The sequence below is a fragment of the Capsicum annuum genome, chromosome 3 (assembly GCF_002878395.1).
Source record: "Capsicum annuum cultivar UCD-10X-F1 chromosome 3, UCD10Xv1.1, whole genome shotgun sequence".
NCBI classification, from domain to species: domain Eukaryota; kingdom Viridiplantae; phylum Streptophyta; class Magnoliopsida; order Solanales; family Solanaceae; genus Capsicum; species Capsicum annuum.
The window spans coordinates 61,506,576-61,578,664 of NC_061113.1; the positions used below are offsets into that span (position 1 = coordinate 61,506,576).

Sequence of the window (72,089 nt, forward strand, 5' to 3'; positions counted from 1 at the left end):
AATTAGAAACAATTTAACTTTAAACTACTTATTTTATGATTTATAGTCGCACAACTGTCTGTAACTTATTTTAGATCAAAAGTTTCAAACTAGACTTGTATAATTCTATATCCAGTCAGACACCACCACATAAATAATAATAAAAGGATAAACTAAGACTGAAAATACCACTTGAATTACATTAAAGATCAAGTAATAGTGAAAACATATCAGCATCAAACTCTCTTAACCAATAGTGGTGATTAAGAAGTTTGGAAATAGTAAAAGCATGCAAAATATAACACAATATGATACATAAAGCCGACATACACCGTGCTAGCATCAACCAGGGAGGGGGTAGGGATTAAGAGAAATCATTACAGAGAATACTCTTAACTTTATGGTAATTTGTTACTAGAAACTTTCTTAGAAAAAAAATTGAAAACCAAAAAAAGGAACTCCTTGTTTCAATTTGTTTGGATATTTTGACTTAACACTAAGTTTAAAAAAGTAAAGAAATTGTGAATCATGTTGTCTTAAATTTAAAATATGTCTAATGTACCAAAATACGCTTTAATTTTGTTGTTTAAACATGTCATATTGAAAGTTGAAATTATTAGTGCATTATTTACCTGATCTGATCAAACTTTTCAAGATGGCATACGATATCAAATTGCTGAGACAACTTACATATTATTGCAAAGAAGTTCTCCATACAACTACAAAGACAGCAATGAAGCCTTTGGCATTGATACTCAAGTCGGTTACTGTGCAAAAACAACACCTAGGAGTACCACAACAATGCTCGGTTTTATGTCCTTTGCACAATAACTCTTGTTAAAGTCCACCTCTAGTAAGCAAGACATAGGGATCATTCTCAATTTTGTAATCTGAGAGTAATATAGAGATTAGCATTTGAAGTTCTCGATAGAATCAGAAAAGCAAGATGAATTTGGTAATCCTAGAATTGCGTGGTAGAATCCCACTGAGTTCTACCTCAAACTGATGTTCATCCTAGCAATAGAGAAGTTTGCAATAGTACAAATTTTAGAAGATCTAGAAGGGGTAAATGAGAAGCTTGGATGTACCCAAGACATCTAAGACAGTGGTCATAAAGATTGTTGTGACAAAATGCTAGAGAAAAATAAAAAAATAATTTGATCATTAATTGCACATCAACTAATCAAGGGTAATATTAACATATTCGTTATAATAGCAGTAACCTCTAGCCTTTTTTGCTTTTTGCAGCACAAGTTAATACAATTTGTGACTTGAATCATTATGCATGAATCAACAAATCTACACAAAAGTAAGAAAGTAATTAAATTCAAGACAAATTATAAATCAATTTTTCAAAATAATCAAAACTTAATAAAAAGGCAAGAAGAAAAATAAAAAGAAATAAAATACCCAAAAAAAAAGACAAACGACAAAGTTGTGGTTCTTCACATATATTTTAGGGCTCTTAATTGCTTCCCATATATTTTAGGATTTATATATTTATTTATTTCTTTTCATCTATTTAATTTTTAAACTTTTTTTACATATATTTTAGGGGTCCTTAATTTAACTAAATAATAATTGGAAAAAAAAAAGTAAAAAGACGATATTATCTAAAGCAGCGACTTTAAATAAAGATAAAAAAGTTCAAACAATATTTCTAAGGTCCTTCATAATTTTAATATAATAGAGATAGAGATATAGAGTATAGATATATGTCTCAACAAAATGAATAGTTGAACTAAACAAAAATAAAAATACAATAAAATTCAGAAACCAAGAAGTTGCAAGTTTTTTTCTCTCTTGACATACTTCAGTGTGTCTGCTAATATACTATAACACCTTGGTTTTTGGTCCCTGGAAAATTTCTTGATTTTTGAGCTTACTTTCCCCACTACGACTTACCCTGCAAGTCATAGGTTGTCATTGTGGGTCTTAGGGACCCAATCGTAGCCTGGCTAGTATGTTGTCCTGGAGTTTCTGTCTTGACTACGACTTGGAACCTACGAGTCATAGGAACTCATAACGAGTCATAGGGGGTGAATCGTAGGGGAGCCAATGTACTATCCTAAGTACATGTTGTGACTGTGACTAGCATGTTTACGAATCGTAAGGACCAGCTACGAATCATATAGTGAGACTCCTAACCCAGCTAATATGGGGTGACCTTAGACACTGTCCATACTATGACTGGACTAAAAGATTCTTAGGGTGACCATATGATTCATGAGGTCACTTGAAACGATTGGGTGCCGATTTTTAGTCTTTTAATAAAAGGCATCTTGGTAATTTCCCTCCTACCCCCACTTAGCCCCCATGACTTAAAACCCTCTTTGGGACTTCATTAGCATACTATGCATAATCAAAACAATCTCTTAAACTATCTAAATTCTCTCAAGTAAGATACTTAGGGTTTTAAATAAGTTGATCAATTAGAGCTTCAAGGGAAAATTCTCTCTATAACTTTGATATTTTAGGCTTGTTACTCTTCCCCAACTAATATTTTGTAAAAGCGTGTGTTCTAACTAGTTATTCATGTGGTTTTCATGTTGGTTTTGGAACATGGGTTGTGGGTTTTGAATGTTTGATTCTAAATAATATTTTCCATGGTTTACATGTAATTTTTCATGCTTTATTTATGGTTTTGAACTTATAAGGTGCATGGGCATGGTGAATAAGCTAGGGAATTGTGATTTCTCCAAATTTAATGAATATTTACAATTGAAATGGCAATAACCCTAACCCAAATTTTGTGGAAGTTTTTCTGAGCATGAGTATAATAGTATTGAATTAATATTGGAATAATTGCATGATATAAGAGGTTATTAAATATGATGGTTTGATTTAATAAACAAAGGGTTTCAATTTTGCCACACCTTGTATTAATGGACAAATAGAGTTGTTCTCTCGAGTTAAATGGAATTGATTTGGCATATTGATGATACCTTGCAAGTGTGGTTGGTATGACGATACAGCAGTGTATGCCTAAATGTGTATTATGGTTTAATCAATGGGAATGTGTCATAATTATTTTAATGGGGCTTAAAAGAGGGTTGTGTATCTAGCTAGTGAAAGTAGAGGTCCTGAGAAGCTAATACTAGAAATTGCATTTGCTGTTGTAGGGGTTGAAATGGCCTGGAGTACGAGTCCCCTAGCTTATGACCAGGTGGTTTGAGTCCACCTTATTATTATTATTGGGAGGTTCGAGTCCACTATATTATATTTCATGATCAAGTGCTTAAGCCACCTTAGTATATGATTGAGAGGTTCGAGTCTCAAATTCATATATATGAGATTATTCTCTGGTTCGTGCGGCTACATGCACTAGGGCTCGACCAGGGGTAAAAACTGGGGGCCATATATCCCTGGGTACTATTAAATGATGGTTGAGCTACACCATCAAATCTAAGGTTTTAAAGTACATGTTAAGCCTTATTCCTTATCTCTACATGTTATATAAATATATATGTATGCATACATGTAAGTGAACATGTACATTGAGTTGAACTGAATTTTGAATTTTTATTATTTTAACCTTATCCCTGAGTTACATGCTAGTGCTCAAACCAGTAACTATCTCTGAATGTTGTATCCCCAAGTGATATAGGTACTAAAGATACTTTTACTTTTCTTACACAGTGTTAAGTGGATCGGCTCGATTCGTCATTTGTTTGCTGTGAAGTGGTGAGCTTCCATTCTCTGTAAAACTTAATTATTCCATCGGTTTTATTTTTATAAACTAGACTTGATGAGTTCACATAAACATTTTCATTGTCTTTGGGTTGCTTAGTATTTATTGGTTATAGACATATCTTAATTCTTTGAGCTTATCTTATGATATCTTGTTATATGTTCGAAATTCTGTCATTATTGAGGGTATTGCATTCTATTTGGTTAGGAGAAGGGGGTTGTCTCCGGTCCTTGTTGGGCTTGAGATGCCCCTCAAGGTCAAGCCCTAGTTTGGGTCGTGATATAGTTGGTATCAGATCCTAGGTTTGGTGTCATTGGGTATCCACAAATCTGTGTCAAGTAGAGTCTTTTTTATAGGTGTGTAACATGCCACACTTATAAGGGAGAGGCTACGGAATATTTAGGAATGTTTTCCTTCTTGTTGTTTTATTTCAGGCTATAGAGTCTAAGATCCTGAAATCTCCCCTAGTTCCCATATGTTTTCTTTTCAGATCATGCCTCCCAGAAGATCTTATGCTCATAGAAAGTCTTCTATGCCTATGAGGATAATATCGATGGTGCTCGTACTACTTATGGAGTTCAGATCCATTCTATAGATCCATCTCCTGATTTTACTTCCCCACGTGGAGTTCCACTGGCTCCCCCTAGCCCTCCTCAAACACCTCAAATTGATATGTCTAATTTTGAGTTTCGTCGGTCGATCCATTTCTGTACATAGTTGATGGATCTCAGACTGAGCGTGTTACTTCTATTGCTCCATTGTTTGAAGTCACTAGAGTTGGACAATTTATGAGGTTGAGTCCTCCAACTTTCACTGGTTCAGAGGTTGAGGAGGATTCTTAAAATTTAGTTGATGAGATGGAGAAGATTTTTCGTGTGATGCATGCTACTGATATGGAGGGTGTGGAGTTCTCTGCTTATCAGTTAAAAGATGTGGTGTATCAGTGGTATGAAGAATACGACCAGTCTAGGGGCAATGATGTTGAGACCGCTTTATGGGGTGACTTTTCTAGTGCTTTTCTTGATCACTTCTTTCTTTAGGAGTTGAGGGAGTCAAAGGCTGAGGAATTCATGAATTTAAATCAAGAAAGGATGATAGTAAAGTAGTATGCCTCAAAGTTTCATCAGTTATCGCGTTATACTCCTGAATTAGTATCTAGCATAAAGGCTAAAATGAGGAAATTCGCTTCCGAGTTGCCTCGTTATATGATTTTTGAGAGCAGGGCTACCTTGTTGAACAAGGATATGGATATCTCTCTACTTGTGGTGTATATGGAACAAATCGAGGAGGAAAAGAAAAAGTAGTCAAAAATTGGGGAGAGGCTGAGTAAGAAGTTTTGGTATTCAAACCAAGGTGGAAGTCAACAGTATAGTGGTATAGTGGTGGAAAATGGCCTAAGAAAAAGTAAGGCAATTCTTGTTCCTATTCTATGGCTAGTGCTCCGTATCGTAAGTCATTCGGTGATCGTCGTTTTCAGAGCAATAGTGGGTTTAGGGCACAAGGTGCCCAATCTCAGACAAGTGGAGCTTAGTCATCCCAATCTTATCCCCGTTGCCATTTCTGTGGACAGGTGTATCACAAATTTTGTGAGGAGGGAAGGAATAAGTTTGTTAAGTGTGGTCAGTTGGGCCACCTACAGTGGGATTTTCCATCAGTCAGGGTTACTACTGGGCTAATAAGGTCCTGGTTGCCACGTCTTTAGCTCTAGCACCAAAGGGTGCTTGACACAACCCGACCAAGGTTCTTGTCGTAATGGGCATCCCAAGTCCAACCAGGAACGGGGATCACCGCCAGCTACCCAACCCAACCACCATTAGCATACCTTGAGTCGGCTGAATTCCAAACATGTAACAAGATAGCATAAATAGACAAGGACTGACTTTGGGATAGGTCTATTCGTAGAACAACTCTATTAAGTCATCCCGTCAAACCAAATGGTACCAACAAAACCCCCAAGCCATATCAATACTGATCTGAGGGCTATAAACCAGGCCAAAACCAAATAAGTTCTAAAACATAATATGATTAATACCAAGATGAAATATGATAGAACAGTGAGATATTATGTCCAATGATGTCTTCCCCAAGACTAGTGCCAATATTAAGGCCAACACCAAACCGATCCCTCTTATTCCAACCCATAGTAGTACCACAAAGCCTCGAACCAAAGAGTAAGAATATCTGATTGGGACATGCCCCCAAACATATCAAAAACCAATATCCAAAATTAAATCAAAACCTCTAAAAATATCCATAACATGAAATAGAGCCTTCTAGAAAGATTGAAGCTCGGAACTTTAATCTAACAGTTGTCCCCGATCCAATCACTATGTAGGAGGAGTAGAATGGTCTGTTCCTGCATAGCGTGGGTATACAGTCGCCCGGAGATGGGTTAGCAAGTGATCGCTAGCATGAACTCAGGATAAGGATAAAATAATATCATTTATAAAACCAAGTAAAACCAACCATATGCACACAACTATGCATATATATAGAACCATGTCGGGAAAAGAGATCCAGGTTTAGCATGCCATTAAACCCTTTATGTGGGATGTGTAGCTTTGCCATCCTAAACTACCCATGAGTTATATGGGTTCAGTTCCCCCTGTTAAAAAGGCCCCAATGCATAAATCTGCAAGACCAGGGAATAAAACCTGAGATGACTAGTACTTTCCCCAAATATAAAGTGTGACATCATGCACATGATCACCAAGACCAAACCTCACATCGGCAAATATGAGTTTCCAATTTTTGTCCCCCTCCCCCCCGCGGAACCTCCACCTTCCATGGCTTTACTATGCACCCTGCCATTATTGCCCAATTAAAAACCACTACCAAGCAACCAATCAATCCATTACCCATTTATTAACCAAGGCCATTAGTAGTGGTATCGTCATACCAACTATACTTGCAAGTTTTGTCTATAGCCAACCACATATAGGTTTAAGGAATTCCATGTACCCTTTATGATCTCCAATTACCCAAAACCATGGACACCAAGGCCTTTCCCATCCATTTAAAATCATTTAAACCATTCATACCATTTAGGGTTCCATTTCCAAGTTTAAACCATGCATAAGTTCCATTGAAAACCCAATATTATAGTGAAAACATTGTTAAAGGCATTTTATCAAACACATTGGGGGCATAGTATTTCCAAAACTAAAGTTCATTTCCAAAGAACCATTCCCATGCAACCAATTATCCAAAACCACCATTAATGCATACAAAAGAATAATTAAAACAAGGGAAAACCATAATCGAGAATTTATAACCAAAACCCCAAATCACATTGGAAAATCCAAAATCATACAACATTTAAATTATAAAAACATTGTATAAAACCATGTCTTTAGTTGGAACTAACAATTGGGGAAGAGAACATGCCTTAATTTACAAAGTAGATGGAGAAAAACTACCAACAAGATCCCTAAATTAGTCCCCTAGTTGTAAAACCCTAGCTTTCTTGCCCAAAAGCTTTTGAGAGAATTATGGAGTGTTTAGGAAGAGAGTTATAAGTTGTGAGACTTTATTAAGGTAAGTGGGGAAATGTCCAAAATACCCCCACTTAAGTTGCATAAAATCTTATCACAGGGGCACGACTGACCCTTATAAGTCGTACCCTTCGATACGAGTGGTACCCATCACTCGTATCCTAAGACTTAACCCTTGGACCTAATATTGTCCAGTGTATGGATCATCCTACCCAAGTCGTATAAACTATATATGATCTGTACCTTTCACCTATATCCCTGGAAAGATAGAATCACAGAAGGTTTGAACACTATCCACCATACGAGTCCTGGGTACGACTCATACCTTGACTTATAGCTCACGGTGAGCTACTCATACTCATATCCAACCTAGGTTACCAAGCCTAAGGTTAAGTAAATAAACCAAATGATTCATATCGACCATACGATTTGTACCATACAAGTCGTACCCATTCCAGTGACCACAATCTATCCCACCAACAAACATTGGTCAGCATACGACTGGACCATAGCATTCATACCCCAACATATGGCTCGTACCTATGAGTCATACTGGGTCCAGAGACCAAAATTCCAGGAAATTTTCTAAGGTCCAGAAACCAAGGTATTTGAATCTTCCCTACTAGGAACATTCGTACCTGAATGATGGAGAAGATAGGGGTGACCACATGCACGAGTCATTTGCATTATCAAATATATTTCCAATCTTTAACAAAGTTTGAAACCATAGAGGCAAGGATATTAATCTTTTCTTCAACAAATTCAGAAAATAAAAAAACTCAAAAAATAATGATGTGTTGAAGACACATACCTTCCACACGAATCCCAAGAGCAGAAAATAGTTTCGGTTACTTAGACTTCATGTCCTCCTCCGTTTCCCAAGTAGATTCTTCCACCTTATGGTTCCTTCATAGAACCTTAACTGAAGCAACATCCTCGGTTTGCAACCGACGAACCAGCCTATCCAAGATCTCAACTGAGACCTCTTCATAAGACAGGGAGTCAAAGATACCCAACCCCTCCAAAGGAACAATCGAAGAAGGATCACCAAGACACTTTCTCAACATAGAGACATGAAATACCAGATGAATGGAGTTCAAACTAGAAGGCAACTCCAATTTGTAATCAATATTTCCAACCCTTCGTAAAACCACATAAGGACTAATATACCGAGAACTGAGCGTCCTCTTTTAGCTAAATCGAATTACTCCCTTCATAGGAGATACCTTGAGTAATACCTTATCCCCTACCTCAAACTCCTAGTCTCTACGCCTCACATCTGTATAGGACTTTTGGTGAATTTGCGAAGCTTTAAGCCTATCATGAATCACCTTCACCTTTTCCATATCCTAATAGACGAAATACGAACCAAACATTCCACCTCACCCAGCTCAAACAAACTAATAGGAGATCTACACCTCCAACCATACAATGTCTTAAAAGGTTCCATGTCAATACTAGAATGATAGCTACTGTTGTAAGCAAACTCCACCAAAAGTAGATGCTCAACCGAACTGTTACCATAATCAACCACATATGCCTGAAACATATCCTCCAATGTCTGAATAGTCCTTTTTACTTGTCCATCCATCTGAGGATGAAAACAGTACTCAGATTCACCTTAGTACCCAATCCCTTCTAAAAAGACAGCTAGAAATAAGATGAAAACTACATACCACGATTAGAGATAATCAAAATAGGTACTCCATGCAGCTTCACAATCTGCTGAATATATAACTTCACATAATCCTCCACTGAGAAGGTAGTCCTTACTGGCAAGAAGTGAGCAGACTTTGTCATCCTATCCGCGATGACCCAAATCAAATCATATTAATTTTGAGACTGAGAAAAAATAATAACAAATTCCATATTGATCATCTCTCATTTTTATTCGAACAAAAAAATCTCTTGATACAACCCACCAGGTCTCATGCGCTCAAATTTAACTTGTTGACACACCAAATACTTGGCCAAAAAATTAGCCATATCCCTTTTCATACCATTCCACCAATACATCTCGATGAGATCATGATATATCTTTTTTGAGTCGGGATGTACAACTTAACACGATTCATGTGCCTCAGCCAAAATCCTTTGCTTCAAACCATTGACATCAGGAATACACAACCTCCCTTGGTATCATAAAGTTTCGTCACCACTAATCTCAAAAACCATTACCTACTGCATACCCATATTACTCTTGATTTTCATCAAGATAGGATCTAGCACTTGCTTCTCTTTAATCTCTGCACTAAGAAATGACCGAACCACTTCCTGTACCATTACCCCACCACCATCGGAATCCATAAGATGAACTCTAATATTTTCCAAGCAGTGAATATCTTTCACCAACTTTTACTTTTCTTTCTCCTCATAATCCAAAATCTCCATGGACAACCTGCTAAAAGCATCAACAACCACGTTAGTCTTACCTGGGTGATAGTGAAAACTCGTATCATAGTCTTTGAGAAGCTCCAACTATATCCTTTGCCTGAGATTTAGCTCCTTCTGAGTGAACACATACTGTAGACTCTTATGATCATAAAAGATGTCTATGTATACTCCATACGGATAATGCTGCTAGATTTTCAAGGAAAAAATCACCGCCAACAGCTCCAAGTCATGAGTAGGATAATTCCTATCATGTACCTTCAACTACCTGGAAGCATAGACAATTACCTTCCTATGCTGCATCAAAACATAACTAAGTCCCACCCTAGATGCATCACAATAAGACATAAAACCCCCACTGCTCTCGGGCAGTGTCAAAACCGAAGTTAAAGTTAGCTTATATTTCAACTTATTAAAACTTCTCTCACAAGCCTTTGACCAAGAAAATTTCACCTTTTTCTGAGTCAACTTAGTCAAAGGAGCAGCTATCGTCGAAAAGCTCTACACAAATTGTTGATAATATCCAGCTAAACCTAAGAAGCGCTGAATTTTGGTTGCAGTAATGGGTCTTGGCTACCTTTTAACTGCAGCCACCTTTCGCGGATCCACCATGATCCCCCCGCTAGAAATAATATGACCAATAAAAGCCACAGTATTCAACCAAACTCACACTTGGAGAACTTGGCATACAATAGTTATTCCTTCAAGGTCTACACTACCAGACGGTGGTAATTAGCATGATCCACCTTACCTTTGGAATAAACTGGAATGTCATCAATAAACACAATGACAAAGATATCCAAAAACTGCCTAAAGCCCCTGCTCATCAAGTCCATAAATGTCGTCGGGACATTAGTCAATGCAAATGACATCGCCAAGAATTCAAAGTGCCCATACTGAGTATGAAAAGCCATCATAGGGATATCCACCTCCATAATCTTTAGTTAATGATACCCAGACCAAAGATCTATCTTAGAAAAGAATTTGAAATATTGCAACTGATCAAACAAATCATCTATCCTTGGGAGAGGATACATGTTCTTAACCGTCACCTTATTCAACGACCTATAGTCAATGCACATCCGAAAGGAACCATCCTTCTTACACACAAACAACATCGGTGCACCCTACGGAGATACACTAGGATAAATAAACCCCTTATCCAACAGATCCCTAAGTTGCTCCTTGAGTTCCCTTAACTCAGCCAAGGCCATTCTATAAAGTGGAATAGATATTGGATGAGTGTTCAGAACCTAATTAATACCAAACTTCATTTCCCTATCTGGAAGAACACCAGGAAGATCATCTAGAAAAAACTTAGAAAACTTATTTACCACCGGGACTTACTGTAAAGAATGACCTTCTGAGTTAAAATCTTTAACCTAAACCAAATGATAAAGACAACCTCTAGAGATTAACCTCTAAGCTCTAAGATAAGAAATAAACCTCCCCCAAGGATCTAGGGAACTACCCTCCCACCCTATAGCCGGTTCACCAGCAAACCTAAAGACAACCTTACAGGTCTGACAATCCATGGACGCATAACAAGAGTATAATAAATCCATTCCCAAATTAACATCAAAATCCACCATATAAAGTTCAAACAAATCCACCAAAGTCTGCCCACCACTAACATATACCACACACCACGTGTAGACTCCTTAGGAATAATCGAGTCACCAACAGGGGTAGAAACAGAAAAAGGATCCAAAACAACCTCAGGATCAAAACCAATACATATAGCCACAAATGGGGTCACATAAAAAAGAGTGGATCCCGGATTAATCTGACAATACACGTCACGAGAAAAGAGTTATAACATACTAGTAACGACATCAGGCGATGCCTAAGATTCCTACCAAGATGCAAGAGCATACAACCTATTCCTGTCAGTACCAGTATCGGAAGCAGGAAAAGATACTGAAGTTGCACCAAGAGGCATAGGAGTAGAAGATGAAGCCACCGATTCCTTATTTGCTCCCATAGCAACCTTATTAACCAGATAATTCTTGAGCTGATGGACCGTCTGGACACACTTGAAGCATTTGTCCCTTCCTTTATTATAATAGCCCTAATGAAGACGTCCACAAATTTGGAAAGGAGGGCATGAAGAAATCCACTAACCCCCTAGTACCACCCTGTTGACACCTATCACCCGACTACCTCAGGTAAGGAGCGCTAGACGTAGAGAAGGAACTAGAACTCCTCTACTACTTTTTCATCCATTTACCTCCATCTTGACTACTTTATGACCGATCACCTCCCTGATTAGAAAACTTGTTCCTTTTACCTTGCTGATCTCCAAACTCTGCCTATTTTCTCTCCTCATTCTCTACCTGCTGTATATAAATAGTCAATCTAGAAATGTCTATATCTTTGATCAGTAAAGCAGTCTTAGTTTCTAAGATCAAATTCTGATTTAATCTAGAAGAAAATTTTCTCATCCTCACTCTCATGTCATCTATTCAATTAGAAACATACCTTGATAGCTGGCAAAACTTCAAGGCATATTTCTTAATAGACATTCTCCCTTGCTTAAGATTCACAAACTCCCTCATCTTTGCTTCTCTTATCTCTTGAGGAAAGAAACAATCCAGAAAAGCTCCAAAAAAAGCATCCCATAAGGGTGACTCCTCTACATCTCCTATATCCCTATCCCATTCTCCTAAAGATTGCTACGCAACATCCTTGAGATGATAAGTTGTAAAGTTTACACCTTCCATATTAGTGGTCTACATCATCCTAAATATTTTCCCCATCTCATCCAAGAAACCTTGAGGATACTCCTCCACCTTCACACTAGTAAAAATAGGAGGATTTAGTTTCATAAACTAGTCAACTCTTATGGCCTCAGCAGACAACCCACAAGATGCATCCCACTTAGCCTGAGAAACAACCAATTGAGCTATAGTATAAATAAACTGACAAAATTCTGCATTAATCACCTCACCTTGAGGAGGACTAGTAGCAACCTGAGGGACTCCAGAACTATCGGGGATAGGACCCTGAGATCAAAGATGAAATCCAAACGTAAGATGTACCCTATTAACATTGTCCCCAAATAGGAGTGAAGAGTTTCATTATTTTCCAGATCATTGAGGAATGATCTAAAAAGTGAACAACCAAGGATTAGAGAAGAATTCCAGGAGTTAGACTCTAAGCTTGAAAATAGAATACCAAGAAAGTGAAACATTCCTAAATGCCTTGTAGCCTTTTTATTATCAGTGTAGTGTGCTACACACCCTCAAAAGAGACTCTACTATACATGGATTTTTGGACTCCTAATTAACCATGAACCTAAAGATCTGATACCAATTTGACATGACCCAATCGAGGTACTTCTCGTAATGGGCATCCCAAGTCTAACCAGGATCGGGACCAACCTCTACTACCCAACCCAACCACCATTAGCATACCTTGAGTCAGCTAAATACAAAACATATAAAAATATAGCATAATTGCAAAAGGACTAACTTTGGGGTAGGTCTATTCCTAAACAAACCCTATTAAGTTATCCCATCATACCAAACCGTACCAACCAAACCCCCAAGCCACACTAATACCAATTCGAAGGCTATAAACTAGGCCAAAACAAAATGAGTTCCAAAACATAATATGATTAATCCCAAAATAAAATACAATGGAACAGTAAAAAAATTATGTCTAATGATGTCATGCCTAATTCCAATGCCAATACTAAGGCCGACACTAATATCAATCCCACCTATTCTAACCCATAGTAGTACTACAAAGCCTCTAACCAAAAGAGTAAGAATATTAAGTTAGGAAATGCCCCCAACCAGAGCTAAAACCAATATCCAAAGATAAATCAAATGACTAAAAATATCCATAACATGAAATGGAGCCTTCCAAAAAAATGGAAGCTTACCACTTTAATCCAAAAATTATCCCCAAGTCAATCATTATGTAAGAGGAATAGAATGGTCGATTCCTATATAGTATGGGTATACAGCCACCCAGAGATGGGTTAGAGAGTGATTGATAGCATGAACTCGGGATAAGGATAAAATAATGCCATTTATAAAACTAAGTACAACCATCCATATACACTCAACCATACATATATATATAACCATGTTGGGAAAGAGGAACCAGGTTTAGCATGCCATTAAAATCTTTAATGGGATATATAGTTTTACCATCCTAAACCACCCATTGGCTATATAGGTTCAGCTCCCTTTTCTGAAAGAGCCCTAGTGCATAAAGCCACATGACTAGGGAAGAAATCCTGGTATGACTAGTAAATCCCCCAAATATAAAGTGTGACATCATACACACGGTCACCAACACCAAACCTCACATCGATAAATATTAGTTTCCAATTTTGGTCCCCCTGGAACCTCTACCTTCCATAGATTTTCTACACACCCCTCCATTATTGCCAAATTAAAAACCATTACCAAGAAACCAACCAATCCATTGACCATTTATTAACCAAGGCCATTAGTAGTGATACCGTCAAACCAACTATACTTGTAAGTTTTGTCCATAGCGAATAATATATAGGTTTAAGGGACTCCTTGTACCCTTCATGATTTCCAATTAACCAAAACCATGGCCACTAAGGCCTTTCTAATCTATTTAAAATCATTTAAACCATTCATACCATTTAGGGTTTCATTACCAAGTTTAAACCATGCATAAATTCCATTTAAAGCCAATATTATAGTAAAATATTGTTAAAGGCATTTTATCAAACATATTGGGGGCATAGTATTTCCAAAACCAAAGTCCATTACCAAAGAAAACTATTCTCATACAACCAATTAACCAAAACCACAATTAATGCATACAAAAGCATAATTAAAACATGGTAAAACCATAACCAAGCATTTATAACCAAAACCTCCAAATCATATTGGTAAACCAAAAATCATACAACATTTAAATCATAAAAACATTGTATAAAACCATGCCTTTAGATGGACCTAGCAATGAGTTCCATGAAATTAAGTTAGCATGTGTTTTAAATTATGAATCTCTCATGTCAAAGACCTTGAATTTACAAGTTACATGTTGAAGTTATGATTCCCCATGTGTTTATTTCTCATGTATAACAAGCAGGCTCTCTAAGTGTTTGATAAAATGTCCATACGAGTAAACTGTGCATGGTAACCTATTGTTGTATTTCTAGTTGTTAAATGAGTTTATCAATTATGCTATCGAGTCCTGGGGGTATTTATTACCCAAAATTTAGTTGTTTACTTAGTTGCAGTAGTTATAGAATAGTCTCAATAAAGGTCAAGAATAGTAGTACTCAGTCAGTTAACAGAATCCAGTGAACTCAATCCAGTTCAATCAGTCAACATAATTAGTGTTAGTTTAGTCAAGCCTAGTATAATCAAGTGATCAGATCAGTGTTGATTCAGTTAGGAGTAGGATTCAGCATTGAGCAAACCCAAGGATGAAGGCATTCCTACCAGTAGAGGGTTTTACCCTTAGTAGCAATCCTTGTATTTGGAACTGTGTAGCCAGCGTAGGGTAAGTCGTCCTTCTACCAGACTAGGGTTGACACAATCATATATTTCCTACCAGATTAGAGTTGACACAACATTTTTAGTATCCTGTGGCAAGGTACTAACACCCTTCTAATGGGGTCACGGGTTGGACCCCAAATTAGTGTATATCGGGGTATGTCAGTTAGATAAACACTCCCACAGTTACACTTTAAGTCTCAGTATTTAGTAAATAACTTAATCAGTTCTATAAAACCATGACTATTAGTAATTTATGACTCAGCTATCAAAATTTAGTACTTAGTTTCAGTATAATCTCAAATATGTGATGTATACCTATATGCACAGTATTGCATATTTAGTATGTTTGGTAGTTACAGTTTTGTATGTACTCTCATCCAGTTACTTCATGATGTTCATTCAGTCAATTTTCATATTATGCATATGAACCCATGTATATCAGCCTTACCTCACTTAGCATACTACAATATTCTATGCACTGACGCATACTCTCTCTTTTGTGCTATGATATCTCATATCATAGGTTCAAATGCTTAAGTTCCTAATCGTACTTAAGAGCTTAGGTTATCAGCAGCAGTTATAGTGGTGAGTCCTTATATTTTGAGGATAGAGTTTATCTATTTTAGTATTTCAACAGTTCAATAGTTACTTCAGTTAGAGTTAGTTGGGGGTTTGTCCCATAAACTCCATATTCAGACAGTTAGAGGCTTTTAGACTAATATAGCCAGCTATTTAGTTTTTAGATGTTATTATCAGTTATACTCAGTTATTATTTCAGTATTTTGAAGAATCTTATGGTATTTTCAGATTTCTTTTGCATATATATTTTAGTATTATATTCAGTGCTCACAGTAGGTACCAGTCATGGGTTAGCTTGTGGTCCTTCAAAATTGTAAGCACCGTGTGACTCCCAGGGTGTTTTCTTGGGGTGTTACACCAAATTAGTCCTCTAGTTGTAAAACCCTAGCTATTTTGCCCAAAAGCTTTTGAGAGAATTACAGAGTGTTTAGGAAGAGTTTCTAAGTGTTAATGAATATAATAATAGGGTAAATAGCCTCCTAAAAAAATTAGAAGTTGTGGTACCTTATTAGGGTAAGTGGGGAAATATCCATAATACCCCCACTTAATTTGCACAAAATTCCATCACAAGGGTACGACTGACCCTCACGAGTCATACCCCTAGATATTAGGGGTGCACACCACTCGTATCCTAAGACTTAACCCTTGAATCCAACACTATCCAGTGTATAACTCATCCTACCCAAGTTGTATTGAAAATATACGATCCGTATGCTTCACCCGTATCTCTGGTAAGATAAAATCACAGAAGGTTTGAACACTATCCACCATACGATTCCTGGGTATGACTTGTACCTTGAATCATAGCTCACGGTGAGCCACTCATACCTAGATCCAACCTAGGTTACCAAGTCTAAGGTTAAGTGAAAAAACCAAATGATCTGTATCTGATAATACATCTCGTACCATACAAGTCATACCCATTCCAGTGACCAAAATCCATCCCACTAACTACACTAGCCAGCATATGACTGGACCATACCATTCATACCCCAACATATGCCTCGTACCCATGAGTTGTATTAGGTTTAGAGACCAAAATTCTAGGAAATTTTCTAAGGTCTAGAAACCAGGATATTTCATTGCTACTTATGGCTCTAACACAGGTATAAACTTCCTTTATGCTCTCTTCACACATCAAGAATCTAAAGTTTCTCCTAATGTTATCACTGGTATATTACAACTCTTTTCTTATTATATGTATTTCCTGCTTTATCCGAGGTCTACTCTTCTTATATGACCCCATATGTGGCTGTTCATTTTGATTTTGGTCCTAATTGTATTCCTAATCCTTTCTTTGTGTTTACCCCAGTGGGTGATTCTATTATGTCTAGAAGGATTTATAAGGGTTTTGTGGTGCCTATCCATAGTAGGAAGACATTAGTGGATCTGATAGAGTTGGGCATGTTAGACTTTGATATGATTTTAGGGATGTATTGGTTGCACTCATGCTATGTGTATCTTGACTATAGGACCCTAAGGGTAAATTTCTAATTCCCAAATGAACCAATAAATAAGTGGGAAGGTAGTTCCCTAATGCCTAAGGGAAGATTCATTTTGTATCTTATAGCCCAGAGGTTGATCTACAAGGGATGTCTATACTATTTAGTTCATGTTAAAGATTTTAGTTTTGAGGTTCCTTTATTTTAATCTGTTCCAGTAATTTGTGAATTCCCCGAAGTATTTCCTGATGACCTTTCTAGTGTCCCTCTCGATAGGGATATAGATTTTGGGATTGATCTTCTTTTAAATACCCGACCTATCTCTATCCCTTCTTATAAAATGGCTCCAACTAAGTTGAAAGAACTTAAGGAGCAGGTCAAAGATCTTCTAGATAAGGGTTTTATTCATCCTAGTGTTTCCTCATGGGGTGCTCCTATTTTTTCGAGCGTAAAAGGGATGGGTCCCTTTGGATATGCTAAGATTACTGCCAGTTGAATAAGGTAATGGTAAAGAATAAGTATCCTCTTCCTAGGATTGATGACCTATTTTATTAGCTTTAAGGTTGTAAGTACTTCTCTAAGATTGATCTTCGGTAGGGATATTATCAGTTGAAGATTAGGGAAGTGGATATCCCTAAGACTATTTTTGTACCCGATACGACCATTATGAGTTCTTGGCCATGTCTTTGGTTTGACTAATGCTTCAGTGGCATTTATGGATCTTATGAACTGGGTATTCCTTCAATTTATGGACTTATTTGTCATTGTGTTTATTGATGACATTTTAGTGTATTCAAAGAGTGAGGCGGATCATGCTAGTCACCGCCATATAGTTTTGTAGACCCTTAAGGATCAGCAGTTGTATGCTAAATTCTCTAAGTGTGAGTTATGGTTAAATGTGGTGTCTTATTTGGGTTATGTTTTTTCTAGTGAGGGGATCATAGTGGATCCAAAGAAAGTTGAGGCGGCTAAGAAGTGTCCCAGACCTATTACTCCAACTGACATTTGGAGATTCTTAGGTTTAGCCGGGTACTATAAGAGATTCGTGGAAAGTTCTTTTCAATCTCTGCTCCATTAACTAAGTTGGCCTAAAAGAAGGTGATTTTTTGTGGTTCGATACTTGTGAGGGTATCTTTGAGAAATTAAAGGACAAGTTGACTTCGGCTTCAGTTTTGACCCTACTTAAGGGTCGAGGGTTTTGTGGTTATTGTGATGTATCCCATATGAGACTGGGTTATGTATTGATGTTGAATGGTAAAGTTGTGGCCTATGCTTCTAGGCAGTTGAAAGTATATAAGAAGAATTACCCAACTCATGACTTAGAATTATTGGTTGTAGTCTTTGCTTTGAAGATTTGGAACTAGCATTTGTATGGGGTTCATGTTGACATGTATTCAGACCATAAGAGTTTCCAATATGTGTTTTCCTAGAAGTATTTGAATCTCAGGCAGAGAAGGTGGATTGAGTTGCTCAAAAACTACGATATGAGTCTTCACTATCATCTAGGTAAAGCTAATGTGGTTGCTGATGCTCTTAGCAAGTTATCTATGGAACGATTATTTCATGTGGAGGAGTAAAAGTGATAGTTGGTAAAGGATACGTGGGCCAGTAGAAAATGATGGTTTTCTAGATTGGTGATTATAGTATATTGAGTTACTAAGGTAGGTTGTGTGTTCCCGATATTGATAGGCTACGAGAGAGGATCTTGGTTGAAGCTCATGAGTTGAAGTACATTGTTCATCCTAGTTTGGTGAAGAGTTATAATAATTTGAAAGAGATCTATTGGCGGAATAACCTGAAGTGAGATATAGCAAATTTTGTGGCCAAGTGTATGATTTTTCAACAAGTAAAGATAGAGCACTGGAGACCTAGTGGGTTGTCTTAAGAGATTGAGTTACCCGAAAATATATGGAAAGTGATTAATATGGATTTTGTTACTGGTCTTTGTGGTCTCTCCATCAGTTCAATTCAATTTGGGTCATCATGGATAGGATGACTAAGTCTTTTTATTTCTTACCTATGAGGACTAATTACTTTGTTGAGGATTATGCAAGGCTGTTCATTCAGGAGATCGTAAAGTTGTATGGTGCATCGGTTTCTATTATATCAGATCGAGGTACTCAGTTCTCCTCACTCTTTTGGCATTCTTTTCATAGAGGTTTGGGGACTAAAGTAAACCTTAGAACCTCTTTGCACCCTCACATGGATGGAAAAGTGGAGAGGACCATTCAGATATTAGAGAATATGCTTAGATCTTTTGTGATTAATTTTGGTGGTAGTTGGGTTGATCATTTGCCCCTTATTGAGTTCGTATATAATAATAGCTACCACTGTAACGTTGGTATGTCTCCATTTGAGGCTTTGTATGGTAGGAGATGTCATTCTCCTATTCGGTGGTTTAAGGTTGGCGAGGTTGGGTTGTTTGGTCCTGATTTAGTTAATTAATCTATGAAGAAGGTGAAGGTAATTCGGGATAGGCTTAAGGCCACCCAAAGTCTCTAGAAGTCCTATATGGACGTGAGGCAAAAAAAGCTAGAATTTGAAGTTGGTAATTGGTATTCTTGGATGTGTCTCCCATGAAGGAAGTGATGCAGTTTAGAAAGAAGGGAAAGCTTAGTCCCTATTATGTAGGCCCTTATTTGATTTTGAAGGAAGTGGGCAATGTGGATTATTAATTGGAATTGCCTTAGAGTTTGGGTTCTATTCACCCGGATATTCAGGTTTCAATATTGAGAAAGTGCGTGGGAGATCCTTCCTTGGTGTATAGGATTCCTTATCTTATGAGGAAGTGCAGGTGGAGATCTTGGATTGGCAATTCCATTGGTTACAGACTAAGGATGTGTCCTCGGTAAGGGTTCTATGGAGGAACCATAAGGTTGAAGAAGCTACTTGGGAAGATGAAGAGGACATGAAGTCAAAGTATCCCTTCTTGTTCCCCCTTCTGAAAAATCGTGCTTAAGGTATGTGTTATTCTTAATATCTCTATTTTCTATCTTAGTTAAAGGTAAGATTGGGTGTGTTTCTATGTTAAATCTTGCAAAGGGATACCTTGTCTCATCATTTGGGGACTAATGATCTTGAGGGGGGAGAATGTAACATCCTGAGTTTTTTATCCCTGAAAAATTTATTGATCTTTGAGCTTACTGTCTCCACTACGACTCACCATGCGAGTTATAGGGTGTCATTATCTGTCTTATGGACCCAATCATAGCCTGGCCATAGTATGTTAGCCTGGAGTTTCTATCTTGACTATGAATTAGACCCTGTGAGTCGTAGGGCCTCGTAATGAGTTGTAGGGTGTGAATCGCAAAAGAGCCAATGTACTATCCTAAGTTCCTGTTGGGACTGCGACTAGTATGTTTATCAGTCATAAGGACTGGGTATGAGTCATATTGTGCAACTCGTAACCAGACCAGTGTGGGATAACCCTGGACACTATCCAGAATACAACTGGACTAAATGAGTCGTAGGGTGACCATATGTTCCGTGAGGTCAGCCGTAGCAACTAGGCGTCAATTTTTATTCTTTTAATTAAGGGCATCTTGGTAATTTCTCTCCTACCCTACTTAGCCCCCACTACTTAAAACCCTCTTTGGGACTTCATTAGCATACTATTCACAATTAAAACACTCTCTTAAACTCACTAAATTCTCTCAAGCAAGATACTTAGGGTTTCAAATAAGTTGATCAGTTAGAGCTTTCAAGGGCAAATTCTCTCCATAACTCTTGATATTTTAGGCATGGTACTCTTCCCAACAAATATTTTGTAAAAGTATGTGTTTTAATTAGTTATTCATGTGGTTTGGATGTTGGTTTTGGAACATGGATTGTGGGTTTTGAATGATTGATTCTGAATAATATTTTCCATGGTTTACATATAATTGTTCATGCTTTATTTATGGCTTGTGGGGTGCATGGGCATGGTGAATAAACTAGGGGATTGTGATCTCCCTAAATTTTGTGAATATTTACAATTTAATTGGTAATAACCCCATCCCAAATTTTATGGAAGTTGTTTTGAGCATGAATATAATTGCATTGAACCATTTTCAGAACAATTGCATGATATAAGAGGTTATTGAAATATGATGGCTTTATTTAATGAACAAACGGAGTCGGTTTTACCCTACCTTGTATTAATGAACAAAGGGAGTTGTTCTCCCAAGTTAAATGGAATTAATTTTTCATGTTGATGATATCTTGCAACTGTGGTTGGTATAACGATACCAATAGTGTATGCCTAAATATGTATTATGGTTCAATGAATGACAATGTGTGATAAATGTTTTAATAGAGCTTAAAGAGAGTTGTGTAGCTAGGCCGTGAAAGTGTAGGTCCCGAGGGGCTAATATTAGAAACTGTATTTTCTAGCACAGGGGTTGAAATGGCCAAGGGTTCGAGTCGCCTCGGTTATGACTAGGTGGTTTGAGTCCATCTTATTATTATTATTTGGAGGTTCGAGTCCCCCATATTATATTTTATGATCGGGTGCTTAAGTCACCTTAGTTTATGATTGGGAGGTTCGAGTCCCCCATGTATATATATGAGATTATTCTATGATTCTTGCGGTTGCATGCACTGGGGCCCGACCAGAGGGTGAGAGCTGGGGACCATATCGCCTGTGGGTACTATTAAATGACGGTTGAGCTACACGATCTAGGCTAAGGTTTTAAAGAGCATGTTAAGCCTTTTTACCTATACTGACATATTATATAAGTATACATATAGGTGAACATGTACATTGAGTTGAACTAAATTTTGAATTGTCATTGATTTAACCTTCTCCCTGAGTTATATAGTGCTCAACCCACTAACCATCTTCGAACATTGTATTCCCATGCAATAAAGGCACCGAAGATACTTCTACTTTTCCTGCATGGTGTTAGGTGGATCAGCTCGGTTCATCGATCATTTGTAGTAAAGTGGTGAGCTTCCATTCTCCGAAAGACTTGATCATTCCATCGGTTTCTTTTTTATAAACTAGACTTAAAGAGTTCATATACACTTTCATTGTCAGCATCAGGGGCATATCCCGACACTTTATTAATTTTAAATTTGTTAGAAGGCTTTATGGATTACTGTGGACTTGGGTGGTGGTGGTGGTGGTTGTTTTTATTGGTTAACGGTTATCGGTTATAGACATATCTTAAATTCTTTGAGCTTATCTTATGCTATCTTGTTATATATTCAAAATTTAGTCACTATTGGGGGTATTGTGTTCTATTTGGTTAGGTTCAGGGGGTGGTCTTCGATCTTTGTTGGACTTGAGATGCCCGTCCTGGCCAGGCCCTAGTTTAGGTTATGACATATATGCCCTTCGGAATGGGGAGAGTGCGACTGCGTATAGGCAGCAAGGTCAAGAGTTAGTAACAACTCCACATGGACCGACGTACTTAAGGAATGGTAAATCTATTACCCCATATATTGCTCTATTGAAGAGAGGACCAGCAAGTGAGAATCTGGTTAAAGCCCATACCTTAGATTAGGGAGAACCAACAATTAAGGCTACATTAGTGGGAGTTCATAACAAGACTTTAAGCTCTAAAAGAGGGAAACGTGCAATTGATTGAGAAAATTCCCATAAATAAAGATCCTGCTGCCAAGATGAAATTAGATGTTCAAAGGTGAACCAGAAAAACCTTGGAATGCTTTGTTCAACACAAATAAACTTACAACTAAATAGATAGATTTGGAGTTTGTGCCCTATGTAGTGCAAGATGGTATTAAAATTGTTCAACTTCAGCTGGTAGATATTGAAAAGAAAACTGATAATTGGAGAAAGACATTAATTTTGTATGTTGTGGGTGATTCACCCATAATTGGTTCACTTGAACAGTTCATTGTTGTGCAATGGAACTTCACTAGCAAGCCAAAAGTTTATTACCACAATGAAGGATATTTCGTCGTCTTATTTAACTAATCATAATGAAGTTATTTACTCTGGTCGCATACTATAAACAATCAACCAATAATACTCAAGGTATGAAGTGCTGATTTTGACTTCTAGGCTAAGGTATTGACTACTATCCCAATTTGGGTTAGGCTTCTAAATTTACCATTAAATTTCTAGGGTAAAGAGTCATTAAGTAGAATTAGAAATTCTCTTGGAGTACCTCTTTATGCTGATGAGACACATGTGCAACGCCCGTGCAAAGAGAATAGTATTGAAAAAAAAAACAGCAAACACATAGAATTTCTATTGCATTTTTTATCTTTGTTTAACTCAATTTATGTGTCAGTGGAATCCATATCAATTACTATAGATATACCTTTCTCTTTCTTGTTAATTTTATTCTTGATTTAAAGTAGACAAATGGACCTCACATATCCATGTGTCAAAAAATTAATGAACCTTCAATACTTTGGTTAGTTGAGCCTTACCAATGTTAAAATTTTTCAGTTAACATTGTTGCATTAGTCAGCTGACAGTTAGCACACTTGATTAGTTAGTTAGATTATTTTGAATAAAATGACAGGCGGGATATTGTTCATACCAAGACTTAGGACTTGTATAAATACTACTCTCATTAAAGGAAATTAGTACAATTTTCATTTCTCATTTTTCATGTCATTTGCTTATTCAGTTTTTCCTCCCATCTAATCTATGAATGTTGATTGTTTCTAATAATTCCTCATGGATGTGCATGTTTAGTATGGTATCAGAGCCAGCGATGCTCAATATAATCTTGTGCTTCTCTAATTCCGTCTTTACTTTTCTTTAATTTGAATTTGTCCTTCATTTTTGTGCAGCAATTGCTCTTTAATTTTATGCCCTTTGTTTCTCAATTTCATAAAGAAACTGTCATTTAGTTTACATTTCTATATTTTGTTGTTGTTTCTCATATCTGCAAATTTCTCCATAAAATTTTTTTCCAATCGAGATTATGGCAACTAAACAAGGAGAATATAGTGCTAGGAGTAAAGATAATGTAAACAATGCACTTTATGTGCATCCTTCGAATAGCCCTGGGATGATGCTTGTTCCTGCTTATTTTGATGGAGTATAATATTGACCCTGGAGTTAAGGTGTTTTGTGAGCTTTGTCAGTGATGAATAAGCTAGGGTTCATCGTGTAGGGTTAGAAATTGAGAGGGTGTCATGTGAAAGTTTATAATTAGCAAACCATGAAAGCGGTAATTCAGATGACAAAGAAAAATATACTAAAAGCATAATATTATATGGCTTGGCCAATTGTTCTAAATATGAAAATCTAATATAAAAGAAAGCATAAAAACTATTAGAGAGAAATCTCCCCAAAACAAGACCGTTTAAAGCCTACATTGTGGATGATATTGTGTTATGGTATGACAAGAGGGATCTTCAATTTATCGAGTTACAAAATATTTCCTCTAAAAAAGATGTTATCCAAATATGAAAGAGAATTATATTTTTCTATTAGAAAAAGTAAAGTAATTATCATACTACTTTGACTTTTTCTTTAAGAAAAAGTAAACCTCAAGTTTGGTAAGAAAATCAAGACATAAACTCTAACAAATCTCCCTTTTTTGGCTGATTTTCTTGAAAAAAATTGATCCACTTTCTTCATCACGTGCATGATTTTTTTATTCCCATAATCTTCATCACTTCTACTTGGCATGTTTATAAATGGAGTCCTTTTGAGTTAAAAGTGAGTCATTTGCAGGGTTAAAAATAAGCCCTCTATAGGGTTAAAAATAAGCCCTTCATGAGATTAAAAGTGAGTCCTTCGTAGTGTTAAAAGTATTTTTATTTTTAAATATATAGCAGCAGGATTGTTGAACATATGATTGAAAATAAAATATCTCCACATGTAGTATTTCTTTTTGGACTTTTTTTTGACAAAAGATCTTCATTATCGTCAAGTTGATTGCAACTTTGATCTTGAGTTTTCCTCAATTTGAACAACTGGACCATTGAACCATAGGCTCTGACACCACTTGTTGGGTTCGAAATCGAGAAGGCATCATGCTGAAGCTTATAATTTTCAAACCAAATAAGCAATAATTCATACAACGAAGAAAAATATACTAAAAGCATAATTATTATATGGCTTGGCCAATTAACCTAATATTAAAAAAAGTATAAAAAATTATTAGAGAGAAATATCCTCCTAAACAAGACTCTTTAAAGACTGGATCATGGATATTATTCTGTTACGGTATGAGAAGAGTGATCTTCAGTTTATTGAATTACAAAACATTTCCTCCAAGAAAGATGTCAGTCAAATATGGAAGAAAAATATATTTTCCTTTTAGAAAAATTAAAGTAATTCTTTTACTACTTTGATTTTTTCTTTAAGAAAATGTAAACCTCAAATTTGGTAAGAAAATTAGGACAAAAACTAATACATCGATGAAAGTTGTGAGAAGCATGATGCAAATTTACCTTGTTAGTGGCAAAGGTGCAATGATATGGTGACCTCGTGGATATTGACATCCTTAGCTAAAGAGATACCAAATAACGTACAGTATGGCACTAATTGTGCTGAATTGTGGAGAGAAATAGAGGATAGGTACAGCCACACTAATGGAGCTAAGTTGTACCAAATTCAAAAAGAAATCAATGACGACCCAGAGAATTTTGAGACAATTTTGATAACTTCCCACTTTCAAAACTTATTTTGAGGGTTAGACCCCAAATTTCTTGTTGATTTATTTTATAGGGTTAGGGTATGAAAAGGGTAAAAAGTGGATCAGGGTTGTGGGGTCACGGACTTCTTTAACATTTTTAAAACTTGGAAAAAAAATACAACTTTTAAAAAAATACAACATGGTCCCCATTTATATTTATTAATTTTTCATAAAATCATTTAATATTTTCAACTACATCTCTGTCTCCTCAAAACCTTCCATCTCCCGATTTTAGTTTATATTTTATGAAAAAAAAAAGTTTGCACGATTCTTGCTTCCTCAGGCAAAATTTTTCAGTTTCTCTTGTTCAGGTAAGTCTAAATTTCTTCCCTGATTAGTTTTAGATCCATTTTAGTAATTTTTTTATGACGTTTTGTGTGGATTTTTTTCGATTTTGACAAAAATTACACTTTTCTTCATTGAATTAGTCGAAATTTGAGTGTTTTTAGTTAACATTATCGATTCCGCATGTTTAATTGTGTTTTGCTTTGGATAATGAGTAAGAAAAATTTAAATTTTTGTACTTATATTGTGTATTGATTTTGAAATTTTAATACTAAATTGGACCCATTTTAATGGTGTTCTTGTTGTTGTGAATTGCACTGCTAATATCTAGTGAATTTGGAACTTGATTTATATGTTTGATGTGAGGTGTTTTCTCGTTTTTCTTAATAGACCAGTGGTCAATAGATCGACCACCACAGATTTATTTTTACTATATTTTTTATTTTTATTAATAGATCAATGGTCGATATATCGACCACTACAGAGTCATTTTTTATTGTAGATCATAAATGGAAAGAAGAGTTCATAGAGTAGTTAAAAGAAATCAGAAGAAGAAGAAGACAAAAATGAGAAGGCAATTGACGAAGAATTAGTGGTTGAACAGGAGTTTGAAAACATTGAAGAAGAGAAGAAATCATCATCATAAGAAGAAGAAGAAGAAGAAGAAGAAGAAGAAGAAGAAGAAGAAGAAGAAGAAGAAGAGAAGGAAAATGAGAAGAAAGAAGTTGAAGAAGAGAAAAAAAATATTATGAAAAAGAAGTGGATGTGATGGGCATTGTTTCGGAACTCAATCAAGAAAATAAGTAGTTTGGTGGATTTGGAACAAACGATTTTCTTAATGATTTGTTGTTTTTAGTGATTTATTTTTTATGGATAATTAAATTACATATATTTGGCATGTCAATGATGACATTTACTAATGAAATTATTTTCAGTTATTCCATTGTCTCATTAGATTAAACAGTTGACTGCTTTGCATTACCAGTTAAGCCATTGTCCTAATTTATAGTGGTTGATTGAACATATTGTAGAAGTTGTTCTCTATAATTTATAGACTTAACAGACTATCAATTGAGTAAATCATATATTTACAGTAACTATCATGGTTTATAGAGGTCGATGAGAAAAGACATAGACATAATTCTCTATTAATTATAGATTACACCCATGATTGATTTAAGAAACCATATATCTATTTATTCAGTTTCATATATCCCTATTACACCTTTCCAGAAAGCCAACAACAATAACAAACCATACAATAATTTTTTTAGGTATTTTTCTTTTTCCTCGGCCAAAATCAATATTTGCTTTAGTTGATCCTTTCTCACTTCGACTTCTTTTAGTGATCCTTTCAAGTAATCCCTTTGCTCTTCAGCTTCTTTTAGCAATGTCATGAGTAGATCTCTATTTTCTTCAGATTCCTGAAACCTTTATAGTATATGAAACTTAGAAGCGCCTCAAAAATTTGATGTCGATGGGCTGGTCGTCGTTGAGTTTTTGTCAAGCCACTTAAAAAAAGAGCATCCGCCATTATCCTTTCCAACCACACAGTTAAAGAACTTTTGTCCTGAATTCGAATTGGTGTGTGACGTCCTAAAAATAGTTAGATTGCCACTACGACATATGCAGGACACTTTTGCACTTGATGTTTGGGATGCTTGAGGCATTGTAGTTGTTAACAAAAATTAAAGCAAAAAAAATAAGAGTGTTAACACAAAAATAACCTTCCTTTTATAGAAGAAAAAGGTGATATTACCGTTGGATGTGATTTGACATATACTTTATTATTGTTGTAACAATTTGATATTTAGATTTTTGTTACTGCTGGACTAGTTTCATAGACCTTATTTATAATCGATGACTTCTCATACGTTTGGTAGATGATGCACCGCATAGATTGACCATCTAGCATAAACTAAGAGCTAATTCCTTAATAACCGTACTAGATGATGATACATATTCATAGATCATAACTAGCACATATTTTAAGAAGTATTATTTAATCAATAAAATAATTAATAATTAAATTTTATGCAATTAAAAGAGCTTGAACAAGTCATGTGATCGTATGAGAGTCCACGTAAATTGGATAAGGTGATCAAAGATGTGTGAGAATGGGTAGTGGATGAACAACAAACATGCTTGAGCAATGTTTACCCAAAGCACAAGTATGTTGTGGAGAATTTATTTGTTCAACCACAACTCATCACCTCACATCTTTGATCACCACTTTCAATTTATGTGGACTCTCATACGATAACATGACTTGTTTAGGCTCATTTAATTGCATAATATCCAATTATTTATTATTCTATTAATTAATTAATCCTTCTCAAAATATGTGCTAGTCATGGTCTATGATTAAATGTCATAGTCTAGTTATTTAATTGTGAAAGTAGTTTACAGTCTATGCTAGACTATATCAGGCCGAGTACATAACTAAGCATAGTCTAGCATATATGGTGTACAACTTCATTAATAAATGTACTAGATTAGGACACATATTTATAGACCGTGATTAACACATATTTTGAAAAGAATTATTTAATTAATAAAATAATAAGTAATTGAATTTTATGCAATCGAATGAGCCTAAACAAGTCATGTGATCCTATGAGAGTCCACGTAAATTAAAAGTGTTTATCAAAGATTTGTGAGGTGATGAGTTGTGGTTGAACAACCAACATCCTTAGGGCAATGTTTACCAAAGCACAAGTATGTTGTGAGGAATTTATTTGTTCATCTGCAGTCCATCCTCACACATCCTTGATCACCTTGTAAAATTTCTGTAGACTCTCATACGATCACATGACATGTTTAAGATCCTTTAATAGCATAAAATTCAATTATATATTTTTTGATTAACTAATTATTCCCTTTTTTCCAAAGAAACTACTGAGGGAAATAAATCAATACGGTATATTATTGATAAGGCTTACAGTCTATGATATACACTGGACACAATCGATGGACCTCATAGTGGAATGCATCAATTACGGAGATGTTTACGCATAGATATTGAGCTCTGTAAATAATAAACTACATCGACTTTGCATTTAATTTTGTATAAATCAACATAATTGCGGATAGACCAGATTCATTTTCCATTTGCATATATGAATTAATTTGATATCTGACAACTGTTTCGTTCATCTTCTAACAGGGTAAATTGCAAAAATTCAAAAAGAAAAAGAAAATTATAAAATTAAAGTGAAGACAAATGCAGAAAATATGAAAATACTTCATTTATAAGTTCATTGCAATGATTTACCACTATATTTACAGCAAAATAACCCTGGATAAACTAGATTCATTTTCCATTATCATATATGAATCAATTTTCACATCTCACAACCATTTGATTCATCTTCTAACAGGAAAAATTACAAAAATTCAAACAAGAACAAAATTGCAAAATTAAAGAGGAAACAAATATAGGAAACAAAGATACTTCATTCATACTTCATTGCAATGGTATAGAACAATATCTACAACAAAAGACGAGCAAAAACAGCAAAATAAAGAAGCTTTCATCTAACATATTCCTAACCATGAAAGCTTCTCATTACAATGAATTTAAAACAAAAAAAAGCAACAAAATTTAAACCTAAACTAAGGGGATGGTGGGGTGATCATCTCCTCGAGCTCCATGTTGAACCGCTCCGCAATCGCCCATAAAAAATAGGCGATACGCCGGAGTTCGTGGTGGCAGTGCTCCTTGTCTTGTCCTAGACCATAGAAGAGATGGTTTAGGTTATTACGGAGGAGGAGGTATTGGTTATACTGGACCTTCCTTCTTTGCCAACAACATTCACGCTCAACTAGGACAAACGCATTTTACCTTGAGAAATTTGCCTCAACTCTTCAATATAGCATAATCAAAAGAATTTCTCACAGCTGCTACGTCCAGCAACAATTTTATCTTCTTTTTGCTGCTAAATATTTAATTTACCTGAAAATTAGTTCCGTTGGAGAAGGTATGGTTGGTTTGTGCTCTCAATCCGCACTCTTCTCCCGCTTCTTCAGAGAAAATTGAATCTTTCAATTCCATTGAATGATCTTTCGAATCTATTGGATGAGCATCCAAACTCTCATCTTCAAATAAATCATGTTCGTCGATTGTCGGTTGTGATGACAGGATTGTCGGAGACCCCGGGACGACATTTATCATCAATAATGGCCTAGAGCGATCGACAGCGACATCCAACATGTATAACAACACATGCCGATCATTATTTATGAACGTGGGATGTATTTTACCCGACTCATTCATTACATAGCTAATCACAACGTTCTTTGGCTCGCATTCTAATTCTCCACTCTCAATTACGCTTTGAACCATGTCGTTGTACGATTCATTGTGACGCAGCAGGATGAGAGCTGTCTCCTTGCTAGATGATTTCCACTTCCAATAGTTGGGACCCTTCTCTCACGCACCGATATAATTACCACCCACGATAACTACTCAGCTACAGCAATAATAGACCACACAAATCAATAATAGATTAAGGTATCGGTCTATAGCTGATCGATCACTGGTCGATCACTGGTATCAAAACGTTCGTACAAAGAAGCGAATCGACAGATTTTGGATATAATTAATGCCCTCCTAGCTCTAGGACGAACAAATGTATATGTAGGACTTCTAAACTACTGAAGTATATCTAATGACGAAGTATTGAGTGGATTTGGAAAGCTTTTCGAGCTAGTAGAAATGGTGAGAGGATGGAACAACAATGAAGGCAATGATCAAGAATGAAGATTTTCAGTTGTGATGGGCCACTTTTCATCGGAAAAGTGGCCGGAATCGAAAATTATTGGTGAAAAATGGAGCTCCTATTGGTGGCTTCTTGGATAATTTTTAAAATTAAAATAGAAAATATGAAAAAATGGTGGAAATATAAAAAAAGGTGGGAAATATTAAATATTAAATGGATGAGGTGGGGGACTAAAGTGTAAAGTTTAAAACTTGTGTGGTAGGTTTGTATGTAAGAAGTGATGATATCATTTTAGTGTCTAAACACCTAATTTTCCAAGACTTGTGCCTAAATGCCAAAATAAGTTTTGAAAGTGTCTATTTTGCAAATTATCCCGAGAATCTTAGATATTACTGTGTATCATATTAGGATGAAAAAGTTGTGGGAATAATTGAATACTTTGAGTTCGAAGGACCAATGCAGCAGTGGCGGTGCCAGGAATATAGTGAAGGGTGTGCAAATTTTATCCTCAACTAAGTTAAGAGTGTGCAAAATTGAATATACACTCATTACGATTAACATTTAACCTCTATTCACTATATAATTTTCCAGCGAAGGATGTGCATCTGACCACCCTTTGGCGAAGGTAGCTCCGCCCATGCAATGCAGTTGTGAATTTACTTGTGGTGCTAAGGAAGGTGTCCACAAAGCAGAACAGGACAGACGGCCTAATTGAATTTCTGATGGGATTAAACGAAGTATATACAGTTATGCGACGAATTATTCTCATGATGAATCCACTTCCTTCCATGTCACAAGCCATTTCTTTACTAATAAGGGAGGAAAAACAAAGAAAGTTTTAAGCCTACTGGTCGTATAGCATTGGAATCAACATCCATGAATGTCAATACATACAATATACTAGAAAGAATTCTGCTGACAGATCTTTCGAATAAATTTTTCTAACATTTATGCAGGGAAAGTTGGCTATTCAGGTGGTAGTAACAATTATGACAGCAACAGTAGCTTTTCAGGAGGGAATGTTGGAGGAGGAAATTATTATTTGAAAGCAGCAATAGCATAAATAGTATTATTTGTGACTTCTGCAAGAGGCCAGGTCACACCAAGGTGAGGTGTTATAAGTTGCATGGGTATCCTCAAATCAACACTAACCAAGTTTCTAAGTCATACAATCAGAACTACAAGCAGAATAATAGTCGAAACTTTCAACATTTTCCAAGTTTCTAAGTCATACAATCAGAACTACAAGCAGTATAATAGTCCAAACTTTCAACATTTTCAAAATTCAAAAAGAAAAAGGGTTGTGGCTAATGTACATGGTGTATCAAATGATATGATATCTGCACATGGAAAGGAGCAATCACAGCCTCAGCCTAACAACATCTCAAAGGAAAACTAATCTTCAATAATACACGTCCAAATTGATTGATGAAGGTCATTGCAGTGTACAAATTTTTTGTTGAAAGCCCTCGTATAGAATTTGCATCCAAATAATTTGATGTTACTCCTTTTTTTTTCAATAATCACAAGAATTGTCACCTCACTTACATAATAATTCATGTCAATTTACACCAGGCGAATTCACTACAATTAGCGCTTTAAAAATATATGTGCTATCATTACGCATGCATTTTAAATTTAGTTTACTGGAAAATAGAAAGTTTCCGCTAAACAAAAAAGCTAACAAAATATCTTCAATAAGAAAAAATACATGCCTATACAAAAGTCAATTTTACCACCACCTATTATATTAGCAAAAAACAGAGGTCACAGAAATTAAGTCTCATTAACTCTCGAATTTTCCACACCAATTGAACTATGACAAAGACTCAGTTCCATATAGAATATAATATTTCAGAAACTAGGCACATATTAAAAGAATAGAGTTTTAACATATTAGATTTTCGAAAGAAAAAAAAAAACAATGAAAGGCTAAAGGACTATGTATCCTTCATTTTTGTGTGATTGGATTCTTCACCAATACGGCAAAGTTTCGCTTATTTAAGGGGAGACAATTGGCACCCCTCTTGTGGAAATTTATAACTTACGGACAGGTTAAGTTTATCGTTTCATTTTCTTTTAAAAATTTTGTCTAAGAAGAATATTTATTTTCCTTTATTATAATTCCTTAATTTTAATTTTATACGTATCATGATTAAAACTCACATGATTAAAGACAATTTATATGTACATTCTACATATCTTTTATTAAAATTACAAGATTCAAAAATATACTTTACTTTATTAAATTTCGTATTATGTCAAAATAAGACAATCAAATTAAAAAGGAGGAATATGACTTATGTTGAATTCTCTTAAAAGATAAAAGATTTACTCTCTCCGCTTCAAATTACATGGTGTTTATACTAAAAATAGTTAAGTTAATATCTTAAAAGGTTATTGAATTATTGAAAATTATCTAGCAAAGTCATTGACCTTTGCTTTCGATCAAATATATTACTCAACTTAAGATTTTTATTTTTAAAATCACTCAACTACATTTATTATTTAAAGAAAAAAACATGGCAAAATAAATTTCATGCCATTTAAACATGAACCTCACATTAAAAAATTTGTTCTTTTTTATTTTTATACCACTACATCCATAAATTGATCATCAACAAATGTTGAACTATTTTTTAATTTCTTGATAATCAATAAAAACTTATTCATCATCAAAAACATCCTGAAAATCATTATCTTCATTATACAAATTATAGTCTAGATTATTAAACTCCTCCTCCTCTTCATAAACAGTTACATCATCTTTAACACCTTGTAAAATAGCCCCCTAGTTGAATTTTCCTCAACTAAAAAATTTGTGATCACATCGTTATCCTCCCCTGTTATCCATTATTGAATCCTCAATGCTGACATTTATAAAAAATGTAGCTCTAAAACCTTTGAATTTTCAAAGAAATATAGACCCAAACTCTGAAATGAAAACTATAGAAAGAATACTTATAGTAGGCATTTGACAATGAAAATTAAAATATATATATATATATATATATATATATATATATATATATATATTATTTAAAATTTGTAAAGTTAGAGATGGAGTTGTATTTTGACTATACTGTTTACACGTAATGTTTAGAATTCAAATGTATTTTTTTAAAAATACAAAATATAATTTAAAGATGGAATATAATTTAAATGGGACTATTTATGAAAATAAAAAAATTATATTTTTTTGAAAATTTTAAATTAAAAAGTAAAAAAATGAATACAAAAATTTTGGCTGTTTTTCAAATTTCAAATTCAACTTGTATTAGAAATTTTAATGGTCAAACACTATGTTTCAAATAAAGTGAAATAAATTTTTGAAAGAAAATGAATAATATTCATAATCAAATGAGTCCTTAGTATTGAATATTTACTCTAATACTATTAAAAGTTTAAGCATATGAAAATCAACAACAAGAAGTTATTCAAAACAAAGAAATGAATATTAAACCACAGGAAGAACTTATTGACGAATAGAAAGAAAAGTGATGTCGATGAAAAATCTAAATTTTTAACTTCAAAACACTGAAATAGAGACAAAGCGTACAAAAACACTAAATTGAACGAAATAGATTAAACAAAAACACTAAATTGAACAGAATAGATTAACTCCTAAATTATTCATGAAACAAAGCGTACAAAACTCATTAACACTAAATAATCATCAGCCTGTATAAAGGAATAAAACTCAATTCAAGGATGTATTGATATAAAAATTAAAAGGAATAAATTTTATCGAGGAAAAAAGAATAAGCATATGCAGGGAAAGTGCCAAAATTTTGAAGCAGAGAGACTAATATGAAACGAAGAAAAGGAAGACTCCTCAATTTTCGAGTTTTAATGATTCTTTAAAGAATTCACGGAAGATTTTCGTCCTTGAACTCTTGTTTTCGTCCTTCTTGGATCTCACTCGCCAACCGCCGCCAACCACAAGCGACCACCCTGAACAGCCCACCAGTCACAAAACCAGCCGACACCCTCACTTTCTCACCGGTGAGACTGCACTACTCTCACCCTCGTCGGTAGAGCACCATCCTCACCGATATCCGTAACGTCGGCCACTGCCGGAGAAACCAACAGTTACAACCCCTGTCCACTTCCATCTCCTCAAACACCGATGAAGAACCAGTGTCACAGTCGACGCACCAAGCCAACGCCGAAGTTTCACGGACGAACATCAATTTTCGGTGAGTGACATCGGTTTCTGGCGAGTATTTCAGCTTTGTTCCTTTTTCTTTATAACCTTTTTGTAGGTACTACAAGCCCAGATCCGGTACTTCAAGCGACGACATCAAGATTTCGATGACCAGCTCATTTTCCGGCGACCAACACATTCGTCGGTGACCAATTATAGGGACACAGTACCAGCAGTAGGGTAAAGGCAGCAAATTTCGGTGACTAATTTCGGCACTAATTTATCGGAATTCGACAAAACAATCAAGAAAACGTCCTTCACTGCGTCTTCTCCCAATATCAGGTGCACTCGTTTCATTCTTCTCTTGTTTATTCCTCCCTACTTTATTTGGTATAGGCTTTTTGTCTCTTTTTCTATCTTGCTGTCTTGTCTGGTTTTCTTGATTGTTCCTATGGGATTACTGGTTTCATTCTCCGTAACTTAGTAGTTGTTCTTTATTAGCATACCTATGGTGGGTAGTATAGTGCTTGTTGTTGCTTCGAAGTGTCAAGCCTGCTTGCTGGTTTTTGTTTGCTTATTTAGCTGTTTTTAGTCGTACCCTTTGTACATCGTGTTTTTTGTCTCCTTTTTTTCTTCATTTTCTTCTATCATATCCTTTTCAATGGTGGCTAGGTGGATAGATGGTGGATTAGGTTCATGTCATAGATTGGAATCGGGGCTGGGGTCGGGTTTAGGTTCGAGTTCGGGGTTGGGGCGAAGGGGAGTAGGGCTAGGTGAGATAAGGGTGCTTGCATTGGGTCCTGGAACATAGGGACACTTCAAGGTAAGTCTATAGAATTGATAAATATTCTTAGAAAGGGGAGGGTTAGTATAGCGTATGTCTAGGAAACTAAATGGATAGGCACTAAGGCAAGAGATGTGGATCGATATAAGTTATGGTACTCGGGTAGCATGAGACATAGAAATGTGGTAGGTATCTTAGTAGATGAAGAACTTAGGGAGCAAGTGGTGAAGGTTAAGAGAGTCAGTGATAGGTTGATGTCTATTAAGTTGATCATTGAAGGGTCTACAATGAACGTTATTAGTGCCTATGCTCCGTAAGTAGGTTTGGACGAGGAGAAAAGGAAGGGATTTTGGGAGGTTTTGGATGAGGCAGTGAGGGGCGTCCCGTGCACTGAGAAGCTTTTTGTGAGAGGTGATTTTAATGGGCATATTAGGTCTTTGTCGAGAGGTTATGATGATACGTATGGCGATTTCGATTTTGGGGAGAGGAATGAAGGAGGAGCTTCTCTTTTGGATTTTTCTAGGGCTTTTGGGTTGTGGATAGCAAATTCGAGTTTTTCGAAGAAGAAGGAGCACCTTATTATTACTTTTCATAGTTCAGTTGCCAATACTTAGATAGACTTTTTGCTCCTTTAGAAGGGTGATAGAGTGCTATGTAAAGACTGTAAAGTCATACCTAGCGAGAATTTCTTGGCTCAATATAGGTTATTGGTGATGGACTTGGTAATCAATAAGGGAAGAAAGAAGAGGAGTGTGGAGGCTCGGTCCAGGATTGAGTGGGCTAGCTTGACTTTGGCTAGTGCTTTGGAGATGGAGGAGAAGTTAAAGAATAGAGGGTCTTAGGAGAGTAGAGGAAATATGGGTAGTATGTGGGAGACGACTGTCAGTTGAATTAAGGAGACCGCTAGAGAGGTGTTGGGTATCTCGAGAGGTCGATCTGGCAAGCATCGAGGGGACTGGAGGTGGAACGAAGAGGTTAAGAGGAAGGTGACTTATGCTAAGTTGGTTGAGACCAAAGATGATGAGGTGAGGTAGACGAATAAGGAGGAGTATAAGGTAGCTAGAAGAAAAGCTAAGTTAGCGGTTACGGCGGCTAAGACAACAGCTTGACCCTGTTAACCGGGCTGGTCCTGTTCAAATTGACATCGGCCCAATTTTTCTTACCGGATTTTGGGTCAGTCCGGTCCTGGGTCAAGCTTAATGGTTGGTTCGGTTCGGGCCCAACAGTAAAATCTGCCAATCAACCCGTGATCGGCCCACTTAGCTTTAAACCGATTTTAACAGGTCAAAATCGATCAAAATGTAAAAAAAAAAAATTAAAACTAGAAATTACATGTTTTTTCCAATATATACTATATATTCACACTTATATACATTTTAAATACATTATACAATAAACTTACAACATATATACATTACATATTATACTACTTTAGATTTTTGAAAACATATACGCATGTATACATTAAATATATACTACTTTAGAGTCTATAGAAAATATATACACATATATACGTATAATATAATATATATACTACTTAAAATACTACTTGAAACAATATAAATACTACATATATACACTATTTTAGACTATATACACATGTATACATTAAATATATACTACTTTAGAGTCTATAGAAAATATATACACACATATATACGTACAATTAGGGGTGGCAAACAGGCGGATTGGATTGAATTTGGACGGGTTAAGTATGGATCGAGCAAAAATGGTTTGGATTGCAATCCGCCCATATAAATATGGGTAAATATGGATTTGGTCAAATATGAATTGGGTAAAAATGGTTTCAACCCACTTTAAATCCTAAGTCAAAAACTTAAAACTTCTATATCATATCAATTTGACTTTTTTTTCATTTTTTTTTAGTTTTTTCTTTTTAGATTTTTTTATCTCTCTTCTATATGTAGCCTCTAATTTTTTTTTTTCTCTTTTGCCATTTTTTTGTCATTTCTTTGTTTCTCTTTCTTTTTTCTTTTTTTTTTTCTTTTCCTTTTTAGTCTCCTTTTTTTCTATTTTTTATTTTTACTTCTTTCTCATTTTTTTGTTTTTTGGTTGTATTTTATGTTTTATATTTTTTTTTATTTTCAAAGAACATGGTTAAGTCGAGTACAAATTATGGATGATGACTAAAATATCGTAACCACTCAGTATATTTATTTTCACCATCATCTTTTTTCTTTTTCCTTTTTTCCTTTTTCATTATTTTTTCTTTTTGATTTTTTTTTGTATTTTTTTTTCAATTCTTTCTTTACAATTTTTTCTCTCTTCTATTTCTAACTTCTACCTCTTTTTCTATTTTTTTTTCTATTTTTGGTTTCCTTCTTTTTATTATGACAACGAAAATACCATAAGCGCATATTGATTTATATTCGTCCAACATTTATAGTTTGAGGGCTATGTGGATCCTCAGTCATATATATTTTAGTCTAAAAAAAATACAATTAATTCATATACTTTTTTTGATTTTTCATCCGGTTTTCGGTGTCCGATGTCAGCATTGGAGCCCCGACTAATTCGGATCGGGTGTTGCAGGGCCCATTAAGGTGGCAGCGCTCCCAACAGAGTTTTCTCCATAACCAGGGTCGTACCCTCGACCTCTGGTTAAGGGTGGAGCAGCTCCATCCACTGTAGCACAGCTCATGTTGATTTTAATTCATATACTTATTTGTATATAAATACAAATGATAAATTGCACATATTGACAACTAAACTATTCAAATACAAATAATAAATTTATTTGAAATATATAGTATGATACAAATAAATTTAAAGTAAAAAAAATATAAAATGCAATGACAAAAAAAAGATGAGGAAAAGAATATAAAAAAATAAGAAAAATGACAAAAATGACGAATCAAGAATGAAAAAGCGGGAAACGAAAATACAAAAAAAAAAAAAGAATGCAAAGAAATAAAATTGAAAAAGTAAAAAATGATGAAAAAGAAGAAAGAAAAAAAGTGTAAGAAACGAGTAAAAAATAAGTGAAAAAAATGAAAAAGAAAAAAAAGTAAACTAAAGGAAAAAAGAAAGAAAAAAAATAGTCAATTAAAGGAAAAAAGAAAGAAAAAAAATAGTCAATTAAAGGAAAAAAGAAAGAAAAAAAAAGAAAAAAAAAAGAAAGAGAAATAAAAGATATAAAAAAATAATAATAAAGGAGTGACACTATGGATTATATTTAATTGATAAGAGATGTTATGAATTATATAGGCTAAATGGGATAATTAGAAGCTTATATTTATTAACCCATGTAGGTCTCAAATGAATACGAATGATGAAATAAGAATGAGAAAAGGAAAAGCGGAAAAAAAAAGAATACAAAGAAAAAAGAAATAAAAATAAAAAAATAGATGAAAAAATGAGAAAGAAAAAAAGAAATTATAAGTAATGAGTAAAAAAATAAAAAAAAATGAAAAAGAAAAAAAGTAAATCAAAGGAAAAAAGAAAGAAAACAAGAAGAAGAAAAGAAACTAGAAAAGAAAAAAAAACTGGAACTTTAAGCATAGGTGGGTGATCTCTGTGTTTAAATGGGTACCCATATTTTACCCATTTTGTTCATATTTGTATGAGCTTTTAAAATGAGTTGAAGTTCATATTTACCCATTAGAAATATGAGTGATCCAATTCACTAAATATGGGTTAAATAGATTCTTTTTACAAATATGGGCTGAAATTGTCACCCCTACGTACAATATAATATATATACTACTTAAAATACTACTTGAAACAATATACATACAACAAATATACACTATACATATACTACTTTATAAAACATGTACACATATATACATTAAATATATACTACTATAGAGTTTATAGAAAATATATATACATATATACATACAATATAATATATATATAGATATATATGTATGTATATATATATAAACACTACTTAAAATACTATTTGAAACAATATATATACTACATATATACACTATATATATAATACTATAGAAAAAATATACACATCTATGTAGAATATATACTACTTAAAATACCACTTGAAAGTTGAAAGCTATATACATTACATGTTATAGTACTTTAAAAAATATACACGCATATATACATACAATATTACAATATATACTACTTAATATAATGATACTTGAAGTTTTTGAACATACATTCAAAAATTTACCATTTTACATACAACACTTAAAAGATAAACTTATAGTATTTTTATATGTCAATACTATTTGTCTAAGTAATATTTGCTAATATATTTTTATTTTTTAATTATATGTATATATGTTTGTTATGTTTAACACTTAGTGTAAAGTTTGATAGTAAATTAGTAATATATTAAAAGTATTTAATTCAAACTAGACATTCAATTTAAATTAAAAAAATAAGTAAGGAGTGAATGAGTATTGTATTTATTGATTGCAAAATGATCCAAAACTTATAATTTACATGAATGAAAAATCTACAAATTTTGCATCATTTTTTTCAACTCATGCATGGTAATATTAACGGGAACTGCCATAGAAAACTCAAAATCATCGAGGGCAAAGGCTAAATCATGCATTGGACTTGATTGTGTTGAGTTCTCTCTTGAAGTCATAATTTCTTCAAGATTTTGTTCGTATTTCGGCTCATCCTCCATTCCTTGATTTCTTTGTTCCGCTCTAATTCAATCTCTAAGGCAAACTAGAACATTCATAGCATTGCTTCCCAAGGAGTGTCAGTTGTCTCCAAGCTTTTGTCGTCGTGACTAAAAGCGTGCTCCAATGCAGCAGTTGACATTGGAAAATTCAATATATCTCTAGCTATTCTTGAAAGCACTGGATATTGTCTTTCATTATTCTTCCAATAATTCAGTGCGCAGATCCTTGCTCTACGATCCTCTATCGGCTGTCAAGGAAAATACTTAAGCTCTTCTTGAGAATTTGTTTTGTGTGATGAAGGTTGCACCCTGTTCCAAACATTTAAATCAAAAAAGTAATCAGGATAACTACTATGTGTCTGCCTTTTAGAAGATGGTGACTCCTGGGGATCGAGTTTGAGGAACGACAGTTGGAGTGATATTTGTCGGTACGGCTTCATCAAGTAAATCGGTATAATGGTTATATAATGCTTGCATGTAATTGTTCGCATCATTCATAGCCGTAAACAAAGAAGGTTCTTTTTCAGGCTGTATCTCTAAATCATTATAAATAATAGAACTAAATTCAGACATAGTATTATATTTCATACATGGATTTATTGTAGCACTAATCAAATAAATTGAGGAAAACAGATAAAGATATTTTTAAAATTTAGCAATCATAGTAGTAATAACTTCTTTGTAACCTTGTTTATTCTTATATTCGTTAAGCAAACAAGAAATGTCGGCTAAATAAGCTAAAATATTACAAACAGTAGGATAATAAGCACAAGAGAATTCAATCGTAGCTATATAAACTTTTCCAAAAATTAAACAAGATCATCAATTGCAGCCCAATCAGAATCATGTAGCATACAGTCAGAAAAAGAACCAGAATAATGATTAAAAGTCATTATAATAGGAACTTTATAAGCAAGACAAGTTTTTAAATAAGTATAAGTAGCATTCCATCTAGTATCACATTCTTCAGGCATAAATATCGGTCTAAGTCCATTATGTTCACATTTGGTTTTAAATTCTCTCACTCAAGCTTTTTGATTATTTCATTGAATAAAGTTAACATCAAGCCTGACTTTTTCAATAGAAAGCTCAAAAAAATTAGGACCATCTCTTACGATTAAATTATATATATGACAAGTACATTTAACATGAAATATTTTGGATAACGGCGGAGAAAGTTCAACTTTTAGCAACTCATCAGCAGCATTGTTGTTAGATGCATTATCAAAAGCTATACATATAACTTTTCTTTTAATACCATAATATTTTGCTACTTTAGAAATAGATTCAGAAATAAATCTTTCAATGTGTCTATGATCTTCATCATACAAAAATGCTAGAATGCGTTTTTGCATAACAAAATTACTATCTATCAAGTGACAAGTAATTGTTCATTACAAAAAGAGGGTGAAATTGCGGGGGTTAATTTTAAGGTTTGTGGGGTTTTAAACCCCCGCAAATTGCGATTTCGGCGGTTCCCAAAACCCCCACAATACGAACCGTCACAAACAATTTGCGACAATTTTTTTCGATCGTCATATTTGATTTGTGGAGATTATTTTGCGACGGTTGACCTCCGTTACTCTAAATTTAATTCTTTTATAATAAATTTTTATTTACAAATTGAGGCGGTTTAAAACCTCCGAACTTTTTTTTAAAATTTAGTGGGACCCATCAATTTTCAATAACAAATTATAAATTCTAATTTTAGCTGAAATTTAATTGTTCCTTTAGACATAATCTACAATCCAATATTGATTCAATTCATATATTAACACAATATGACTAATTAGACATTGTAAGTGACAAGCATTTCAAAAATGCATTGAACATTAAACTTCAAAATTAAATTTTCAACATTAGCATCTTCAAACTCCAAATTTTCAACATAAACTAGTATCTTCGAACTCCAAAATCAAATTTAAACACAAGACCTTCAATATTTTAAGATTCGCTCCAACCACACTGTTACATCATCTTAATTGAATATCCAAGACAATCTGTAACGAAATCAATGGCCGTCATTAGGATTACTATCATCATATGGTCTCTTTGCATCCATGGACAAAATAGGTCAACTAGCCGCATCACTTGGCTACATAAAAATGTAAAGTATAAAAATCAATCAGATAAATTTTCAGTCCTTGTTATAAAATATTTATATCTGCGTACAACTAAAAACATCATCGATATTTGAGTTTAACCAAAATAGAAAACCGGTTCTTCAGACAATATCATCATAATCTTCCTATTAAACCCAATTTTTGGCTCATATGTAAAATTGATTCATAGCAGTTGTATTTGGGTTACATGATTTGAAATTTAATAGTTAATATTTGACTTGTGAGCATAAAAGTAGTATAGTGCTCAGCCTATGCTTAATAATCAGGTGATGCCTGGAAGTCCACATGCTATGTCAATGCAAAATAATCAGCTGGTTGCAGCAAATGCCCAACAACTAGTGGGCGGTACATACCTCCACGACATATATCAGCCAAATACTACTGGACAACCTGCTATGATGAATAATTAGACCATGCAAAGCAATCAGATGGAAGGCTTGCATCCTCAACAATTCCAACGTGAACAGCCAACGGGTTTATATCCACAACAAATGCCTTCTGGTCATATGGCTTATATGTATTCCCAACAAATGTATGTTAACCAAATGGTCAGTTATGATTATGGTAACCCTCAACAACAAAATACTTAGTTCCTAGCCCAAGGAACGTCTGGGTTCTCTATGACAAATAATGGTTCTTCTTATCTAGTTTCCACTCCTTCGTATATGCCATCTGGAAAGCCATCAAAACCATAAGACAAATTATCCGGGGACCTAGTCGACTTTTCAAAATTCAAATCAACCACTGGTGCTCCCAGGAGTGCTGACAGCACGTGACAGTGACTAGCTTAGCACCTTTTATTCTTTTTCTTTTCTTTTTAACTTTGATATTAGCATTCTATTTGATTCATAAGCTTCTGTTTCTTATTACCTTTGATATAACTCTGTAGTTGTGCGCCTCTTATTACATTTCTCATTTTGCTGTAATGAGTTCTCTCTATTATGTCTCGTTTGTATAGTTTGGGGGATGAATAGTTCAGGTGGTCTCAATTTTCGTTGTGTTTGACAACATACTGTGATATTACCTATCTCCCTTGTTAGTAGTTGTACTCTCCTTGTATCTGTAAGACCCCACAAAAGCTCTAGTTTAATTCAGTCTCATAAAGCTTGTAATAAGGGGTCTCAGACTTAAAAAAAATTCAACTGAGTGTTAAGACTTAGAAGCATTTTTAACCTTTGTAATTGGATGATCTTATTTTTTATCCTTACGACCTTAGAATATCAATTTTTAAGTTGATTCATGATCAGGGATGTCAATAGGTCATCTTGGGTGAGTTTCAAATTTCTTGGACATTGTTAGAGTCACGTTTAGATGACCAAAACAGCAAACCAATGCGATCTTGACGCATCGCGTTGGCTATCACGTCGACAGCATCGATGCGGCACGTCGGCAATCGCATCTACATCATTGATGCGGCGCATCGGTCATTGCATCGCTGGGCAGAGATTTTGTATTAAGTTACGGGTTTGTGGGGGTAATTAAGTCATTTTCTTCCCACATTAGACCCCCATATCACGAAATTCAGACCCTCAATAGACAAAATACATTCACTCATTATCAAAATCCTCTCAAAAAATAAACCCTAGTTCATCAAGCTCAAGATCAAGTTTCAAGAAATACCCAACAATCTTCACTAATTTCGTCACTCAAGTATATGTTAGGTGTTTATCCTTGGGTTTCCTTCCGCCCTTGGAGTTTAAGAACCCTTTTCAAAACTTGAATTATGATTCCCATGTTATGAATTAAATTATGTTCATGTTTGTGTTGTTGTATGGGTTTCAAGTTAAGATCTTTTATGAGTTCCATGAAATTAAGTTAGCATGTGTGTTAGATTATGAATCTCTCATGTCAAAACCCTTGAATTTGCTAGTTGCATGTTGTAGTTATGATACTCTATCTGGTTAGTCATCATGTATAGCAATCATGCTCCCCTAGTGTTTGATAAAATGTCCATATGAGTAAATTATGCATAGTAACCTATTTTTGTGTTGCTAAAGTTCTAATATGAGTTTCTCCATTATGCTATCGAGTCCTGGGGGTATTTGTTACCTGAAATTTAGTTGTTTACTTAGTTGCAGTAGTTATAGAATAGTCTCAGTAAAAGGTCAAGATCAGTAGGACTCACTCAGTTAACAGAACTCAGTGAACTCAGACCAGTTCAGTCAGTCAACACAATCAGGGTCAGTCCAGTCAAACTTAGTACAGTGTAGTGATCAGTGTCTTTCAATTAGGAGTACGATTCAGCACCGAGCGAACTTAGGGTTGGGGGCATTCCTGCCAGTTAGGGCTTGGTCCTTAGTAGCAATCCATGAGTTACAGAACTACGTAGCCAACGTAGGGTAACTTGTCTTCATGCCAGACTAGGGTTGATGCAATCATATATATTTCATGGTTTTCCTGCCAGATTAGAGTTGACATAACATTGTTAGTAACCCGTGGCAAGGTGCTAACACCCTTCCAACTGGGGTCATAGGTTGGACCCCAAACCAGTCTATATTGGGTATGTCGGTTAGATGAATACTCCCACAATTACAGTTTCAGTCTTAGTATTCAATAAAGAACTCAGTCAGTTCTACTGAACCATGGCTATCAATTATCAGTTACTCAACCATCAGAAATTAGTACTCAGTTTTAGTATAAGCTCAGATACACGATGTTTACCTATATGCGCAGTATTGCATGTTCAGTAATTATAGTTTTGCATGTACTCTTATTCAGTTACTTCATGATGTTCATTCAGTCAGTTATCATCTCATGCATATGAACCCATGTATATCAGCCTTACCTCACTTAGTATACCAGTACATTCCACATACCGATGCATACTCTCTCTTTTGCGCTATGATGCCTCATATCATAGGTTCGGACGGTCAGGTTCCTGACCGTACTTAGCAGATCAGGCTATCAGCAGCAGTTATAGTTGTGAGTCCTCATATTTTGAGGATAGAGTTTATCTATTTTAGTATTCCAATAGTTCAGTAGTTATTTCAGTCAGAGTTAGTTGGGGGTTTGTCCCATTTACTCCATATTTAGATAGTTAGAGGCTTTCAGACTAGCATTGTCAGTTATTCAGTTTTCAAATGTTATTACCAGTTATACTCAGTTATTATTTTAGTATTCTGAGAACCGTATGGCATTTTCAAATTTCTTCAGCAGATATGTTCCATTATTATAATCAATGCTCATAGCAGGTACCAGTCATGGGTTAGCTTGTGGTCCTTTGGGGTCGTAAGTATCATGTGACACCCAGAGTGTACTCTCGGGGCATTACAGTATAATCCTTAGCATGACACCCTATTATTCCACTTCTGCCACACAAAATATACACACCCAGCCAAAGGCTTGGTGCGATAGATTTGGGTAGTAGAGTTCCCACCCAACCAACCACATTAGTACTCTAGTAAACATTCATTCGTTACATTTTCATTGTATATAAGGTGGAGAACTATAGTGGGATTAACTGACATAAAACAAGACAGATCACCTAAAAGATAACTATAGTACTTGTCCATAACAATCAAGATAACTAACTCAAATATAACGCGCACGACCTCCTACAATATATTAAAATAGCTTTGATAGTGATTTTTAAGCTACATGTAGACTAAACCATTCACTGGCATGAATACTGCTTTAGATAGCTTGAGTCGTTCAATAACTTACGAAGGGATCAATATATCAAAGATAGAAGAACACAGAAAATTTAGGTGCTACATTATTCATACCTTTTGAAGAGCAAAACTGGCCGCTCCTACTTCAACATCACTAGAAACATCAAAAATCAGCCTGCAACAGAAAATTTGATAATAGTGAAAAGTTGTAAGAGAAGTTATGAAATAACGCATACACTGTCCTAATAAGAAAGAAGAAGACAATCAGCTTACATGTCAAGAATAAAAAACCGAAATATTTGGAATTTGAAAGTTATCTATATTCTGGCAGATCACAAGGATGTAAAAGATCTGTAGGAACGGACAAAAGGCCATGCCAAAGCTTGAGAGCAGTGGCAGAGCCAGAATTTTCAAATAAAATATAACGAAGTAAATACAAGAAGAACTTTCAGGAGATTCACATCTACTATATATACATCAGAAAAACAATGTAGACTTTGTATATACAGAATAATTTCGATGGACCCCCTAACTCGGGCCCTGCTTAAGAGGCAACAGAACATAAACTAAGCTACAATATTGTATGTGTTCTGCTCTAAGATTTAATGTAGCAAGTGGCTTACAATCTTCTGAATATGTTGGAAGAAAGTTCTGTGTGATGGTAAGGTGTATATCATAGTGTAACAGCTAGCTAATAATTATATGACATGCCTCAGCTGAAGTTGCTAAGGGACCTCTGAGGATGAAAATTAATGAAATAGCTATTGCTATAGCGGTCCCCACACCTTTAACACCATACTATGTTTAAACAAGAAAACAATCAGCATGGCGGAATAGAATGCAGTCTTTGGTCAATCGGTTCAATTCAACTGATCAATATTTTAACAATAAGGTAAGTGGGTGTGTGAAAAAACTAGCAAAATTTCAACAAAATATTAAATTTACTACAGCAGTAGAATAAATTGAGGACTAAATCTTAAAGTTAAACCCTTTGTATCTTGTACTACTATTTGATGATATTAATGTTGGTGATGTTCAAATCTTTAATATATGGACCTTGTTACAAACAAACGCAATAAGTGAGGTGAGATTCTTCGAGAATATCCACATACAAAATGATTAGAAAGATGAGTAAGTAATTAAGAAGATGGATATCGAGAAAGTAATAGTGGTAAGTACCGTTGGGGTGTAGAAGTAGGACGAAAAGACCTGCTCTTCACAGATATGTTAGTCTTCAATTCAGCAACTCTCATCCTTTCTCATTGATCAAATTAGCAGAATCCCTCCATCACAAATTAATACTTACCTATTAACTATTCTCATTCATCCATTTCTGTATCCATTTACTGAAACTCGGGATTCTTTACGTGTGTTTTTCACCTTTCACTCATTGAAATAACGAAGGAGAATCTATAAATATGTTTAATTCACCAAAAATTGAATTGATCATTTGCAGATGTAGCTCAAACCTTTACATGAAATCTTCAACTTTAGTTTAACTTAATACACACAGACACAAATTTTAAACTAAATCCGTGTAAGAAAAATGCTAAGTTTGTAGTTTATGTCTTCTGGTGAGAATTAGAAAATGAGAGAAAGACGGCAGAGAATTGCAATTTGGAGGCTATGAATTATGGAGGAGTAGGAGGGAAATTTGGGGAAATCAGCACAAAATTGGTTGAGTAGAAATCAGTAGAAATTTGACTCAATATGGGTCTCGATTGGTGTTGACTTGAGCAAGATTTTGAACTATTCTGATCTGGACAAATGTGAAAATTAGCTTAATCTACTCTTCCATTAGTCCGGGAAAAGAAACCATTAGATTATTATGTGGATACTTGAGCCTAAATCCAAATCAAATACCAAAGACCTATCAATACTGTTATATGAATACAGTATGTTGCGATGACCCCAACGAGTGTGTGTTGTTAGGTCCGTGTATGCTAACAGGTGAAACTCAAAGGTTGTTCCAACTATGTTGCTCGGACTCTCAAAAATGTCACTAAACCTGTATCGGTTTCTCAAAAACCATTAATCTTTTGACGGATCCAACACGCACCCAACAACATGTTTGAGAATCCCAACAAAATAAGCTTCTGGGCATAAAAATCACCTTAATTGAATCACAAAGTAAATAACAATGTTGAATAAGGCAGTACAAGTAGATGCCAACAATATCTTCTATGGATGGCACTCCAAATTAACTTCTTGAAGCCATTCCGCAGCTACCAAAGGTTCAGTTCAGGCAAATCTAATCATTTTTTCAACAAGAAGATATCGAAAGGGTAGTATGTATGAGACCTTACTCCTCAACAAGATACCGAGAGGGTAGTGTGCACAAGACCTTACCCCTACCTTGTAAGGTAGAGAGTTGTTTCCAATAGATCCTTGGCTCAAATCTAACCACTGGTTCAACCAACTATTTTCCTAATATAGAGCAAACACACTGCTTCATGAAAGGTTTTAGGTCAGACTTCATTCTGAAAACCACAATTATTTTATAGCAAATCATCACAATTGTTAAATCAGCAATAGAGAAGCCAAAAAGTGTCATAATATTGAACAACACATAATCCTTGAACATATTTGGTCAGGTATTCATACTCAATCAAAAATAACCTGAGATGCTAGAACTAGAGTACATAGCATTCTTATTTGCACCATCCTTTCAAGTTAAAGCATAAAGAGAACGACATAAAATGAAAAGGTGCAGTGACATCGTTCATAGTGATCTTTCACCGAGTCACACTACTTTTGTCCAACTACCGACAAGTGCCGTGGACAGTGGCATGGAGGTGTTAGTGCTAACAGAGGCGTCGAAGATTGACCGAAAAGTGGTGGTCTTCACTGACTGAACTTTGGAGGACCCAAATCTTCGTTATAGGGTCGGTTCAAACATAGAAAAATGAATTACCTTGGAGCTTCAAGTGGGATGGATATCATCACCAGAAAATCCTTCCGGAGATGACTTTCCACGGCGGCACCGCTAGTGAAACAAACACTAAGATTTAAAAACAAGTACCTGGAGCTAGGAAGGCAATGGCCGATCGGAAGCTTATGTAGCAATGGCCGGAGTTCCTATCAACTGGCTAATCAATGGCCAGTGTACCTCCCACTGAGTAATCAATGGCCGACGGAGAGTACCTCCCACTCTCTCTCGGAAAAATGAGAGAGAGAAATGTTTTAGGGGCAAAAAAGGGGAAATCATTTGGCGCTACTATTTTTAGATGGATAACGGGGGTTAAAACCCCCACAAATATATAATTTTTAGTGGCACATTTTTAACCTCATATTTAACATAATTTTGCAGGGGTTAAAAATAATCCTCACAAATAAACCCTTCCAATTAGACCTATTTTTTGTAATGTTAAATATCATTTTTGTTAATAGGACGATCAAGATCAGAAGTTAGAGCAATTCTACATGGAATACTTTTTAATAACACAGATAAATAATAAATATATTGTGTATGGAGTTTAAAATATTGGCTCGATAAGTATTTTTAGGAATACTTGTAAACATAAGATTATAAATTACTTGAATATAATGAGTAAAAGCATCCAAAGAAGCAAAAGTGAAAGGCAGACGACCCACAACTATCATTTTCGCTATTTCTTTTCGATCCTTTATTTTATTATAATTCTTAACTAATTGACCGGTTGTTGGGTTCAGTCTAGTTTGTGCAGGCCCACCAACAGCCTCACTACCTTGTGCAATACTTAACGCTCTTGCATTTCTATCTCTTAAATGTCTCATCAACGAACCTGTACCCCCTTTATTGTCTCCGAATTTATGCTCATATATAATTTTATAAATATTGCATTGCACCTTACTTTTTCCTTCTATTTCTGAAAAAAATTCTCATTCAATACTAGTTCTTCTACGAGATCTTGCAGGGGCACGGAGAGGACAGAGAGGAAGATTAACCGATTCGAATGTAGCATTAACATTTTCAACTTCGGGTGTCTCGCGAATATTTTCATCAAATACATCTAAATTAACCGTGTCTACTTCATTCTCTTCTTCTATACCATAATTTTTCAGAGCTTCTAAATAATTCATACCGTGAGCGCCTACACCTATTTCATCCTCAAAAGATTGACTAATTAGTACTGGAGGCACACGGGTATATCTAATACTTGAACTACCTCTGCCGGAACTGCCACCAATTTATTTTTTACTACTACTACCACTTTCGGGATAAAATTTTTTGACATTTTAACCGAGGTTTCTTAATTTATCCATATTATAAATTAAACTAATAAGTATTCAAAATACATAAAAATACTAAAGATAAATATTCAACAATTAATATACTAATTAAAAATTTAAAGTAAGAGACGGAACGACAATACCAAATTTTAAAAATATCTAAAAGTTTCGACTTTAGAAAACTTTCACTTGATATTTGTTATTGCAAAATTAAAAAATAAAATTGAGCACTTTAAGAGATAATTAGAATATTTGAGAGAGATTGAGAGAATGAGAGAATAAGATTGTGTGAAAAATGATTTAAATTTGGGGTATTTATAGAAATTTTTTTGAATTAAATTTATTTTTTAAGAAAAAATAAGGAAGTTTTGTCAAATGGTCATTGGACCTCAAATGGCATTATAGTTGTTGGGCCAGCGGTCCATTTTGAACCAAAATCCAAACGGCTCCAATAATTTTTTTTAATTATCGGGCCAGGTCACTGGTGGGCCAGGTCCATTTTGTAACTGGGAAGGTCCACCGAGATGGCCATCCTAGATGGTCCAGCCCAAGATTGGAGGTCCAATTGCCCGATGGCCTATCAGATCGAGTCAAACCAAGCTGGGTAGACTAAATAAGTTGGGCAAACCAAGCCGAAACGGCCCAACCCTGCCTAGTTGACAAGTTTACAACAGCTTTTGAGAGATTGTATACAACTTTAGAGAAGAAAGGCGAGGATAAGAAGTTGTATAGGCTTGCCAAGGCAGGAAGCGGAGAGCTCGTGACCTTGACCAAGTGAAGTGCATCAAGGGAGGGGATGGTATACTGTTGGTTGAAGATATGCTCATTAGGAAGAGGTGGCAGTCCTATTTTCGTAAACTCTTAAATGGAGAGAGGGACAAAGGTTTTGTATTGGGGACTTGGAGAAACCTGAGTAGTGTCGTGATTATGGTTATTATAGAAGGATCAAGGTTGAGGGGGCTATTCGCAGGATGCGTCGGGGTAGGGCGACGGGGCCAGACAAGATTCTAATGGATTTTTGGAAGAGCACTAGCGGGGTAGGTTTGGAGTGGTTGGCAAGGTTGTTTAACATCATTTTTAGGGCGGTAAAGATGCTTGAAGTGTGGAGGTAGAGTACGATAATTCCATTATATAAGAACAATGGAGACATCCAGAGTTGCAACAACTATAGAGGTATTAATTTGTTGAGTCATACTATGAAGGTTTGGGAAAGGGTGGTAGAGTTAAGGCTGAGAAGGATTGTGACTACGTTTGAAAATCAGTTCGATTTTATGCCAGGTCGCTCGAACCGAGGCCATTCACCTTTTGAGGAAATTATTGGAGCAGTTGCAGGTAAGAAAGAAGGACTTGCACATGGTGTTTAGTGATCTTGATAAGACATATGACAGAGTTCCTATGGAGATTCTGTGGAGGTGCTTGGAGGCTAGAGGGGTGCCTGTGGCGTACACTAGGTTGATTCAAGACATGTATGATGGCGCGAAGACTCGTGTGAGAATGGTAGGTGGAGATTCAAAGCACTTTTTGGTTTTGATAAGGTCGCACCAAAGATCAACTCTTAGCCACTTTTTATTTGCCTTGGTCATGGATGTTTTGACGTGACATATTCAAGGTGAGGTGCCTTGGTGTATGTTATTTCTTGATGATGTGGGACTGATTGACGAGACTCGAGGGGAGAGGGGGAGTTAATGATAAGTTGGAGATTTGGAGATAGACCCTTGAGTCTAAAGGATTTTGGTTGAGCAGGACCAAGATGGAGTACTTGGAGTGTAAGTTTAGTGATGTGTCGTAGGAGGCTGAGGTGGTTGTGAAGATGGACTCTCAAGCCTTTCAAAAGAGGGAAAGTTTCAAGTATCTAGGGTATATGATTCAAGGCAATGGTGAGATTGACGAGGATGTTACGCATCGTATTGGGGCAGGGTGGTTGAAATGGAGGCTCGTTTCGAGAGTTTTACATGATAAGAAGATGCCCCCTAAGTTTAAAGGTAAGTTCTACAGAGTGTCAGTCCAACCGATTATGTTGTATGGAGGGAGTGATGACCAGTTAAGAACTCCCACATCCAAAAGTTAAAGGTGGCGGAGATGAGAATGTTGCAATAAATATGTGGCTATACTAGGAAATATAAGATGAGGAATGAGATTATTCGGGAGAATGTGGGAGTGAGTGGCTTTGGTGGAGGACAGGATGCGAGAAGTGAGGTTACGTTGGTTCGGACACGTGATGAGGAGGGGATCTGATGCTCTAGTATGGAGGTGTGAGACACTGGCTATAAATAGTTTTAGGCGGGGTAGAGGTAGGCTGAATAAATATTAGAGGGAGGTGATTAAGCATGATAAGGAGTAGTTACAGCTTACGGATGACATGACCTTGATAAGAAGGTATGGAGGACACGAATTAGGGTAGAGGGTTGGGGGTAGGAGTGTGTCGGCAACAGTAGGGGAGCATTCTTTATTTGTGTCTGAAGTCTTGTTCGTGGTGTTGAGTGATATCTATGGTTTTAGATAAATAGTTTTAGTATTATCTTGTGGTTGTAGTATTATCTTGTGGCTAACGGTGTTAGTTTATTTTGCATACTGTACAAGTTTATATGCATCTATGTTTTGGGTTTTTATATTGTTATCGGTCTTTAGTTGGGGGTCTATCGAAAATAAGTAGTAGTATGATCTGCGTACACTCTACCCTCCCTAAACCCCACTATGTAGGAATACACTGGGTATGTTATTGTTATCGTTGTAGATTTTATTAATGTGGAGTCTATGTTTAGATGACATAAAAATTTATTTATTTTGTCATGTCATTTTTATTGAGTGATTTTAAAAAATAAAAATCTTAAGTTGAGTGGTATTTTTGATAGAAAGCAAAGTTCAATGATTTTTCTAGATAATTAATGTAATTTTATTATTAATTTTTCCTTTCTGCCCTTATATTAAATAACTATATAAATTAGTAGTAATCAAATTTAAAGTCTCATGCATCATTATAAGCTTAGTTTAGTATATCCATACAATTAAAGTTTTCTTAAGTATTTTTAAGGACGGAGGCGTGGGACGAAGCGTTTTATCGTGTGCGACATGAGACGTAAGATCCACAAATTATTTTTAATATTTTATAAAATAATATAATTAAAAATAAATATTTTTAAAAGATAAATCACCCAAAAAAGTGAAACTACATCAAAATTATAAAAAAAAAAAAAGTGGAAGATATATTTAAAACTACTTCAAAAAAAAATTAACCAAAGCCACATAATACAACTAATATATAAGGTCAACTTTTCATATACAAAACTACTATATTTCCTAAAAAACACAAGTCTGTATAAAAAATAGTACATGACTAATCAATCCCATCTTCTTGTTACTCAATCAATTATTTATGCATCCATTTACCATATATTCTATTTTAAAATAGAAAAATAAAAAGTAAATAACTTAAAACCTAGTCAAAAGGAACTAGGAAGAGGAAAGTGTGTATGCAATATCTTCTTTTAGTAGACGTCATTGACGTCCACGACAAATACATTTAAAAGTATGACTTTTAAGTTTTTTTTTTTTACTTTTGGTTTGAATATTTAAGTGTTTATCAATCATATATTTTAGTAGTAAGTTTAAATTAGAGATTTAATAGAAAAAAATCATTTTACTTTGTCAAGTTTTTTGGGCTTGCTTAGGCGAACGCCCCAACGCTTAAATAATCACTTAAAATTTTGAGTCATTCATCTTTTGATACTTTCACCTTCCTACAATGGTTCAATGCATTTTTTTACTATTCTTTGCCTCGACCTCGCCACGTAACTACCTTTTAAAATAGTAATTTTCTTAAAGAAGATAATCAAGTCTTAACATGAACTAATGTAAAATATAATCGAAGGGAGTATGGTTTGACAATAAAATTAAACAAAAGGTGTCTCCAAGTCTTGTTTTAGTTTTTGGTGACTCTTGACCAAGTTTAAATGTCAAAGACAACTAAAATTAGTTTAAGTTAATTGGGGACTCAATTAACATTTTTAAAACTTCTTAATCTTTTTAAAAATACAAAACAATCCACAACTATTTTTGATAAAAACAAAAAAGTAAAGTCAGTTTTCAAAAATCACAACTCTCCTAGTCTCTCCTCTCAAACGTCTCACCTCTCTCTCTCAATCATCCAACAACTACTGCAAATCATCCTTAACTGATTGATGTAACAACATTCTCCGGCGATAATAGCTTCAAGTTCTTTATCATTTCTTTTCGACTTTCAACTGTCAATTTCTCTCTTTTCACAGGTAAAGACTTTTTTTTTAATTAGGACTTTTTAGTTATGAAGAAAAAAAGGAACTTGAGTTAACTTTCTCATCTAGTATAGGTGAACCATTTTAATATATTTCTCTTAAAAATGAAATGAAAACTCAAGAAAATTCTAATTTATTGTATTTCTTCTCTTAATATGGTGATTGATGTAAACGTGGTACCTTTTCTGAGTTAAATATGATTTTATTTATTATTGTTGTAGTTCTTGTTCTTGAACATTATTGTAAAGATAGTGAAACTTGAATTTTAAATTTTTTTGAAGAAATTTGTTATGGCCAAATTCAACAACTGTTGGTTTTGTTGATTTAAGTGAACAATTACTTAAACAACAATTGATTCGTTGGTGTTTGTTGCATTTTTTTGGACTTTGTTGTTGTTTTTGTTTGTTGATGTTGTTGGGTGTGTTGTTGTTGTTGGGGTATTATTAAATGTTGGTAAATGTTTCTGTTGGTTAAGTTGATTGTTGGTGTTGTTGGTTTTGTTTGTATTAGTATATTTGTAAATATTGATAAATGTTGATGTTGTTGGTATTCATTTATTAGTAAATATTGGTGTTGTTGGTGTGTGTTAGTGTTTGCGGTATTGATTTGTTTGTGTTGTTGTTGTTGGTGGTGGTGTATTGATAAATATTGGTCTTATTGGTGTTGTTTTATAGGTAAATATGGTGTATTGATAAATGGTGATATTGTTGTGTTCTTGCTATTGTTTTTTTTTTTAATAGATGACTCATTTGTTGCAACAGATATGTCATCTATTGGACAAAATCATTGTACTAGATGAGCTTGCTGTACAAGCAATATCTCAATCAGAAGCAGAAGTCCCAAGAAGAAGTTTTATGTCTAAGAATTCTAAGATGGTTGTTGGCCAAAAATAAAAAAAAAAGTAAAAAATTTTGATCCTTTCACCCTTCCTTCCCCCCTCTCCTCCCGAGGAAGCAGTAAGTCTAAATTTAATTAATTATTAATTATAATAATTTGATCACCATTTTAGTATGTGTACTTATTTATTTTAGATTGTGTATTCGTGACCAGTTCCGACTAATTGAGAGTTGAAGATGTCATTTTTTGTTACTTTACAATCTGTGCAAATTTTTCTCTACTTCCTTAAAAGTAGTGGTATGGACTACGTATATTCTACCCTCCCCAGATCCCACTATATGAAAATACACCGGGTTTGTTATTGTTGTTGTTGTTATTGTTGTTGTATGGTCTGTGCAAATTTTATTGGACCCTAAGGTAATTGATAAAACAAAAAAAAATGATTAGAGCAACAACCATTAATAGAAAAGTACTTGGGGAGGGTAAGCTTATTCTTGGTGATGTTGTTAATGATGTTTCTGCTGGTGTTGTTGATAGCACTACTGGTGGTGTTGGTGGTGGTTATGGTACTGTTGTTAGTAATGGTGGTGTTGATGAAGTTATTGTCGGTGATGGTGAAGATGATAGAGTTGTTGTTGGTAATGGGAGTAGTGATGGTGCTGCTATTGGAGTTGGTGGTGTTGATAAGCTGGTTGATGCTCCTCTTGCAGTTTTTGAAATAAAAAGCGATCATGATTATGATTATACTAATTTTACTAATTTTGGTAGTTGATATATCCCCGTTATGTAGGCATACTACAAATTTCTCACACAAAATGGGTAGACAATCAATTGGAGTTGTTGCCTCTCCTAGCTTATGTTTTGTATGCCAATCGCAAGAGTAAAAGAAAAAACATGATGGAGTGACTAATTCTCTTAATGCACTGACTGTTGCATATCTAAGAAGGGTGTAGTTAAATTAAAGAGGATTTCAGATCTATTTACTTCGTTAGATGTTAAGAGGAGAAAAAACAACAACTTTCAAGGTATTATCGAATATCAAAAAAAAAAATTGAAACTCCTCTTTCTTGCACTGTTTAGCAATATACAAAGACAACAAGAGAGCAACATGAGCTGAAAAATGAATCTTTACAAGATTATGAGTTCCAAAAGAAGATTAAGTTGAACAAAATGATGAAATAAAAAAAGGCCCCAGAAGTCTACTCAATGCATAAATTTGGCGTAAAAATTCAAAAACATGACTAGTATGGATGTTTGGTGGGTGGACGGTGTAAGTTTTGTAACATTCATATTAATTTTTAGGGCTTTGATACTTGTCTATTTTTATCATACGTTGCAATATTTTACATACTTGTTGCAACAGATGAGGTATCTGTTGCAACGGATTGTCCATCTACTGCATAACATACAGTAGCTGGGGCAATCTATTACAAGTATAAAATAAGTGTAATAGATGGATGATCTGTTGCAGCAAATTACTTATTTGTTGCATAACTTGCAGTAGCTGGGTAATCTCTTAATAAGTACAAAGATAAGTGCACCAGATGTCCCATCTGATGAGACAGATGGGTCATTTGTTGCGGTAGATTATCCATCTGCTACATATTATTTGCTTTTATTATACATATTTATGTAAAAAAAAATATTTCAGTATGTTGATAACATTCTTTATCTGATGCATAAGAGACATGTCAAATACTTTGAGTACTATGATATAAAATATAGAATCATGAATCTAAACTTCTATAGTAACTTTCTGTTGAAATACAATGAGCTGACCGAGAAAGCGACAAGTAGTGGTGGATAGCCACTTGATCAATTACTTTTCGAATTCAAATGGGATGATGATATGCTCAAGTACTATAGAGGTAAAAGACCCTACTCAGGTGCCTTACCTTGGATAGATACTCAAAGAATTTTGACTATGATGAATCCTTATAAAATACAATTTGTGATTTTTGAGATAATCATCGAAAAGGGAGTCTTAAATGTCTATGATGAAAATATTTCAGTCTTTGAAGAAGGGGCTTTCTTGTGTCTAATGGAATGACTATTGGAGTTATTTCCCAAGTTATTGAAGCAAAGTGGTGTGTTTGATCACTTGCCAAGAATGTTACTCAATAGATGAAGGGATTTTAATGGGAGAATATCAAATCTAGTCAAAAATGAAACTGATAATGCGTGCACACCATATTCGCTTGTCTTTATAGAGCATTTGATAACTGGGATCAATTTGACAACTCTGGACACTTTAATGTGTGACATTCTATTAAAATGACGCAAGTTGTATAGGTTGCTGGTTTAGTATGCAAGAGTTTAGAGTCCTCGTCAAATAATTTGTAATTTGTGATGCCTTTTATTTTTATATAATTATGGGTTCTGACAACATAACAATTTTTATATTTCATATTTTTGTTGAATTACTTTATGTAATTTGTGATGACTTAGATTTCGTTTTTGTTATGAATTTTATTTAATTGATGATCAGTTATTTTGTCATGAATTCTATTTATCCTTAGATTTGAAAATTGTTAGATTACTACTAAAAATGGATTACTAAGTTCAAATATTGCAACAGATGCATTATTTGTTGCAACAATTGACCCAAGTGTTGAAAATAATCAAACAGATAAAGATATATGTTTCAATAGATGATTAACCCGTTGCAATAGATGACCTATTTATTGAAAATTATCAAACAGATATATGAATCAGCTGCAATATATTACTAACATGTTGCAACACATGGTATATCTATTGACAATTGTCAAACAAATATAGATATCTGTTTCAACAGATGACTAACCTGTTCCAAAAGATGACTCATTTGCTGAAAATTATCAAATGGATATAGCCATTTGTTGCAATAGATGACTAACTTATTGCAACAGATGACCCATTTATTGAAAATTATCAAATAGATATAGACATTTGTTGCAACAGGTGATACACTTAGTTGATCATGTAATTACTATGTATTTCATTGAGAATTCAATTGAACTTATTAATTGAAAATGGAATTGTTGTTAAATTTATTTACTTATTACTAATCATGATTTAATATGAAGCATTTCACATTAAATTAGTCAATTGATCACTCTATTTAGGGTGAATACACTTAGTTGATCACTAATTATTATGTAATTCATTGATATTGTAATTGAACTTATGAATTGAAAGGTAATTATAGTTAAATTCATTTGTTTATTACTAATCATGGCTTAATATGAAGTATTTCACATCAAATTGGTCAATTGATCACTCAATTTAGGACGAATACACTTAGTTGATTATGTAATTATTATGTAATTCATTGAGATTGCAATTTAACTTATAAAGTGAAAGATAATTATAGTTAAATTAATTTGCTTATTACTAATCATTATTTAATATGAAACACTTCACATTAAATTAGACAACTGATCACTCTACTTAGGACGAATACACTTAGTTGATCGCGTAATTACTATCTAATTCTTTGAGATTATTTTTCAACTTAAAAATTAAAAGGTAATTATAGTTTACAAATCATGATTTAATATGAAACATTTCACATCAAATTAGTCAATTGATCACACTACTTAGGGTGAATACACGTAGTCGATCATGTAATTACTATATAACTCATTGAGATTGCAATTGAACTTATAAATTGAAAGGTAATAATAGTTAAGTCAATTTGTTTATTATTAATCATGATTTAATTGTAACACTCCTAGTCTACACCCTGGACGTCACATGGTACTTACGACCCCGACGGATTACAAGCTAACTGTAACGACCTGAGACTGGCCCCAAGTTATCACACGGTGCTTAGGACCACAAATGATCCCAAGATAACTCTTGTATTGGTATACTGTTAACCAACTAATCTAAATATATGAAAAATGAGTTACTGTGAGGAAATATAATCATGAGGAAATCTGGGAAAAATACAATACTGATATAATTTTTTTACATTCTAATAAAACTGAAGAATAGAACTGAAATTACATGACTGACACTAGCTGACATCTGTGAAGACTCTACTATACTTACTATAGATAGCTGGGACGCGACTCATACCACCACTAATCAATACATATGAGTAAGAAAATAAAGTACAAAAATAACATCTAACTGAAGTCCCCGAAGTAGGAGTACTAATCATCTGCTATCTGGAATCTGCAACTGTCTGATCATGATGTTGGACTACCACTTAACTGGTACCTACATTATTAAATAATATAGCACATAGACGTATGTGTGGATCAGTACTTTGAGAATGTATTGAGCATGTGGGGGTGAATGCATAAATAAATTCTCAACATTTTTATAAATTTGCAAAGAATGCATGCTAAGGGTAGATGACTCATATAAACTTGAATAGCTAAAAATTGAGAATCGTAATCACGAGAAGTAAAACATGCTGTATAAATCTAGTGAGTCACGACACTTAGTACTAAAGTTGTACTTGAATTCTGCCTATAATTATGTTGTCTAATTGCAGAAAGGCCTCACTTTTATATCTAAAATATGCAATCTAAAATCTGTAGCTAATGCCTTTTATAAAGCAAAATCAGAATAAAGTTGTGAGCCTTTACACTTAGTTTCTAAAAGTTGTTCTGTTATTCTTTTCTATTCTGAAATCTGTAGTCTGTAAGCTTTAGGCTGTAGGGAAATACTTAAAAAAACTATTTTACAAGTCTTTACTGCTAGGCTGTAGGGAATTTTTTTAAAAGCTTTTTGTAAGGGAGGTTCTTCTAACCGACATAAACCATGTTAGCTATAATAGAGTCCAACGTCTAGTTTCCATATGGAAAAACTTCATGTTGGGGAGAGGTCTCATACTCTTGCCAAGGAGTATAACCTAATATAAGAGATCACATCTGTATCTGTCATCCATATAGAAATAGGAATAATATGATAATCTGAACCTACGTTGGATCGTAGTTCTGGGGCATGAGAACATATACAACTTGGTGCTAAATACTACTCCCTTTAATCTGTATGCTCATTCTGTTGGAAATCCACTTTAAAATCTAGTATAATGGTTCATTACGAAAACCAACTATATATTTGTTAAGTTAAACTATAGTTTGAAACTGAAAAATGGATTTCATATATAAGCTGAGATCAAAAGATCAAATCTTTATCGAAAATCTAAAAATACTCTAGTCATAGGGTACTCATAGCATAATCAATCTTGAAATAGCAATATTCAACTAGGGTTTAATACCCATGAATCAAATCCATGTTAAAATATAATAATATTCATGCTTGATAATGAAGGTATTGATACTTCAACTCAAAATCTGGAAATTACTGCAATACGCATGAAAATAAGAAAGTAAACATGAAATTCATCAACTAACTCACTTCAAAACTCAAAATCCTTCAATTAGCAATATTGGGTATGAACCCTAATTGAAATTCATGAATAATCATACAAAATCATGTAAATTTGAAATTAAAACTAGTTTTGGGCACAAGGATAAAAGAAGATCCTTGTTCATAAACCCCATATACCTTAATTGATGTAACTGATGAGAAAATTTGATTTTGGATTCCTATTTGTGCTCTTGAAAATGGATTCTTGATTATCTTGAATTGAAACCTTGAATTTTGAGTTTCCTTGGAGAAAGAATGATGGAATTTTGGATTTCTTGGGAATTAAGTTTTGAGTTCTAGGGTTTTCTTGGAGAGTAATTTGATGAAAAGTGAGCTTATAATGCTCAAAATAGGTTTAATCCTCTATTTTTTTCATGAATTGAGGGCTTGGGAAAAGACTAAAATACCCTTTTAAAATCAACTTCGAAAACTAGAAATCCTGATTTTGGGCCTCACCGCGATGCATCACTATCGCAATAGCCTACTGGAAAAGGGACTATTGCGAACTGGAACTTTACCGCGACGTGGAGATATCGCGGTAAGCCACTAGAAATTGACAAATGGAAACTGAGACCTCACCTCTACGCAGCCCAATCATGGTGCTTCATTGAAATCGGACAATTACGATTCTGTCTTTCACCGTGGCATGGTGCCTGTCGAAATGCCATACTGTTTTACTAAAAATGCCATAATTTCTCAACCGAGCATTGGATTAAGGTAAAATTGGTATCATTGGAAAGATGAGCCAATTATCTACACATTGGTGAGTCTAGAGCTAGAAAATTCCACATGCAACAAGAGTTATACCCTTTCAAACTGTTGACACACTAGAAGCTAAATTGAGTTAGGAAAAAGTATGGAGTATTACAACATCTCCCCCTTGGGAACATTTATCCTCAAATGGGACTAGTTAAACTGAGGATATTGAGGAACTAACAGTATATGCTGGCATGCACAACTGAAACAAAATTGCATGTCTGAATCTAAATCATACAAAACGACTGATTGGACTGGGAGTTCTAAACTAAGGTAACTGAGATCATATACTGAACATTCACATCAGGGAACATACTTACATGACTAAGTCTGAAACATTAAACCCTGTCTCATGAAATTGATTTCTGAGTTGACTTGCTTTTACTTACTATGAGGAGTTGATTCATGCTGAGAGTTTAGAATTCGCTTGAAGTGTTCATGATTCAATCATACGTATAGAACTACGAAGTAATAAATTATGCAGGAACGAATCATAAGACAATGAGGCTGAGATCATACAATGGGTATTACATTGTTTGAGCTGGAATACTTGAAAAACTAAGATCATTCACTGAATGCTTATGAACTGAATCATGAATAAATATCTGAATCTGAGACTGATGCTTGATGCCTGGACTGATCTGAATTCATAATTTGCACAAATGCAAACATTTTACCTAATGGAATGGCCTTACGCTAAAATTTTGGGTAGTACGGCTAGACTAAATCGAAAGATGGAAAAACTGTAGAAATTTTTCTGTCTGGCTTTTAAACTAGATTACTGGCTATATGGATTGAATCATACTGAATGCTCATACCTAAATGGAGTATTTCTTAACCACTCTTTTAAGAAATTCAAATGATATTAAAGAGTAAATAACTTTGGCATGATCTGAACAAGGCATCTGAATAAGAAATTACAATATTGCTATAACTCTATAGGATGGAATATAAACCTATAAATTATAATGTGGGATAGAATTACTAGGCCTTAAGCAATGCAACTTCTTACTTTCAAGATTTGCAACACCTCTCAAATACTCCCTCAACTATACTATCTCCCTTTAAATACCATATTCACTTGATTTAACTTATAATTCTCACATGGGCATTGATAAATCCATCTACTAAAGTCTAAACTAAACTAAATCCTCTCATTATGGTCAAGCCTAATTCGAGATCACAAGGTACTGAACATAACACCATAACACTAATCTAAATCATGAATTTAGTACACCAAACATTGTCATAATTGCTCACCTCTAGGATAATTCTTCTTCTTAGTTTAACAACTAAATTCAGCCTCTTACTAGAAATTCATTAGTGCACAACAAACCTATCCTCTTATATACCTACATAACACTAAAGCCTATCTTAATAATCACATATGGAATTCTAAACAAACACCCATAAAATCATCTTTCTCGTATTCTCTAATACCTCTATCAATAATAACTTCCATGCACTATTATTAGGAAGACACACATAAAAATATTCTCAACTAACCAAGTCATACACAAAAAGCTTCAGCTCAATATTCCTTCACTTATAGACTTACATAAAACAAGCATACAATAATCTTTCCTAACATAACACATTTACTCTCTCCCATCTACACAATTGTTCACCATCACTATCTTGACCTAAGGGGAGGTTAATGAAAGATTGGAATACCAGGGCCTGAAACATGAAGAGATACTAAGAATAACTTGACAATTTATTGAGGCCTGAGAAATAGAGTATTCACCACATGGATTCATTACAGAGATCAAAACTGAGGATATACATGGTAAAATCTGCATTTCTCTGACCATTTAGAGTGTAGCATGCGTGCCTAAAACTAAACATACTGTAAAGCATAAGTACTTGAGTCATGAGCTGTATGACCTGAGTTTGGAGTTCATAATTTCCTGGAACATGATTCGTACAACTGAATGAACTGGAATTCCTCATACTAGAAACTGGGATAGTACATAATTCTCTATTATGTACATAACCATGAACTATGATCGTGGAAATGACACGTAAGGCAAGAGTATATATCGAGATAACTGAAGTACAAATACCAAAATAAAAATAGGTTGGCAATCATTCTCCCTTTTCTGATGTTCTATGACATACTGGCATCACTACTAGAATAAATGAGCTTGATTTGGCTACTTGTTCTATCATTTCCCCCTTAACTTTAAGACATCATCTAAGTCTATAGAACTCTTTAATTAACTCTAAACTAGACTACAATTACTATATTCTAGAGTCTAGAATGCAATAATACACATGAATAATAAACTTACTCTGAAAGAGCACACCTAAAAGTGTAAGACCCACTGCTTATGCTTTCTTCTGAGATACAACTCTATAATTCTATAGCCCAATAGTCATCATATAATAACTTGAACACTTACTAACTTAGATTCTTCATGAGTATCACCAAATCCCGAGTTCACACCATCTAGTGCTTCAGCTCTTATCTCTATTCGCTCAATCTTAGATTCTAACACTTAACATGGATATCCCCAAACCTTTAATGAACCATACTGCTTCCGTCATAGCCTACTAATATCATATCTCTAAACTTATATTTATCCCTAAACCATGAGAATTAAAATAATACCAAAAAGGCTCAACATCATCTATCCTTAACACCTTAACTTAGCTATTAAGAACATCAAATACCATATAACTAGCCTTTATCCACTTAGAAACTCATGGTACTACTAACCACACACAACACGTAATAACCTTAGAAAATAAAGCAACCCCATACCACCTTGGTCATACCTCTATATCATACATACAACATCATACTTAGTTACGAATAAAATGGACTTAAACTCTTACATACTATCTAAGCCTACTAGATCACTTCCATTTAACTAGCATCACTATTATTAACTATATAACTCATATAGATAAGGACATAATTTTTATTTGAGGAAATTATAACACTAGTGAGCTCCTCTCAAGTTGCTGATAGTAAATTTGAGAGCATCATCTTAGGAGAAATTAGAAGCTAGTACTCATGTTATCTCAGAAAGTCATAGATTTAGAATTTTTGGATAATACATGAATAGACATGAGTTTCTAAGAGAACAACTTTACTGCACGATCTAGAGTATGAAATAAAAGAGACACTTCTCAAATGTCTTGTAGCCTCTCAAAGAAAAGTACAGATATCTCCATACCGTTCTGTAAGACTCTACTAGACACGACTTTAAAGACACCTTAGGACACTTGAACTCTTTGCTCTGATACCAAGTTTGTAACAACTCAAGACTACCTCCTAGTCGTCACACGGTGCTTAGGACTGCAAGTGATCCCAAGCTAACTCTTGTACTAGCATACTGTTAAGCAACTGATCTAAACATGTATAAAATGTCTTGAGTTTACTGTCCAGAAAGATAATCATGAGGAAATCTGGGAAAAATATAATGCTGATATAATTTTTTTATATTCTGATAAAACTGAAGAATAGAACTGAAATTACATGACTGACACCAGCTGACATCTGTGAAGACTCTACTATACTTACTATAGATATCTGGGATGCGACTCCTACCACCACTAATTAATACATATGATGTTGGGCGTATTTATACATCTAAGCACCATAACTTACCCATGTTTTAGCTAAGTTTTGAGGATAAAATACATAATTCTTGCACTTTGTCTATTTTTAGTTAAGTGAGCTGACCTATGTGATTAACATGCTTTTCAGGTACTAATGAGGAAGATTACAACACTTTGGGGACCTGTGGATAGCAAAGGAAACTTCGCATAAAAGGAAAGCAGCTTTTGGACTGACTGTGATATATGGGAACTTTTTCCCGAGCAAACTCAATATTTTTAAATAGTTAAGGATGTAGTAGCAATTTATTAGAGAAGGATGTTATTAAAAGCCTTATGGCTGATTTTTTATGGATTATTCATTATTCTGTATTATTTTGAAAACAAGAGAAAGCGGCTTAGCTTGAGGAGAAAGAGAGAGAAATATTTTTCTCTCTTATTTTCGCTATTCATCTTCTCCACCAAGATCGTTCTAAGTTTTGGTATGATGAATATTTCTATTGTAATTTCCATTTCATTCATGAGTAGCTAAGTTTATTTGTTAGGGTTATGAAAACCTTGTAGTATACTCTCTATTGCTATGGGTTTTTGAATTTATAATGTGTTAATTCACTTATATCATTACTCTCTTCGTTATGATTGAATTCTCGTGGTTGAAAACATAGGGAATGTGCCATTATAGCAATAACTTGTTCGATAGAAAAGTTACTATTTGGAAAAGAGAGTAGTGATAAGAAAATAGGGTTTCCAACCTCTATTTTACACGTTAATGCCTTAGCAGGATTAACTACTTGGAGAGTTCGTATGATTGGTTGTACACTTTGGATTCGAGAGAACTAAGGTGAATAAATCCTTGATGGTTGAGAAACACTTGGATTTAGAATTAGAATACATCTCTCTATAAGTGCATGCATGTATAAATCCTTATTACTCATAGTTAATAGAGAAGTAAAATTTACAAGGTGGACATAACCCTAACTTGTCATTCTCTGTGATCAAATATTAATACACATATTGCTTCATTGTTATATTTTAACTATCATTTCAAATTTAAACCAAAACCCCCCATTCAGGAACCTCTAACTAACAGTCCAGTAACAACTACAATACTTAGTAACACAGTATTCCCTGTGAGATTCGACACCCAACCTGGTTGGGTTTTATATTTGACAGCGACCGCTTACTCTCTCATAAGAGAGGTGTAATTTGGGCATATCAACATATGAGTAAGAAAATAAAGTACAAAAATAATATCTAACTGAAGTCCCCGAAGTAGGAGTACTCATCATCTGCTATCTGGAATCTGCAACTATCTAATCATGATATTGGACTACCACTTAAATAGTACCTATATTATTAAATAATATAACACAGACGTATATGTGGATCAGTACTTTAAGAATATAATGAGCAGGTGGTGCTGGATGCATACGTAAATTAATATCTCAACATTTTTATAAATTTGTAAAGAATGCATGCTAAGTGTGGATAACTCACATAAGCTTGAATAACTGAAAAGTGAGAATCGTAATCATGAGTAGTAAAGCATGTTGTATAAATCTAGTGAGTCATGGCACTTAGTTCTAAAAGCTGTACTTGAATTCTGCCTTTAATCATTCTGTCTAAGTGTAGAAAGGACTCACTTTTATATCTGAAATATGAAAGCTAAAATCTATAGCTAATGTCTTTCATAAAGCAAAATTTGAATAAAGTTGTGAGCCTTTACACTTAGTGTCTAAAAGTTGTTCTGTGATTCTTTTCTGTTTTGAAATATGTAGTCTGTAAGGTTTAGGCTATAGGGAAATACTTTTAAAAAAACTATTCTACAAGTCTTTATGTTAGGCTGTAGGAATTTTTTTAAAAGCTTTCTGTAAGGGAGGTTCTTCTAACCGACTTAAACCATGTGAGCTATCATGGTGTCCAACGTCCAGTTCCCATATAGGAAAACCCCACGTTGGGAAAAGGTGTCATACTCTTGCCAAGGAGTATAATGTAATCAAACTGATCACATCTATATCTGTCGTCCATATACAAATGGAAATAATTTGATAATCTGAAGCTATGTTGGCTCGTAGTTCTGGGGCATGACAACATCCCAACTCGGTACAATACGCATGAAAATAAGAAAGTAAACATGAAATTCATCATCTAACTCACTTCAAAGCTCAAAATCCTTCAATTAGCAATATTGGGTATGAACCCTAATTTGAAATTCATGAATAATCATACAGAATTATGTAAATTTGTAATTAAAATAAGATTTGGGCACAAGGATGAAAGAGGATCCTTGTTCATAAATCCCACATACCTTAATTGATATAATTGATGAGAACACTTGATTGTGGATTCCTATTTCTGCTCTTGAAGTTGGATTCCTGATTATTTAAAATTGGAAACCTTGAATTTTGAGTTTCCTCAGAGAAAGAATAGTGGAATTTTGGATTTCTTGGGGATGAAGTTTTGAGTTCTAGGGTTTTCTTGGAGAGTAATTTGATGAAAAGTGAGCATATAATGCTTAGAATTAGTTTAATCCTTTATTTTTTTTTTCACGAATTGGGGGCTTTGGAAAACACTAAACTACCCTCTTAAATTCAACTTCAGAAACTGGAAATCCTGATTTTGGGCCCCACCGTGACACGCTACTATGCGGTGGCTTACTGGAAAAAAAGGGACTACTGTGAACTGGAACTTCACGCGACGTGGATCTTTCATGGTAAGCCACTGGAAATTGACAAATAGGAACTGGGACCTCACTGCTATGCAGCCCAATCGCAGTGCTTCACTGGAATCGGACAATTGCGATTCTGTCTTTCACCGCGGCGCGGTGCCTGTCGAAGTGCCATACTGGTTCACTAAAAATGCCATAACTTCTCAACCGAGTATCGAATTAAGGCTAAATTGGTATGGGTTGAAATTTGAGCCAATTATCTACACATTGGTGAGTCTAGAGCAGGAAAATTCCACATGCATCAAGAGTTATACCCTTTTAAAGATATCCCTTGATACACTAGAAGCTAAACTGAGCTAATAAAAAGTAAAAGGTATTACAATATCTCCCCCTTTGGAACATTTGTCCTCGAATGGGACTATTTAAACTGAGGATACTTAAGAACTGAGACTATATGTTGGCATGCACAACTGGAACAAACCTGCATGTCTGAATCTAAATAATACAGAGCGACTGATTGGACTAAGAGTTCTAAACTAAAGTAACTGAGATCATATTCTAAACATTCACATCAGGGAACATACTTACATGACTAAGTCTGTAACATTAAAACCTTTATCAAGAAACTGATTTCTAAGTTGACTTACCTTTACTTACTATAAGGAGCTGATTCATGCTATGAGTTTACAATTTGCTTGAAGTGTTCATGATACAATCATACATATAGAACTGCTAATTGATAAATTATGCAGGAATGAATTAAGAGACAATAAGGCTGAGATCATACAATGGGTATTACACTATCTGAGCTGGAATACTTGGAAAACTAAAATCATTTACTGAATGCTTATGAACTGAATCATGACTAAATATCCGAATTTGAGACTGATGCTTAATTCCTGGACAGATTTGAATTCATAATTTGCACAAATGTGAATATTTTACCTCATGGAATGGCCTTACTTGCAAAACTTTGGGTATGTACGGCTAGACTAAATCGAAAGATGGAAAAACTATAGAAATTTATTTGTTTGGCTGTTAGACTAGATTGCTGGCTATACGGATTGAATCATATTGCATGCTCATACCCAAATAGAGTATTTCTTCAACACTCTTCTAAGAAATTCTAATGATATTAAGGAGTAAAGAACTTTGGGCATGATCTAAACAAGATATCTGAACAATGGATTTTGACATTACTCAACCCAGAGAAACAACCAACTGCAAGAGCAATTAAGAAGGGATTTAATTTAGAAGAATTATTAACAAGATATTGCAAAATAATTGGACACAAATATCTAGACCATCAATGTTTGAGATATAATGGAGAAGATAATATTATCCCGGAAGTTCAACTAAAATAAAAGGAGATAAGAACACCAGCTGGAAGATAGAAAAAAAGAAAAGAAGCAACAGAGTAATGATGGAATAAAGACAAAAGACAAGATAATAAAAGATAGAAAGTGACATGTATAGTCTTGAAATTTTGTTACCTAAATTATTTTTGACTTTTTTGCCAAAGTGCCATTATTGGCTTTTTGTTTTATAGTCTTAAGATTTTTTCTCTTGTAAAGTTACTTTAGATAAGACATAGTTTTTTGTCTTTTTATACCTTAAAGTTTAGTGTAGTTTAGTCTAGTCCTTTTCTACTTTTGTAAAGGAAGACTTTTTTGTAAAAAGTAGGAATAATATAGTTTACATGTAAAACGTGTAAAGTAGGAATAATTCTTTTCCTCTTATAAATATGTAAGCCATTTGGCAAGATAAAGGCAAGACTTTCATGAGTTGAAAGCAAGCCTTCCCTAAAGTCCTTTAGAACAATTTGTAAAAACAATTGGTATCAGAGCATGTTTTAGATCCATTAAAAGGAATAATGAACAAAAATTACAAAAATATAAAGAATTAAAACAAATAATATCTGAAAAACGTAAAGAATTAAAAATAAGGATAGAAAAACTACAGTATAACATAGTTGTCGGAGTTAGTAAAAACTCAATAAATGCACAAAAGGAAGAAATATCAAATTTAGAATCAACAATAGATGGTCTAGAATATATATATCAACATAACCTATATACATTTAAATAAAATGAACAAAGAAGAATTTATAATAGATGAAAAAACATATGAAAATCAAGAAGGATTAAAAATAAAAATAGTATTCTCTAATTTAGGAAGAAGATATAAGAAAATAGGTGAACATTTATATTTAATGATAGAAAAAGAAGAATTAAAATTAGAAGATAAGTTGGCAGCCATGGTAAGAATAGAAAGAGAAAACGAAGAAATAGATAGGAAAAAAGAAATAGATAAAATAAAACAACAAACCACAGAAGAAATACGAAAAATAGAAGAAACTAAAAATAGTAGGATTGTTGAATTAGAAAAAGAACTACAAATGCTAAAAGATCTGTATGAAAAAAGACAAAAAGAAAAAGAAGAAAAAGATAAAGAACAAAAATTATTAAACGAGATAAATCAATTTAAAGAAAAATTAGAAATAAAAAATAAAGAATCAAAAACCAGTGAATTAGAAATAAATACAATAGATGCTGAAGAAACAAATAATTATGATTTGGAAGGTAGTGAAACATATACAGAAATTCTAAAAAACATAGGAAAACTGAAAATTAATGAAAAACAAGAAGTAATTAATAAAGAAAACTTAGAAAATACAAACACAGAAATAAATACTCTTAATAAAGAAGACGATGAAAACATAATACCTAGTACATCAGAAATAAGAAAACCTACATATTATTATAAAGATAAGTTTAAAAAATATAACCTAAAAAATGAATATAACAAATGGACATCAAAATAAATAATTAATAAAAATTATAACTTTTTAGATTTAGACAGTGTAATAGACACAAATAAAACAATACAACTATGGGTAGAATACATGTCAAAACAATTATTAGATAATAATATAGATACAACAAATACACCAGAATATATAGAAAGGATATTAATAGGAACAATAAAATTATGGTTTTTAAACTTAGCCAAAGCAAGTAAAAACGTATTAAGATCTGATAATAAAATAGAAGGAACATCAATAACTACTAAAATATCACCAACAGAAATATTGAAAAAATATAAAATAGCTTAAGAGATGAATTTAGCAGTATAACAACAGAAGAAGAAGAACAAAATAAAGAAAAAGATACGAATAAGAATTTAATGTTAAAATTAGAAATATGTAATATGTGCTATATAGATGAATATACGTGCACATTTAAAGAATACTACTAAAAAGGAACATATAATACAGAAGAAAGTAAAGAAATAAGAAGATTATATTTTAGCAAATTACCTGAATCATTTAGTTCAAAAATAATAAAGAGTTGGGATGAAGCAAAAATAGTAGATACCCTAGGAGCAAGAATAAAATTTTTACAACAATGGTATAAAAATCTATGTGAAAAATATAGAGAAGAAATAAAAATGAAAAAAACATTAATAAGAAATTTAGCATGTTGCAAAGATAAAATAGCACCTCAATTTGGATGTGAAGAAAGATATTATAAGAAAAGAAAAAAGCCATAAGAAATATAAGAAATACAAAAAATCAAAATATAAGTATAAGAAACCAAGAAAAAGATATTATGTAAAAAATTATAAAAATAAAAGACCATATAGGAAAAAGAAATCTATAAAAGAATGTACTTGTTATAATTGTGGAAAACTAAGACATTTAGCTAGAGATTGTAAAATGCCTAAAAATTCAAAAAGGAAACAAATATCAGAAATAAAAATAGAAAATATAGAATATATGTAGATAGATTATATAGATTATGAATTAGAAAGTGATGATAGTATATATGAAATTCGGAGAATGAAACAGATAATGAAATAGACAGTGAATTAGATGAATCAAATGACTGAAGAAGATATAAAAATGGATCAAATAACTGAAGAAGATATAAAAATAATAGCAAAGGAAGAATATTTAAACGAAGAAGGAACTGATCAAAAAACAATATTTGATAATAATATATTTGATGAAATAAAAGGAAAAGAGTTAGACCTAAGTGTAGAAAAAATATTTAAACTACCAACAGTAAAAAATATATTTAGTAGAAAAAGAAAGAAAGAATACTACGTAGTAAGCCAAAAGGAACATGTAATAGACTGTACATATGCAAAAGGAAGAGCTAGTATAACACTAGTAGCAAAAAGAATAATTAATAAAGAAATAAACGATATAAAAAGTAAATAGCCAATAAAATATGTACACCTTGGAGGAATAGAGATATTGATAAAAGCATGTTTTAGAGAAGGAATAGATACACCAATAAAATTATATTTAGCAGATGATAGAATTATAAAACCTATAGAAAAAAGTATAATAACTGCCACAAAAGGAAATTTAATATACAAAAAATTTAAATTTATAATAAGTGTGAATTATGCAATAG

General features: G+C 34.1%; 2 long non-coding RNA genes across 2 annotated transcripts; one reads left to right on the forward strand and one right to left on the reverse strand.

Annotated features, from left to right (window-relative positions):
- Nucleotides 1–34,293: 34,293 nt before the first annotated feature.
- Nucleotides 34,294–43,383, forward strand: LOC124896533. Its single transcript, XR_007052914.1, has 2 exons — nucleotides 34,294–35,178; nucleotides 42,640–43,383. It is a non-coding gene; the product is annotated as an uncharacterized LOC124896533 (long non-coding RNA).
- On the reverse strand, nucleotides 42,083–47,789 carry LOC124896534. The gene is made up of 3 exons (XR_007052915.1): nucleotides 47,164–47,789; nucleotides 46,099–46,159; nucleotides 42,083–42,345 (listed from the first exon to the last, which is right to left on the reverse strand). It is a non-coding gene; the product is annotated as an uncharacterized LOC124896534 (long non-coding RNA).
- Between the last annotated feature and the right edge of the window lie 24,300 nt (nucleotides 47,790–72,089).